At 47.2% G+C, this 60,948-nt stretch overlaps 1 protein-coding gene across 1 annotated transcript; it reads left to right on the top strand.

The window, feature by feature from the left end:
• Window positions 1-5,917: 5,917 nt before the first annotated feature.
• LOC309555991 (tyrosinase-like) lies at window positions 5,918-42,158 on the top strand (the record flags this gene model as incomplete). The annotated part of the gene is made up of 5 exons (XM_082258244.1): window positions 5,918-6,022; window positions 23,800-24,591; window positions 35,426-35,639; window positions 39,130-39,268; window positions 41,777-42,158. 5 exons carry the CDS (start codon window positions 5,918-5,920, stop codon window positions 41,982-41,984), a joined length of 1,458 nt encoding a protein of 485 aa, XP_082114370.1. The 3' UTR covers window positions 41,985-42,158.
• Between the last annotated feature and the right edge of the window lie 18,790 nt (window positions 42,159-60,948).

The raw sequence follows: 60,948 nt of genomic DNA, 5'->3' as shown, positions 1-60,948 counted from the left end.
GGGGTGAGGTAGAGTCAGGGGTGAAGTAGAGTCAGGGGTGAGGTGGAGTCAGAGGTGAGGTGGAATCAGGGGTGAGGTGGAATCAGGGGTGAGGTGGAATCAGGGGTAAAGTAGAGTCAGGGGTGAGGTGGAGTCAGAGGTAAGGTGGAGTCAGGGGTGAGGTGGAGTCAGGGGTGAAGTAGAGTCAGGGGTGAGGTGGAGTCAGGGGTGAGGTGGAATCAGGGGTGAGGTGGAGTCAGAGGTAAGGTGGAGTCAGGGGTGAGGTAGAGTCAGGGGTGAAGTAGAGTCAGGGGTGAGGTGGAGTCAGAGGTGAGGTGGAATCAGGGGTGAGGTGGAATCAGGGGTGAGGTGGAATCAGGGGTAAAGTAGAGTCAGGGGTGAGGTGGAGTCAGAGGTAAGGTGGAGTCAGGGGTGAGGTGGAGTCAGGGGTGAAGTAGAGTCAGGGGTGAGGTGGAGTCAGGGGTGAGGTGGAGTCAGAGGTAAGGTGGAGTCAGGGGTGAGGTAGAGTCAGGGGTGAAGTAGAGTCAGGGGTGAGGTGGAGTCAGAGGTGAGGTGGAATCAGGGGTGAGGTGGAATCAGGGGTGAGGTGGAATCAGGGGTAAAGTAGAGTCAGGGGTGAGGTGGAGTCAGAGGTAAGGTGGAATCAGGGGTGAGGTGGAGTCAGGGGTGAGGTGGAGTCAGGGGTGAGGTGGAATCAGGGGTGAGGTGGAATCAGGGGTAAAGTAGAGTCAGGGGTGAGGTGGAGTCAGAGGTAAGGTGGAGTCAGGGGTGAGGTGGAGTCAGGGGTGAAGTAGAGTCAGGGGTGAGGTGGAGTCAGGGGTGAGGTGGAGTCAGAGGTAAGGTGGAGTCAGGGGTGAGGTAGAGTCAGGGGTGAAGTAGAGTCAGGGGTGAGGTGGAGTCAGAGGTGAGGTGGAATCAGGGGTGAGGTGGAATCAGGGGTGAGGTGGAATCAGGGGTAAAGTAGAGTCAGGGGTGAGGTGGAGTCAGAGGTAAGGTGGAATCAGGGGTGAGGTGGAGTCAGGGGTGAGGTGGAGTCAGGGGTGAGGGGGAGTCAGAGGTAAGGTGGAGTCAGGGGTGAGGTGGAGTCAGGGGTGAGGTGGAGTCAGGGGTGAGGGGGAGTCAGAGGTGAGGTGGAATCAGGGGTGAGGTGGAATCAGGGGTGAGGTGGAATCAGGGGTAAAGTAGAGTCAGGGGTGAGGTGGAGTCAGAGGTAAGGTGGAGTCAGGGGTGAGGTGGAGTCAGGGGTGAGGTGGAATCAGGGGTGAGGTGGAATCAGGGGTGAGGTGGAATCAGGGGTGAGGTGGAATCAGGGGTAAAGTAGAGTCAGGGGTGAGGTGGAGTCAGGGGTGAGGTGGAGTCAGGGGTGAGGGGGAGTCAGAGGTGAGGTGGAATCAGGGGTGAGGTGGAATCAGGGGTGAGGTGGAATCAGGGGTAAAGTAGAGTCAGGGGTGAGGTGGAGTCAGAGGTAAGGTGGAGTCAGGGGTGAGGTGGAGTCAGGGGTGAGGTGCGCCGGCTCAGTGGAGATTGGTCTAAATGTACAAAATAGTGAAAACCAGCCCTACCTACAACTGGCCTTTGCAGCAAGGTGCACATGGAAGGGTGATACACATCACAAACAAAAGATTTCCCAGCACACTTACCAGCCAGCCTGCAAAATCACCCAATTGTCCTGTCCAACAGTTTACCTTAAAAGCAGAGGGTTTTGTTTGCACACATTTGCTAATACGTGCCTAAGCCACAGTCCCCACGCCAAGGGACCTCTGTATATATTGTAGTCCTAACTAGGGATGGGCTCTGTGTTCGAGTCAGACTTCAGCAGAGCCCCCCCTGCCCCAAAGCACCCACCCTCCCATGTTGGGAGCATGTTGCCTGGTATGGTTTAGGAGGGGGGGGTCGCTCACTCGCCCCCCCCCCCTTCCTGAGCTGCCAGGCTGCATGCTCGGATAAGGGTCTGGTGGGGATTTTTGAGGGGAACCCCATGCCGTTTTTTTTTTTTAATTAATTTCTGCGTTTTTCATTTCATTTTTTTTTCATCTGTATTGCCGGGAGCCAACAATACTTTACAGCTGCGAGCAAGTTTAAATGACATTTTTTCCTTTAGAAATGTCGGTATTGCTGCAGCAGGCTCCATACATTGTACAGATGCCCCACTTTACAGGCAGAGTAAGGGGACCCCCCCTCCCCCCAGGCACGATATTTAAAGGAATTTTTCATTTTTATTCTTTCACTTTAAGCATCATTAAAATCACTGCTCCTGTAAAAACGAAGGTCATGGAGTGGCCTTCACCGGTGTGGATCCAATCACAGGAATGAAGGTCATGGAGGGGCTTTCACCGGTGTGGCTCTAGTCACAGGGATGAAGGTCATGGATTTGCCTTCACCGGCCTGGATCTAGTCACAGGGATGAAGGTCATGGAGGGGCCTTCACTGGTGTGGATCCAGTCACAGATAGGAAAGTCTTGGAGTGGCCTTTACAGGTGTGGATCCAATCACAGGGATGAAGGTCATGGAGTGGCCTTCACTGGCATGGATCCAGTCACAGATAGGAAAGTCTTGGAGTGGCCTTTACAGGTGTGGATCCAATCACAGGAATGAAGGTCATGGAGGGGCTTTCACCAGTGTGGCACCCAGTCACAGGGATGAAGGTCATGGAGGGGCTTTCACCAGCGTGGCACCCAGTCACAGGGATGAAGGTCATGGAGGGGCTTTCACCAGCGTGGCACCCAGTCACAGGGATGAAGGTCATAGAGTTGCCTTCACCAGCGTGGCACCCAGTCACAGGGATGAAGGTCATGGAGTGGCCTTCACTGGCATGGATCCAGTCACAGGGATGACAATTATAGTAAATGCTTTGTCTCAATCTCACTCTATTTATGAAGTGTGAAATCTCTCACATTCTGAGACGATTATGAAGTCATTATTGTTAGCAGACGGAGCGGAGTGTACACAATGGGATTGGGATGGTCTAATGAAATGTCAAATAAAAGTCAAGAAGAGAAGATTTTGACATTTTCAGATGCCAGCAGATGGATTTTATTTGCCTGTTATCATCACATGGAGAGAAGTCACCGCCCTCTAGAAGAGAATAAAGAAAGAGAATGGTTCTACTACTCCATAGAAAACCCAACTCCAGACATTCTTCTGCAATGTTGGCTGGAGCTGGGAGTGCTGGGAACGTCTGTCTGGAATGGAGAGTGGTCACTGGGCAGAAGATCAGAGGATTATGCCGATGAAGGTTCCGCAACTTTACTTGTTCATACGATCACCCAATGATGAAAGCTTTGCAATTTATGATAAGTTGAGAAAATATGTGAAGTATGTAATGCACCCCAATAACCCCAGGGACAGTCCCACTACGGGGTGCAATGGGAATATTCTATTTACCAAACATCAATAAAATCTGTCAGAAATTCTCTAACCTCCCCACCACATATAAAGCTAAATAAAAGAAATCTGCTTGGAATTCCACTTTAATTCTGAGACATGAAAACCAGACTGATCCTCATAGTGAGGAAATACAGCTCCATATACAGTATACTGTCAGTAGCTGCTGGAGTCGTCTTCCTCTTAACCTACTCACCCCCTTCACTCCAGCCAAATCTCTATTGGAACTGGCTGGGGTACCACTTTAAGTTTGTCTTTTTTAGGCCCAATAGCAGAGAGTTGTTGGAAGCAGAACATTGATGTTGACGCGTTTTACCTGTGGTATCATATAAGGTGTTGGGGGGGGGGGTTGTGTTGGAAGGGTGAATTTTTGGGGGAAGCAGGGGGTAAGAATTGCTCTAAGAGGGGGAATTCGCTAGGAGTGATGTTTTAGGGGGATTTGTGTTGGGGTGGGTGGTAGGTGTTGTGATAGAAGAGGTATTATAGTGGAGGGTAATTGTGTTAGGAGGGATGAAGGGGGTGTGACGGGAGTCACTTTGGTTGGGGGGCCCGTGGAACCCAGCTTACCTTACAGAGGTTGGGAAATCCCTCTCTCAGCCCCCTAGGCCCCTTTTATGTGTATGTCACCCTGTGTGTATTAGGGACACAGGGTGACCAGGGAAATGATGAACAACTACTTAATGAACACTGAGAATATGGTTTTTATTACTCAAATGGGACAGTTATATTTATCCATAATATCTCTCAAGGAATATATGAAGACTCTGGGACGCTAGGCCTAGCTGCCTATTGCCAATAAGGCTTCACACAGTCAGACTCATAGCAGATGCTAATATCATTAGCTCAACCACCTGTCTTCCACACATTGTTGAATATGCTGATTTACTCACCTGTTATCTACTGTGGGTTCTGTGTTTACACTTATGATCATGTGTATTGCACTTCAGGAGCTCAACGATGGCCATCTGCTAATTAATTGGCTCAGGTTGATTGAATCATTGTTATCTATTATTTACTGGGGGAAAAGTAGAATACTGTTTGTGTTGGTTGTCCCTTAGATAATTAGTTCAGGTTAATTATATTTCTGTACACAATTTCATCTGCATATGATAATGTAATCAGACACCCGACCTGGTGGGGTAATCTGATCAGGAGGGGGATGTCCATCCTGTATATTTTCGGTATGTTTTGTATGTTTTGTATGGGGGCAGCTGTAATATCTGACATCTATGTTCAGACTGAAGGAAGCGGTATTCTGGCGGAAGCCCAAGAACACAGTATGTTGACCGTGTCCTCGTATTTCTCCTTTGTGATGTTGGCCAAGGACACGGTCAACATCACAGAGGAGAAATACGAGGACACGACCAGCATTACAGAGGAGAAATACGAGGACACGACCAACATCACAGAGGAGAAATAAAAGGATACGGCCAACATTACAGAGGATAAATACGAGGACATGGCCAACATTACAGAGGAGAAATATGAGGACACGGCCAGCATCACAGAGGAGATATAAAAGGACATGGCCAACATCACAAAGGAGAAATACGAGGACACTGCCAACATCACAGAGGAGAAATAGTAGGACACAGCCAATATCACGGAGGAGAAATAGGAGGACCTGGCCAGCATCACAGAGGAGAAATACGAGGACACGGCCAACATCACAGAGGAGAAATAAGAGGACACGGCCAACATCACAGAGGAGAAATACGAGGACATGGCCAAAATCACAGAGGAGAAATAAGAGGACACGGCCAACATCACAGAGGAGAAATACGAGGACACGGCCAACATCACAGAGAAGAAATACGAGGACACGGCCAACATTATAGAGGAGAAATACGAGGACACGACCAACATCACAGAGGGGAAATAGGAGGATACAGCCAACATTATAGAGGAGAAATACGAGGACACGGCCAACATCACAGAGGAGAAATACGAGGACATGGCCAACATCACAGAGGAGAAATACGAGGACACGGCCAACATCACAGAGGAGAAATACGAGGACACGGCCAACATTATAGAGGAGAAATACGAGGACACGGCCAACATCACAGAGGGGAAATAGGAGGATACAGCCAACATTATAGAGGAGAAATACGAGGACACGGCCAACATCACAGAGGAGAAATACGAGGACATGGCCAACATCACAGAGGAGAAATACGAGGACACGACCAACATCACAGAGGAGAAATATGAGGACACAGCCAACATAGAGATCCTCTACCAAGAAGAGATCTTTGCTTTCTTGTTAAATCTTCATTCACACCCTTAAAGAGGGCAAAATATTACCAGGAATCCAACTTCCATGGGAAATAATCTGGTTCCATGGAAAGAAATCACAATTTCTATTATAGTAGATCAGTAATAAGATGAGAGATTATGAGAAGAGCTGAATTCACTATTCTCAGCCTTTCTCTCAGTAAAACTGTGACTGTGACTAATGGGAGGAATTATCTGAAGCAGAAATTTCACAAGACTTCAGGGAAGTTCTCTTCTGACGCCTTGAGCTCCTCCAATGACACACCTATCACCTCCCAGCCAAGCATCTTATAAACTGAAGAGCCCATCACCCAACCTACCAAAAGAACCAACTAACAGAATCGTTCCAGCAGCTGATCAGGTATGTACAGAAACGCTCCGAACAATGAATGAATGCCGAAAAACAAACTGATGCCATCTGACAGAAAGGTTTAATATTCTACAGAAAGAGAAAGAAATCTACAGAGCCAAGAGTATAAAGATAGCTTGAGAGGATACAGACTACCAAGAGAAGAGGGAGTTCAGAGAGTCTGAGAGTAGAGGGAGTGCAGAGAATGTGAGAGTAGATGGAGTGCAGAGAGTCTGAGACTAGAGAGAGTGCAGAGAGTCTGAGAGTAGAGGGAGTGCAGAGAGTAGAGGGAGTGCAGAGAGTCTGAGTGTAGAGGGAGTGCAGAGAGTCTGAGAGTAGAAGGAGTGCAGAGTCTGAGAGTAGAAGGAGTGCAGAGAGTCTGAGAGTAGAGGGAGTGCAGAGAGTCTGAGAGTAGAGGGAGTGCAGAGAGTCTGAGAGTAGAAGTAGTGCAGAGTCTGAGAGCAGAGGGAGTGCAGAGAGTCTGAGAGAAGAGGGAGTGCAGAGAGTCTGAGAGTAAAAGGAGTGCAGAGAGTCTGAGAGTAGAGGGAGTGCAGAGAGTCTGAGAGAAGAGGGAGTGCAGAGAGTCTGAGAGTAGAAGTAGTGCAGAGAGTAGAGGGAGTGCAGAGAGTCTGAGAGAAGAGGGAGTGCAGAGAGTCTGAGAGTAGAAGGAGTGCAGAGTCTGAGAGTAGAAGGAGTGCAGAGAGTCTGAGAGTAGAGGGAGTGCAGAGAGTCTGAGAGTAGAGGGAGTGCAGAGAGTCTGAGAGTAGAAGTAGTGCAGAGTCTGAGAGCAGAGGGAGTGCAGAGAGTCTGAGAGAAGAGGGAGTGCAGAGAGTCTGAGAGTAAAAGGAGTGCAGAGAGTCTGAGAGTAGAGGGAGTGCAGAGAGTCTGAGAGAAGAGGGAGTGCAGAGAGTCTGAGAGTAGAAGTAGTGCAGAGAGTAGAGGGAGTGCAGAGAGTCTGAGAGAAGAGGGAGTGCAGAGAGTCTGATAGTAGAGGGAGTGCAGAGAGTCTGAGAGAAGAGGGAGTGCAGAGAGTCTGAGAGTAGAAGGAGTGCAGAGTCTGAGAGCAGAGGGAGTGCAGAGAGTCTGAGAGTAGAAGGAGTGCAGAGAGTAGAGGGAGTGCAGAGAGTCTGAGAGAAGAGGGAGTGCAGAGAGTCTGATAGTAGAGGGAGTGCAGAGAGTCTGAGAGAAGAGGGAGTGCAGAGAGTCTGAGAGTAGAAGGAGTGCAGAGTCTGAGAGCAGAGGGAGTGCAGAGAGTCTGAGAGTAGAGGGAATCCAGAGAGTCTAAGAGTAGAGGGAGTGCAGAGATTCTGAGTGTAGAAGGAATTCAGAGAGTCTGAGAGTAGAAGGAGGGCAGAGAGTCTGAGTGTAGAAGGAATTCAGAGAGTCTGAGAGTAGAAGGAGTGCAGAGAGTCTAAAAGTAGAAGGAGTACAGAGGATCTGAGAGTAGAGGGAGTGCAGAGAGTCTGAGAGTAGAGGGAGTGCAGAGAGTCTGATAGATAGTGGAGGGAGTGCAGAGAGTCTGAGTGTATAAGGAGTGCAGAGAGTCTTAGAGTAGAGGGAGTAATGAGGGTCTTGGAGTAGATGGAGTGTAGATAGTCTGAGAGTAGAGGGAGTGCAGAGAGTCTGAGAGTAGAAGGAGTGAAGAGAGTCTGAGAGTAGAGGGAGTGCAGAGAGTCTGAGAGTAGAGAGAGCAGAGAGAGTCTGAGAGTAGAGGGAGTGCAGAGAGTCTGAGAGTAGAAGGAGTTCAGAGAGTCTGAGACTAGAGAGAGTACAGAGAGTCTGATAGTAGAGGGAGTGCAGAGAGTCTGAGACTAGAGGGAGTGCAAAGAGTCTGAGAGTAGAGAGAGTTCAGAGAGTCTGAGAGTAGAAGGAGTGCAGAGAGTCTTAGAGTAGAGGGAGTAATGAGGGTCTTGGAGTAGATGGAGTGTAGATAGTCTGAGAGTAGAGGGAGTGCAGAGAGTCTGAGAGTAGAAGGAGTGAAGAGAGTCTGAGAGTAGAGGGAGTGCAGAGAGTCTGAGACTAGAGGGAGTGCAGAGAGTCTGAGAGTAGAGAGAGTCTGAGAGTAGAGGGAGTGCAGAGAGTCTGAGAGTAGAAGGAGTTCAGAGAGTCTGAGACTAGAGAGAGTACAGAGAGTCTGAGAGTAGAGGGAGTGCAGAGAGTCTGAGAGTAGAAGGAGTTCAGAGAGTCTGAGAGAAGAGGGAGTGCAGAGAGTCTGAGAGTAGATGGAGTGCAGAGTCTGAGAGCAGAGGGAGTGCAGAGAGTCTGAGAGTAGAAGGAGTGCAGAGAGTAGAGGGAGTGCAGAGAGTCTGAGAGTAGAGGGAATCCAGAGAGTCTAACAGTAGAGGGAGTTCAGAGATTCTGAGAGTAGAAGGAGGGCAGAGAGTCTGAGTGTAGAAGGAATTCAGAGAGTCTGAGAGTAGAAGGAGTGCAGAGAGTCTAAAAGTAGAAGGAGTACAGAGGATCTGAGAGTAGAGGGAGTGCAGAGAGTCTGAGAGTAGAGGGAGCCCAGAGAGTCTGATAGATAGTGGAGGGAGTGCAGAGAGTCTGAGTGTAGAAGGAGTGCAGAGAGTCTTAGAGTAGAGGGAGTAATGAGGGTCTTGGAGTAGATGGAGTGTAGATAGTCTGAGAGTAGAGGGAGTGCAGAGAGTCTGAGACTAGAGGGAGTGCAGAGAGTCTGAGAGTAGAGAGAGCAGAGAGAGTCTGAGAGTAGAGGGAGTGCAGAGAGTCTGAGAGTAGAAGGAGTGCAGAGAGTCTAAAAGTAGAAGGAGTACAGAGGATCTGAGAGTAGAGGGAGTGCAGAGAGTCTGAGAGTAGAGGGAGTGCAGAGAGTCTGATAGATAGTGGAGGGAGTGCAGAGAGTCTGAGTGTATAAGGAGTGCAGAGAGTCTTAGAGTAGAGGGAGTAATGAGGGTCTTGGAGTAGATGGAGTGTAGATAGTCTGAGAGTAGAGGGAGTGCAGAGAGTCTGAGAGTAGAAGGAGTGAAGAGAGTCTGAGAGTAGAGGGAGTGCAGAGAGTCTGAGAGTAGAGAGAGCAGAGAGAGTCTGAGAGTAGAGGGAGTGCAGAGAGTCTGAGAGTAGAAGGAGTTCAGAGAGTCTGAGACTAGAGAGAGTACAGAGAGTCTGATAGTAGAGGGAGTGCAGAGAGTCTGAGACTAGAGGGAGTGCAAAGAGTCTGAGAGTAGAGAGAGTTCAGAGAGTCTGAGAGTAGAAGGAGTGCAGAGAGTCTTAGAGTAGAGGGAGTAATGAGGGTCTTGGAGTAGATGGAGTGTAGATAGTCTGAGAGTAGAGGGAGTGCAGAGAGTCTGAGAGTAGAAGGAGTGAAGAGAGTCTGAGAGTAGAGGGAGTGCAGAGAGTCTGAGACTAGAGGGAGTGCAGAGAGTCTGAGAGTAGAGAGAGTCTGAGAGTAGAGGGAGTGCAGAGAGTCTGAGAGTAGAAGGAGTTCAGAGAGTCTGAGACTAGAGAGAGTACAGAGAGTCTGAGAGTAGAGGGAGTGCAGAGAGTCTGAGAGTAGAAGGAGTTCAGAGAGTCTGAGAGAAGAGGGAGTGCAGAGAGTCTGAGAGTAGATGGAGTGCAGAGTCTGAGAGCAGAGGGAGTGCAGAGAGTCTGAGAGTAGAAGGAGTGCAGAGAGTAGAGGGAGTGCAGAGAGTCTGAGAGTAGAGGGAATCCAGAGAGTCTAACAGTAGAGGGAGTTCAGAGATTCTGAGAGTAGAAGGAGGGCAGAGAGTCTGAGTGTAGAAGGAATTCAGAGAGTCTGAGAGTAGAAGGAGTGCAGAGAGTCTAAAAGTAGAAGGAGTACAGAGGATCTGAGAGTAGAGGGAGTGCAGAGAGTCTGAGAGTAGAGGGAGCCCAGAGAGTCTGATAGATAGTGGAGGGAGTGCAGAGAGTCTGAGTGTAGAAGGAGTGCAGAGAGTCTTAGAGTAGAGGGAGTAATGAGGGTCTTGGAGTAGATGGAGTGTAGATAGTCTGAGAGTAGAGGGAGTGCAGAGAGTCTGAGACTAGAGGGAGTGCAGAGAGTCTGAGAGTAGAGAGAGCAGAGAGAGTCTGAGAGTAGAGGGAGTGCAGAGAGTCTGAGAGTAGAAGGAGTTCAGAGAGTCTGAGACTAGAGAGAGTACAGAGAGTCTGATAGTAGAGGGAGTGCAAAGAGTCTGAGAGTAGAGAGAGTGCAGAGAGTCTGAGAGTAGAAGGAGTGCAGAGTCTGAGAGTAGAAGGAGTGCAGAGAGTCTGAGAGAAGAGGGAGTGCAGAGAGTCTGAGAGTAGAAGGAGTGCAGAGTCTGAGAGCAGAGGGAGTGCAGAGAGTCTGAGAGTAGAAGGAGTGCAGAGTCTGAGAGCAGAGGGAGTGCAGAGAGTCTGAGAGTAGAAGGAGTGCAGAGTCTGAGAGCAGAGGGAGTGCAGAGAATCTGAGAGTAGAGGGAGTGCAGAGAGTAGAGGGAGTGCAGAGAGTCTGAGAGCAGAGGGAGTGCAGAGAGTCTGAGAGTAGAAGGAGTGCAGAGAGTCTGAGAGCAGAGGGAGTGCAGAGAATCTGAGAGTAGAAGGAGTGCAGAGAGTCTGATAGTAGAGGGATTACAGAGAGTCTGAGAGTAGAAGGAGTGCAGAGTCTGAGAGCAGAGGGAGTGCAGAGAGTCTGAGAGTAGAAGTAGTGCAGAGAGTCTGAGAGTAGAGAGAGTGCAGAGAGTCTGAGAGTAGAGGGAGCGCAGAGAGTCTGAGAGTAGAGGGAGTGCAGAGAGTCTGAGAGTAGAGGAAGTGATGAGAGTAGAGGGAGTGCAGAGAGTCTGAGAGTAGAGGGAGTGCAGAGAGTCTGAGAGTAGAAGGAGTGCAGAGAGTCTGAGAGTAGAGGGAGTGCAGAGAGTCTAATACTATAGTAGAGGTAGTGCAGAGATTCTGATAGTAGAAGGAGGGCAGAGAGTCTGAGAGTAGAGGAAGTGCAGAGAGTCTAAAAGTAGAAGGAGTGCAGAGAGTCTAAGTGTAGAAGGAATTCAGAGAGTCTGAGAGTAGAAGGAGTGCAGAGAGTCTAAAAGTAGAAGGAGTACAGAGAGTCTGAGAGTAGAGGGAGTGCAGAGAGTCTGAGAGTAGAGGGAGTGCAGAGAGTAGAGGGAGTGCAGAGAGTCTGAGAGTAGAGGGAGTGCAGAGAGTCTCAGAGTAGAAGGAGTGCAGAGAGTCTGAGAGTAGAAGGAGTGCAGAGAGTCTGATAGTAGAGGGAGTGCAGAGAGTCTGAGTGTAGAAGGAGTGCAGAGAGTCTGAGAGAAGAGGGAGTGCAGAGAGTCTGAGAGTAGAAGGAGTGAAGAGTCTGAGAGTAGAAGTAGTGCAGAGAGTCTGAGAGTAGAAGGAGTGCAGAGAGTCTGAGTGTAGAAGGAATTCAGAGAGTCTGAGAGTAGAAGGAGTGCAGAGAGTCTAAAAGTAGAAGGAGTACAGAGAGTCTGAGAGTATAGGGAGTGCAGAGAGTCTGAGAGTAGAGGGAGTGCAGAGAGTAGAGGGAGTGCAGAGAGTCTGAGAGTAGAGGGAATGCAGAGAGTCTAAGAGTAGAGGGAGTGTAGAGATTCTGAGAGTAGAAGGAGTGCAGAGATTCTGAGAGTAGAAGGAGGGCAGAGAGTCTGAGAGTAGAAGGAGTGCAGAGAGTCTAAAAGTAGAAGGAGTACAGAGGATCTGAGAGTAGAGGGAGTGCAGAGAGTCTGAGAGTAGAAGGAGTGCAGAGAGTCTGAGAGTAGAGGGAGTGCAGAGAGTCTGAGAGTAGAGGGAGTGCAGAGAGTCTGAGAGTAGAGGGAGTGCAGAGAGTCTAAAAGTAGAAGGAGTACAGAGGATCTGAGAGTAGAGGGAGTGCAGAGAGTCTGAGAGTAGAGGGAGCCCAGAGAGTCTGATAGATAGTAGAGGGAGTGCAGAGAGTCTGAGTGTAGAGGGAGTGCAGAGAGTCTGAGAGTAGAGGGAGTGCAGAGAGTCTGAGAGTAGAGGGAGTGCAGAGAGTCTTAGAGTAGAGGGAATGCAGAGAGTCTTAGAGTAGAGGGAATACAGAGAGTCTGTGTGTAGAAAGAGTGCAGAGAGTCTGAGAGTAGAGGGAGTGCAGAGAGTCTTAGAGTAGAGGGAAAACAGAGAGTCTGTGTGTAGAAAGAGTGCAGAGAGTCTGAGAGTAGAGGGAGTGCAGAGAGTCTGAGAGTGGAGGGAGCGCAGAGAGTCTGAGAGTAGAAGGAGGGCAGAGAGTCTGAGAGGAGAAGGAGTGAAGAGTCTGAGAGTAGAAGGAGGGAAGAGTCTGAGAGTAGAGGGAGTGCAGAGAGTCTGAGAGTAGAGGGAGTGCAGTAAGCCTAAAAGTAGAAGGAGTGCAGAGAGTCTGAGAGTAGAAGGAGTGCAGAGAGTCTGAGATTAGAGGGAGTGCAGAGAGTCTGAGAGTAGAGGGAATGCAGAGAGTCTGAGAGTAGAAGGAGTGCAGAGAGTCTGAGATTAGAGGGAGTGCAGAGAGTCTGATAGTAGAGGGAGTGCAGAGAGTCTGAGAGTAGAGGGAGTGCAGAGAGTAAAGGGAGTGCAGAGAGTCTGAGAGTAGAGGGAGTGCAGAGAGTCTGAGAGTAGAGGGAGCGCAGATAGTCTGAGAGTAGAGGGAGTGCAGAGAGTCTGAGAGTAGAAGGAGTGCAGAGAGTCTGAAAGTAGAGGGAGTGCAGAGAGTCTGAGAGTAGAAGGAGTGCAGAGAGTCTGAGAGTAGAGGGAGTGCAAAGAGTCTGAGAGTAGAGGGAGCGCAGAGAGTCTGAGAGTAGAGGGAGTGCAGAAAGTCTGAAAGTAGAGGGAGCGCAGAGAGTCTGAGAGTAGAGGGAGGGCAGAGAGTCTGAGAGTAGAGGGAGTGCAGAAAGTCTGAGAGTAGAGGGAGCACAGAGAGTCTGAGAGTAGAGGGAGGGCAAAGAGTCTGAGAGTAGAAGGAGTGCAGAAAGTCTGAGAGTAGAGGGAGCGCAGAGAGTCTGAGAGTAGAGGGAGTGCAAAGAGTCTGAGAGTAGAGGGAGTGCAGAGAGTCTGAGAGTAGAGGGAGTGCAGAGAGTCTGAGAGTAGAGGGAGGGCAAAGAGTCTGAGAGTAGAAGGAGCGCAGAGAGTCTGAGAGTAGAGGGAGTGCAGAAAGTCTGAGAGTAGAGGGAGCGCAGAGAGTCTGAGAGTAGAGGGAGTGCAGAGAGTCTGAGATTAGAGGGAGTGCAGAGAGTCTGAGAGTAGAGGGAGTGCAGAGATTCTGAGAGTACAGGGAGTGCAGAGAGTCTGAGAGTAGAGGGAGTGCAGAGAGTAGAGGGAGTGCAGAGAGTCTGAGAGTAGAGGGAGTGCAGAGAGTCTGAGAGTAGAGGGAGCGCAGATAGTCTGAGAGTAGAGGGAGTGCAGAGAGTATGAGAGTAGAAGGAGTGCAGAGAGTCTGAAAGTAGAGGGAGTGCAGAGAGTCTGAGAGTAGAAGGAGTGCAGAGAGTCTGAGAGTAGAGGGAGTGCAAAGAGTCTGAGAGTAGAGGGAGCGCAGAGAGTCTGAGAGTAGAGGGAGTGCAGAAAGTCTGAGAGTAGAGGGAGCGCAGAGAGTCTGAGAGTAGAGGGAGGGCAAAGAGTCTGAGAGTAGAAGGAGTGCAGAAAGTCTGAGAATAGAGGGAGCGCAGAGAGTCTGAGAGTAGAGGGAGGGCAAAGAGTCTGAGAGTAGAGGGAGCGCAGAGAGTCTGAGAGTAGAGGGAGTGCAGAGTCTGAGAGTAGAGGGAGTGCAGAGAGTCTGATAGTAGAGGGAGTGCAGAGAGTCTGATAGTAGAGGGAGTGCAGAGAGTCTGAGAGCAGAGGGAGTGCAGAGAGTCTGAGAGTAGAGGAAGTGCAGAGAGTCTGAGAGTAGAGGGAGCGCAGAGAGTCTGAGAGTAGAGGGAGTGCAGAGAGTCTGAGAGTAGAGGGAGTGATGAGAGTAGAGGGAGTGCAGAGAGTCTTACAGTAGAGGAAGTGCAGAGAGTCTGAGAGTAGAGGGAGCGCAGAGAGTCTGAGAGTAGAGGGAGTGCAGAGAGTCTGAGAGTAGAGGGAGTGATGAGAGTAGAGGGAGTGCAGAGAGTCTGAGAGCTGAGGGGGAACAGAGAATCTGGGAGTAGAGGGAGCACAGAGCGTCTGATAGTAGTGGGAGTGCAGAGAATAGAGGGAGTGCAGAGAGTCTGATAGTAGAGGGAGTGTAGAGGGTCTGAGAGCTGAGGGGGAACAGAGAATCTGGGAGTAGAGGGAGCACAGAGAGTAGAGGGAGTGCAGAGAGTCTGAGAGTAGAGGGAGCACAGAGAGTCTGAGAGTAGAGGGAGTGCAGAGAGTCTGAGAGTAGAGGGAGTGCAGAGAGTAGAGAGAGTGCAGAGAGTCTGAGAGTAGAGGGAGTGCAGAGAGTCTGAGAGTAGAGGGAATGCAGAGAGTCTGAGAGTAGAGGGAGCGCAGAGAGTCTGAGAGTAGAGGGAGTGCAGAGAGTCTGAGAGTAGAGGGAGTGATGAGAGTAGAGGGAGTGCAGAGAGTCTGAGAGCTGAGGGGGAACAGAGAATCTGGGAGTAGAGGGAGCACAGAGCGTCTGATAGTAGTGGGAGTGCAGAGAATAGAGGGAGTGCAGAGAGTCTGATAGTAGAGGGAGTGTAGAGGGTCTGAGAGCTGAGGGGGAACAGAAAATCTGGGAGTAGAGGGAGCACAGAGAGTAGAGGGAGTGCAGAAAGTCTGAGAGTAGAGGGAGCACAGAGAGTCTGAGAGTAGAGGGAGTGCAGAGAGTCTGAGAGTAGAGAGAGTGCAGAGAGTCTGAGAGTAGAGGGAGTGCAGAGAGTCTGAGAATAGAGGGAGTGCAGAGAGTCTGAGAGTAGAGGGAATGCAGAGAGTCTGAGAGTAGAGGGAGTGCAGAGAGTAGAGGGAGTGCAGAGAGTCTGAGAGTAGAGGGATTGCAGAGAGTCTGAGATTAGAGGGAGTGCAGAGAGTAGAGGGAGTGCAGAGAGTAGAGGGAGTGCAGAGAGTCTGAGAGTAGAGGGAGGGCAGAGATTTTGAGAGTAGAGGGGGTGCAGAGAGTCTGAGAGTAGAGGGAGTGCAGAGAGTAGAGAGAGTGCAGAGAGTCTGAGAGTAGAGGGAGTGCAGAGAGTCTGAGAGTAGAGGGAGTGCAGAGAGTCTGAGAGTAGAGGGAGTGCAGAGAGTCTGAGAGTAGAGGGAATGCAGAGAGTCTGAGAGTAGAGGGAGTGCAGAGAGTCTGAGAGTAGAGGGAGGGCAAAGAGTCTGAGAGTAGAAGGAGTGCAGAAAGTCTGAGAGTAGAGGGAGCGCAGAGAGTCTGAGAGTAGAGGGAGGGCAAAGAGTCTGAGAGTAGAGGGAGCGCAGAGAGTCTGAGAGTAGAGGGAGTGCAGAGAGTCTGATAGTAGAGGGAGTGCAGAGAGTCTGATAGTAGAGGGAGTGCAGAGAGTCTGAGAGTAGAGGGAGTGCAGAAAGTCTGAGAGTAGAGGGAGCGCAGAGAGTCTGAGAGTAGAGGGAGTGCAAAGAGTCTGAGAGTAGAGGGAGCGCAGAGAGTCTGAGAGTAGAGGGAGTGCAGAGAGTCTGATAGTAGAGGGAGTGCAGAGAGTCTGAGAGCAGAGGGAGTGCAGAGAGTCTGAGAGTAAGAGGGAGCGCAGAGAGTCTGAGAGTAGAGGGAGCGCAGAGAGTCTGAGAGTAGAGGGAGTGCAGAGAGTCTGATAGTAGAGGGAGTGCAGAGAGTCTGAGAGCAGAGGGAGTGCAGAGAGTCTGAGAGTAGAGGAAGTGCAGAGAGTCTGAGAGTAGAGGGAGCGCAGAGAGTCTGAGAGTAGAGGGAGTGCAGAGAGTCTGAGAGTAGAGGGAGTGATGAGAGTAGAGGGAGTGCAGAGAGTCTTACAGTAGAGGAAGTGCAGAGAGTCTGAGAGTAGAGGGAGCGCAGAGAGTCTGAGAGTAGAGGGAGTGCAGAGAGTCTGAGAGTAGAGGGAGTGATGAGAGTAGAGGGAGTGCAGAGAGTCTGAGAGCTGAGGGGGAACAGAGAATCTGGGAGTAGAGGGAGCACAGAGCGTCTGATAGTAGTGGGAGTGCAGAGAATAGAGGGAGTGCAGAGAGTCTGATAGTAGAGGGAGTGTAGAGGGTCTGAGAGCTGAGGGGGAACAGAGAATCTGGGAGTAGAGGGAGCACAGAGAGTAGAGGGAGTGCAGAGAGTCTGAGAGTAGAGGGAGCACAGAGAGTCTGAGAGTAGAGGGAGTGCAGAGAGTCTGAGAGTAGAGGGAGTGCAGAGAGTAGAGAGAGTGCAGAGAGTCTGAGAGTAGAGGGAGTGCAGAGAGTCTGAGAGTAGAGGGAATGCAGAGAGTCTGAGAGTAGAGGGAGCGCAGAGAGTCTGAGAGTAGAGGGAGTGCAGAGAGTCTGAGAGTAGAGGGAGTGATGAGAGTAGAGGGAGTGCAGAGAGTCTGAGAGCTGAGGGGGAACAGAGAATCTGGGAGTAGAGGGAGCACAGAGCGTCTGATAGTAGTGGGAGTGCAGAGAATAGAGGGAGTGCAGAGAGTCTGATAGTAGAGGGAGTGTAGAGGGTCTGAGAGCTGAGGGGGAACAGAAAATCTGGGAGTAGAGGGAGCACAGAGAGTAGAGGGAGTGCAGAAAGTCTGAGAGTAGAGGGAGCACAGAGAGTCTGAGAGTAGAGGGAGTGCAGAGAGTCTGAGAGTAGAGAGAGTGCAGAGAGTCTGAGAGTAGAGGGAGTGCAGAGAGTCTGAGAATAGAGGGAGTGCAGAGAGTCTGAGAGTAGAGGGAATGCAGAGAGTCTGAGAGTAGAGGGAGTGCAGAGAGTAGAGGGAGTGCAGAGAGTCTGAGAGTAGAGGGATTGCAGAGAGTCTGAGATTAGAGGGAGTGCAGAGAGTAGAGGGAGTGCAGAGAGTAGAGGGAGTGCAGAGAGTCTGAGAGTAGAGGGAGGGCAGAGATTTTGAGAGTAGAGGGGGTGCAGAGAGTCTGAGAGTAGAGGGAGTGCAGAGAGTAGAGAGAGTGCAGAGAGTCTGAGAGTAGAGGGAGTGCAGAGAGTCTGAGAGTAGAGGGAGTGCAGAGAGTCTGAGAGTAGAGGGAGTGCAGAGAGTCTGAGAGTAGAGGGAATGCAGAGAGTCTGAGAGTAGAGGGAGTGCAGAGAGTAGAGGGAGTGCAGAGAGTCTGAGATTAGAGGGAGGGCAGAGAGTAGAGGGAGTGCAGAGAGTCTGAGAGTAGAGGGAGGGCAGAGAGTAGAGGGAGTGCAGAGATTCTGAGAGTAGAGGGAGGGCAGAGATTTTGAGAGTAGAGAGAGTGCAGAGAGTCTGAGACTAGAGGGAGAACCCTTCCTTAGCTCTGTAATGTTTGGATTTCTCTTAAAGGGGAAGCCTCCATAACTGCTGGATTGTGTGATGGGTGATTCTCCTGTCAGACCTCCTTTCTTGTTACATAGACTTCCTAGAGATTTCCCATCCTCCTGCCTGTTCCCATGTTCGGGGGTTAAGCCTTTTCTGGAAATGTTCCCATTCAGAACTGGGGGATCCCTGAATAAATTGCCCTTTCAGGGTCCCCTCGTGACTAAAATGGTGCCATTTATGTCACATCTGTTTCCAAAATTGGCCCCACAGTCTTGTGTAAACTCTGTTTCAGAACTCCTAATTCCTGCAGTGACTGGAGACGAGACTTTGTTTACACGGCCAGAAAGGGAAAGGGATTTTGTGTGGACAACGTACCTACAGAGAGTGGAGACCAGTGGCTGGAAACTTTGGGCTAGGTTCAGTTCTTAGTGAAAGCCAAACCATGTAGTCCAGATCACCAGGCACAGTATCAGCATCAAAGTCATGAGTCAAGGTCAGTTCAGGAGGCAGAGAATTAGCAGCAAGGTTACAAGCCAGAGTGGGTTCAGGCAGCGGAGAGTCAGCATCAAGGTCACAAGCCGAGGTCAGTTCAGACGACAGAGAGTTGGCATCAAGGTCACAGCTGGAGTGGGTTCAGGTGGCAGAGTCGGTGTTGAAGTCACAAGCCAGTGTGGGTTCAAGTGGCAAAGAGTTGGCATCTAGGTCACAAACTGGAGTCATTACAGGCAGCAGAGAGTCAGCATTGAGGTCACTAACTGAGGTTGGTTCAGACGGTAGAGAGTCGGCATCAAGGTCACAAGTCGGGGTGGGTTCAGGGGGCAGAGAATCAGCATCAAGGTCCTAAGCGAGAGTGTTTTCAGGTAGCAGACAGTCAGCATCGAGGTCACAAGCTGGGGTCATTTCAGGCAGCAAGGAGTCCGCATTGAGGTCACAAGCTGAGGTTGGTTCAGACAGCAGAGATTGGGCGTCAGGGTCACAAGACAGGGTCACTTCAGGCAGCAAAGAATTATCATTGGGGTCATAAGCTGGGGTCAGATATAATTAGAGGTATCACAAGACAGCGGGCAGGATTATGTGTGACACAGAGAAAGGAAGATTTATCCAGCTGGTCTATCACTCTGAATGGCCATGTGATCAGGTTCAGGTGAGACTCATTACAACTGCAATTCAGTTCTGTAAAACTTTGACAATTCCAATCCTTAATTCAGAGGTTGCAGTGACAGAACACAGAAGTCATGCTCCAGCATGTGGGAGACCTGGAAGACTCCGCTCCTGACAGTTAGTAACCATAGAATGACTCCATTACTTCCCAATAACCCAATGGAGCTTTACTATCACTCCTCAGGAACAGAAGAGGCACCACCTGCCTACACGTGACTTATGTAAAGTAGGGCTGCGGAATATAATCGCCGAATCGATGCATCGCGATGCGACCCTTCGCGATTCTGCATCGATTCGGGGTGACTGCAAAATCGATTGCTAGTGACGTCATTTCTGGGGGTGGGGCTGGATGAGAGTGGCGGCCTTGTGAGAGTGGCGGCGGCGGCGGCCTGGCTTGTGGAATACGGAGCTCCTCGCGGAAGAGGAGGAGGAGAGCAGAGCTATCAGTGCTCTGGCCCCGGGAGGGTTCGGGGCGGCCGCGGCCTTCCCAGCCAGAGATGGGACAGTGGAGGAAGAGGAGGCCTCGTCCGAGCCGGAGGAGAAGCGGCAGAGCCAGGTGAGGGGGCGGACAGGGGGAGCCGGACTATCCGGCATGGTCACAGCACAGAGCACAGCACAGAGCACAATGTCACTGTGTTTAGTATACAATATCCTCAATATACTGTGACACATCAACCCAGGTTACACATTTTTCTTGTTGTTTTAATGAAAAGTTCATCCTGGCATTGAAAATGCTTTGGAAAGCAAGACTGGCAAAGAAAAAAAGACTGATTTTTTCAGTGAAACCATTTAATTTGTTAGTTTATTGAGACAAATATTATATTCAAGGAAATCTTACATGAGAGAATTATGGAGGCTGCCATGTCTGTTTTCTTCTGGAAATGTTAGTTCCCTCATTGTCATGCTGATCCTTTAGCTTCTATGGTTTCTATGTCACTGACTCAAAACAGAGTAGATAAGGAAGTATAATTAAATCCATAAACAGCCAAGTAATTAGCAGAATCAGGAGGAAGTCAGCAATGGCAGCTCCAATATTTCTTCTTCCATTGTACTCAATGGGCAGTGCCTAGGGCAGAAAAGTTAAATGGGGCAGCACCAAGCCCCCAAATTCAAATTTTTTTAAACTTTGCTTCCCACTTCTGCGCACCTTTGGACAAATGTGGATAAATTCAGAAAGAGAGCTGTAAGAGGGCAGGGTTGTAAGGTGATATTAAAAGTAGTCAGAAGTCCTTCCTTCAAGACAGTAAATCTGAAACCACCTTTCTAAAACATTTCCCATTTTTGTACATGTACAATTGAAAAGTAGGGAACAAGCACAATATATTCCTCTGTATTTACCCTTCACTGTATACATACATTTATCAAGAAAATATTGTGTCACTGAGTCTAGAGTTAGAACACATAAAAGTGCCAGGTATGACAGTTTTCAGAGTTTTATGGATCCATAATCCCTATTTGAAGGAGCCTCATCAGTCTATCCCTGAGGAGACCCCCATCCAATGCCATGTATATAATATATATCACATCCCTGATATCCCTGAGGAGACCTCCATACACCAGTGGTGTATGGAGGTCTCCTCAGGGATATCCAGGATGTGATATATGTATGGGGGTCTCCTCAGGGATGTGATATATATACATGGTGGTGTATGGGGGTCTCCTCAGGGATGTGATATATACCCATGGGCTGGGCATGGGCATTGGGCAGTAATCGTGATGCATCGCGGAATCGAATCATATCGAATCGTGACCCTAATAATCGTAATCAAATTGAATCGTGAGGTAGGTGAAGATGCACAGCCCTAATGTAAAGTCCATCTGACAATGCTGCTGTTGAAGGGTGGCTGCACTGTGCCTCCAGAGATACAGTGCAGGAGTGAGTGGAGACACCCTAAGACAGAAAGTGTATTACTGGCCGGGTCACAAGGTATAAATAGAAAAAGCAGCCACCACATCTAAGGACCGTGAAGCCGCAATATATGAACTCTTTGTTCTTCAGTTTTGATGTTGTCAGGTGTATTGGGGGTGATTAAATAATAATAGAAAAAAAATGGATTTAAAAAGCCATGTACATTCCATCTTATGCATATAGATTGTGAACAGCATAGCTTCCATCTTGTTTGAGGGTGAATGAGAGTTCATATATGTTCTGTTGCAAAATGTCTCTTACAAGAGGGAGTAGAATTTCAACAGAGATCTTTGTATTTCTTTTAAAATCATAAATAAGAGGCCTTTAGACATTTCATCAGATAAGACATAATGGTAGTATCAGCCTGTCTGTAAGTATTGCAACAATAGACAATGGCTCAGTGTTCTTCATTAGACATTTAAAATATAAATGTTAAAGATACCTTATATTATGTGTAAACTGTATATCAACAATTGAGTCTTATTCTATTGTTGATGTGGTGGAATGTATATATGATGTTGTATATATATATATATATATATGTGATTGTGTATGTATGTGTGTATATATATGTATATATAAATGTTAGAATACATTTCTTTTAAGTGTAAGAACGTGTGTATCTTGTCACTAATTACCTCATTTCAGAGAAGTTTGTGTTTAAGGTATCATAAATACTACAAGCCAGACACTATAGATCTTCCAATCCTAGCCTAAATGTCTGACAGCCTATGGCATGGTCAAATAATTAATGGATCTTCACTAGCCAGACAGGTCAAAGGTTATATTTAAATAGTAGGCCATTGTATGTTATGACGTATTTTAAACACAAAATCTAATGAACAGTACAATACTGCCTCCTTTTGACACAATAATAAAAGCAGTCTTGGGATAATGAGATATTTCCAATATAAAAATATATATTGTAATATTAATAATTATCTTTGTAAATGGTTTATCAGATCCAATAATTGCCAAGATGAATGGTGGAGATTAGATGGACATTTATGTATGTACTGAGAATATGGACAAGTTTTTATATTGCTTTTATAGTTAATCTTGAACATAGAGAAATCATCCTTTAATTTTATTATACAAAACATTGGGTTCATTATTAAAGAGGCGTGACTATGACCTCACCAGTTAATGTATAGAATATCCCAACCAATGGGGATAATGTTCCTTCCTCTGGGTTTAACTTATGGTAATTTTAATAGTCCTTTGTTCATATCATATAAAAAGAAGAACCCAGATATGAGAGAGGACACATTACATTGCCCAACATACATTACACATACATCACACACACTACTACATCCATTTATAGACTCATCCAGACATACTCCATCTTGCTCCATCATTTATCTGAAACTTTGAGGGACGCCAAACGAAACTCCTCCCTCACTTACCACCATCTTGGGAAGGCGTCCATATTAGGACTCTGGTAACGACCATTTGAAGCTAGCAGCCATCTTAAGTGTGGTAAATATAATCTTGCTGTTTATTTGATATTATTCAATATTGTTTATTTCCTTCCTTATATGTTTTATATTGCATATTTAAGGGTAATAATATTACAATCCCAGCCATATAAATCATAGTAGATTTTTCTCTAAAAAAATTATTTTTGTTTTTATACATTTTTATTAATATCAGATTTAGCGCATTATTGCGATTTTAGTCTTTGGTTTTGCATGGCTTATTCTCGCTCCATCTGCAGTGAAGTGACTTTCGGATATGCAATTCGCAGACAATTGCGGTCTGTTTATCCACTTAAGCCCCGGAAGATTTTACCCCCATTCCGACCAGGGGGTATTTTGCGATTCGGCACTGTGTGACTTTAACGGACAATTGCGCGGTCGTGCGACGCTGTACCTAAACGAATTTGGCGTCCTTTTTTTCCCACAAATAGAGATTTCTTTTGGTGGTATTTGATCACCTGTGCGATTTTTTGATCACGCGCTATAAACAAAAAAAGAGCGTCAATTTTGCAAAAATAGCAATATTTTTCACATTTTTTTATATGAAATTCCCCCCAAAAAAAATGTAAAAATCAAAATTTTTTAAAATTTTCGGCCAATTTGTTTTATGCTACCTATGTTTGGTAAAAAAAAATCGCAAAAAGCGTATTTTGATTGGTTTGCGCAAAAGTTATCGCGTTTACTAACAAAGGGAAAGATTTTTGTCATTTTTGTTGTTTTTTTTTAACGCGTAATGGCGGCGATCTGCGATTTTTTTTGCGGTACTGCGACATTGCGGCGGACAGATCGGACCCTTGACTGACATTTTTGACACTTTTGGGGTTACCAGTGACATTTCTACAGTAATCAGTGCTATATATATGCACTGTTACTGTAAAAATACACTGGTAGTGAAGGGGTTAACTTTATTTGGGAGGGAGGGGCTGTGTGTATCCCTAGGGGCGTGCTTTCTACTGTGATTGGCTGTGGCTTCAGCTGTAAGGACACTGATCAACGGATCTACATAGTAGATCCATGTGATCAGTGTCTTTGCAGCGAGGAGAATGACAGGCAGCTTGTTTACACAAGCTGCCTGACATTCTCCCTCTCCCCCGCCGATCGCCGAGTGACCGGCGGACATCGGGTCCGCTGGTCACACGCGCGGGGGGGTCCGTGACCACGTGGGAGCGGGAGCGCGCCTCCGGGGGCGCGCGCTCGCTCCCTAGACCCTCACAAGCAAGCAACGTAGCCCTACGTTAGTTTGCCTGTGAGGGGCTGACCGCCGACGTAGATAGTCGTGCGGCGGTCGGCAAGTGGTTATATAGAACACTTACCTATGGTTTGTGCTATACCTCGAGAAATGGTAATCTTGCTTTCACTTTCATTATTGAGCTACACATCACATTGCATTGATTGTTTTAAGTTCGTATTTTATGTAGAGTTATCTTTTTGTGTCATTTTAAATTTGATCATATATTGTGAATACATGTCTTGTGAATAAATATTCTTATATATATTCCTTACTGTAGACTGTACTCACTAAGATTGGTATATGCTTTTAAAAAGAAATTAATCAATTAAAAATAATTTGCTACATATTGATTTGTGGAAATAAGTGGAGATTCTCCTTCCTCACAGATCTTTGCATATTGACATAAATAGACACTGTTATATTCAGAGCAGTATAAACATTCTGACATAATGGAGGAACAGCGAGATAATATTATTAAATATTCTTACAATGTACTTTAATATTTATCATGAAAGGATATTTCGATATGGTACAGAGTTATGTTTTCTATGCAATATTAAAGTATGCTAAGAATTCCCATACTAATGGCAAGTCTGGGAATGTGCATGGTTCCTTTATGGTTGAGTCCCCAAATAAACTTCTTGATACCAATAATATATGTGGAAGAATACAAAATGGTAGAATACTGAAATAATACAGCCATTCTTCTGTTAAACCTTCTAATATCTGTCCCCCACCCATAGGGCGCCATGCTGAATTTTCTCGTCTTCCTGTCTCTCTGCCTCTCTGCTGTGGACGGCCAGTTCCCACGAGTCTGCTCTACGGAAGCCGCCTTTCACACCAAGACGTGTTGTCCACTTTGGAAGGACAAAAGCCCGTGCGGTTCTTTGTCAGGCCGAGGAAGATGTAGAAACTGGTCGACTTTACATGGAAATAAGATTCCCATGAATAGCGATGATCGTCTGGACTGGCCAAGGTACTACTATGAAAATACGTGTGAGTGCCATGGAAACTACAGTGGCTTTGACTGTGGAGACTGTAAATATGGCCATCATGGAGAGAAATGTGACCGAAAAAAAGTGGTGGTTCGGAGGGAGCTCCGGGAACTGACCTTTCTAGAGCAGAAAAGATTATTCAGTTACTTGGCTCTAGCAAAGACCACCAAATGTCACGACTTTGTTATCCTGAGCACCGGAGACCGGTTCCACCAGCAGACTTACCGCTTTGTAGATGCCTCTCTGTATGATGTCTTTGCATGGATGCATTATTATTCCATGAAACCTATCCTTGTAAACGGTACATTCAACCCTAATAGAAACTTTGCCCATCAAGGACCAGTATTTCCAGGCTGGCATCGCCTAAATCTCCTCTTCCTGGAGAGACAAATTCAGCTGATGACGGGAGATGAAGATTTCGCTATTCCATACTATGACTGGCGGGGAGAGAAGAACTGCTCCATCTGTACAGATGAACTACTGGGAACCAATGATGCTCAGGCTGTACTGAGTCCATATTCACACTTCTCTTTCTGGAAGGTAAGTCATATCTTCAACTTTATGACCCTCCAACGTACGTTGGCTCAATCCCCTGGACCAAAATACAGTAAATCTTTAAACTTTAGCAATTAAACTTTTGGGTATTATTGGCTACATCCAGTCTTTTTAAAAACTCTAATATTGCTTTTGCCATTACTAGTTGATGTTGTAGAGCATTTCACAGCTTAAACACTGTTACTGTAAAGAACACCTTCCTAATCTAACAGGAAAATCTTCTTTCATGAAAAATCCTTTCTAATCTGATGGGAAACTCTTCTTTCATATAGAACCCTTCCTATTCTAATGGGAAACTCTTCGTTCCTAAAGAACCCTTCCTAATCTGATAGTAAACTCTTCTTGCATATAGAGCCCTTCCTAATCTGAAGGGGAACTCTTCCTGACAGACCATGTTCTATTATTATATGCCCTTCTAAATGGTTGTTTTACTTTCAGATTGGTTCCTTGAACCAAAATTGGTCCCTTCCTCATTACTGTGTCCACACATATAAAGAAATCTATTGGGGAATGTGTTTCCCCTGTATAGATACTCACTATGGACACTTTTGCGGGTAGGTGCTCCTTTTTTATCCTGAGATTCCTCCTCAGCTCTACATTCAACCCTAATTTTTATTTGTTCCTCTATATGGTGCACCTGGTGTGACGTGTGATTGTTTATTGGATACATACAAACCTGTTTCTTCTTTATGGGTGAATAATAGAGCGTGTCCCCACATTCGCTACACTTCCCAGTAGGCATGTCGGGTTACCTTGGGGGTCTGTGTGAGCCAGCGAGTTTGAGCACGTTGGTGATGGTAATACACCACTTACCTAAATGGAATTATATATGTTTACTATATTCTACTCTGTATAGAATGACTAGAAGAGCTCCTGAAAAAGTGCTAGGTTGGGAAACATGTAGAAGCTTGGACTCTGGTCCGTAGAGTTGGCTATCCAAACCTGTAACGTCCACTGTAGGGGGTTTTCCCCACCCTATGGTTCAGTTTGGGTAATTGCAATATTTTCCAATTGATCTTAATACTGTTATTATGTATTTTTCTTTTTTGTATATATTGTAACTATGCGGGATCCGGGCGATGGGCTGGATATATAGATCCAGTGGTCACCCCAGCCGGCCAGCGAGCACGCATATACCCCAGCTCCGCGCTAGGTCGGCCGCGACATAGTCCCACCGAACGGGGACTGGCCCTGCGAGTTATACATCTCGCCAGGTTGCACACGACTGGGTCTAGGCTCAAGTCGCAGCGTTCCTTTTGGCCAACCGCCACCCCCCCCTCACTTTGGTGGAGAGGGGCTTTGTCAGGAGATGCCACTCATCTGTTCCAGGTATGGTGAGTAATTGTTCCCCCCTCTTCCCTGGTGCGTTTTGGGGTGGACACGGGCCCCTCCTTAGGCAGATCAGAACCCTGGGTTTCACCTCTGTCCTGTCACGCACCCCCCCTTTCCTGTACCTCCTCCCCTCACTTACTGGGGCTGTGGGGCTGTGGGGCGCTTGAACCTACCCCCGGGGGTTGGGACCAAGCGTTAGGCCGGCAGAGGGGGCGGGGGGGGGGTGCTCTGCCGGCGACTGGACGATAGATCGTGCCGGGGGGGACTTACCTGTCACTATCGGGTCCCCCATCCTGTTGATACCGTCCAGGAGGCTGGGGGGTGCCTCTTGAGGGTCCCCAGAAGCTCAGCAGGCCACCATTTTCTTGTAGCCTATGTGCTGAGAAAGATCGGCAGCCATGTTGGCACACCCGGCGGCAATATTGCGGTGGATTCCCATTGAAAATCACTGGCGGTCATGTTTTTGCATTCACTAGAGGCGTTTTTTTTTTTTTGGCGGTGGAGTTCCTCCTTTTTACCTAGTGCTGGAAGAAGGAAAATTCCCCTGGTGATGGGACTTTAAAGGCACTTGTAAAAATAACAGTAATGATAGTGCTTACACTCAGGTTTCCTCCTGATCTCAGATTGCTACAGACACCTGCTGTACAGATATCCTGGGCCATCTCTGGTGTGGGTGGTGAGTCTGGGGGGGTCTCTCTCTCTCTGCTGGGGGTCTTTAGTGCTTGTGCCTGACCTTTTGAGGGTGCTATAGCGTGGTGGGACATTTTTTTTTTAAATGTTTTTTTTTGTAATTCTTCTGCAGAGTTCCCCTGCTGCGACATGGACTCTGTGGAACACATTTCCCCACCTGACCCTCTCTCGGAGGTCCTCCGGATCCCAGCCATCCATAGATGCACTGTCAGCGGTCTTGGAATCCTTTTTGTACCGGGTGGAGGTGGCCTTTAGGGGGCGAGGTGCTTAAAAACGCCCCCCGCTTACCCCTGCCTTTACTGATGGGTCAGATTCTGATTCTGGTTCAGCCACTGCAGTCTGTGCAGTGCACTGTGTGGCCTGCCGGGTCTACAACCTTGTCCCCTGTCTTGGATAGTGAGGATGACACTTCTCCCTCCGCCCCTGCGCAAGAAAAGGCGCTGGTGGACGCACTGGTTGTTTCCGTGCGTGAGACCCTAAAAATGGAGGACGCAGCTGCGACTGAGGCGCAGGTGACTTTTGGCACTCACAAGCCATCCAGAGAGGCAAAGGTTTTTTCCCTTTCCCACGTATTTTGACAATATGGTCAAAAAAAGAATGGAACTACCCCAAGGTTCCCCCCTGGGGTGCCCAAGCGGATTGCTAGACGCTACCCTTTTGAGGAGTCCCTTATAAAACAGTGGACTGTGCCACCTATGGTGGACCCTCCAGTCTCCAGACTGAATAAAGCTACCATGATTCCAGTGGAGGATTCCCCGTACTAGAAAGGCGGAGTCTTTGGCCCGCAATATGTACTCCCTGGCGGGGTCTGCACTAAGACCAGTGTTTACTATTGCCCTTGTATCACAAACCTTGAATGAATGGGCTAAATTATTACGCCATGACATGGAGGGCAGTGGCGGCCGGCCGATAGGGGGCGCAGGGGCGCCGCCCCCCAAAAAAAAGAAGAAGAAAAAAAAAAGATTAAATTTAAAAAAAAAATTACAATTTTTGCCCACTAGGGGCGTCGGACTTAGTGCTGGGTATGGGGGGGGGTGGGGTTTTTGACCCCACCCTCCACTGGCAGAGGCGCCGATTGGCGCTCTTCTGGGGGTCATCGGGGCGCAGAGCAATACGCCCCGACACTCCCCACTTTACTGATGTCCGGTCTGTGATTGGTCCAGACTCCAGCCTGGACCAATCACAGGAGGACATAGACCTGGTGACGTGGCCCATGGGGGCGGTGCACCGCCCCGGCGTCACGATCACCTTCCGTTCCCGCCCTGCACAGAGAGAGGACACAGGACAGGAGTCTCCAGTCACCGCCGCCGAGGACGAAGCCGGGAGCCGGGAGGACCGAGGAGTCCCCACTGCCAGTCGCCGCCACGCTGGAGAAGCCGCCGCTGAAAGGGAGCCCGGAGCAGAGAGCAGTACCGAGGAGCCTGGAGGTGAAGAAGTGACAGGATGTGATCCTCCGGCAGAGCGCAGACTTCGGATCGTGCAGAGATAATCTGCGATCAGATCTCTGAGTCTGATCGCAGATTATCTCTGCACGATCCGACCAATTATTCACAACGTGAGGCCGCCCGCCCGCTGCAGCTGCTGGCACAGAATAACTGGAAGTCTGCACTCTGCTGCAGGAGGATCACATCCTGTCACTTCTTCACCTCCAGGGATTGGCAAAAGAGGAGCTGCCTGCAGTGCCCGGAGAAGTCGGGGTGTCCAGTGTCGGCGTGTCACCCCCTCATGGCCTGAACCTACGGGGGGAGCACCATGTGGGGGAGCTGTCCCTCCGGACCCAGGAGCGACGTGTCTCCCGTCTTCAGCAGCCCGCAGCACAGCAGTCGGTCCGGTCGAGTGAGCCAGCCCAAGAGCAGGTAAGTGACATGACCTGTGACATGCCTGTACCATGACCTGTGACATGACCTGTGACATGCCTGTACCATGACCTGTGACATGACCTGTGACATGCCTTACATAGTTACATAGTAGGTGAGGTTGAATAAAGACAATAGTCCATCCAGTTCAACCTGTGTAGGTGTGTGTGGCTGTAATCTAATTCTTCTAATTCTGCCTGTACCATGACCTGTGACATGACCTGTGACATGCCTGTGACATGACCTGTGACATGCCTTACATAGTTACATAGTAGGTGAGGTTGAATAAAGACAATAGTCCATCCAGTTCAACCTGTGTAGGTGTGTGTGGCTGTAATCTAATTCTTCTAATTCTGCCTGTACCATGACCTGTGACATGACCTGTGACATGCCTGTGACATGACCTGTGACATGCCTGTACCATGACCTGTGACATGACCTGTGACATGCCTGTACCATGGCCTGTGACATGACCTGTGACATGACCTGTGACCTGACCTGTGCCATGACCTGTGACATGCCTGTACCATGACCTGTGACATGCCTGTGACATGACTTTGACATGACCTGTGACATGACTGTGACATGACCTGTGACATGACCTGTGACATGACTGTGACATGACCTGTGACATGCCTGTGCCATGACCTGTGACATGACTGTGACATGACCTGTGACATGACTGTGACATGACCTGTGCCATGACCTGTGTCATGACCTGTGACATGCCTGTACCATGACCTGTGCCATGACCTGTGACATGCCCTTACCATGACCTGTGACATGCCTATACCATCATCTGTCACATGCCTATACCATCACCTGTGACATGCCTGTACCATCACCTGTGCCATGCCCTTACCATGACCTATGCCATGCCCTTACCATGACCTGTGACATGCCTGTACCATGACCTGTGACATGCCTGTACCATCGCCTGTGACATGCCTATACCATCACCTGTGACATGCCTATACCATCATCTGTGCCATGCCTGTACCATGACCTCAAAGTCACGCAATTTTTTACCGCGTTTTTTTTACCTATTACATTTTTCTTTTTGCGCCCCCCCCCCCCCAAAATTTTGAGCACCAGCCGCCACTGATGGAGGGGGTACAACTTCCCTCTGCCTTTGCGGAGCTGACAGACCAGATGATTTAGGAGCTGCAATTTCTTTGGAATGCCTCGCTGGATGCGGCTCCACTATTGCCCTGACTGTCGGTTTCGGCCGTGGTCATCCAGCGTATACTTTGGTTAAAATGCTGGTCTGCAGATCAGACCTCAAAGAAGACCTTGTCTGATCTACTTTTCAAGGTGATTGCCTGTTTGGGGCTACCCCCGATGACATTATCAAAGGTCTTACAGAGGGTAAGAGTACCTTTCTCCCAGAGGCTAACAAGGGTAAGGACCCTTCAGCACATAAAAGGTTTTTTCGTCCCTCAGGGTCAATTGATAAGGGATCAAAGTCTTTCAAGGCTTTCGGGGGCTCCAAGCGACCCTGGTCTGGAAAACAGAAGTCGGGTTTCTTCAGACCTGCGGATAAGACCCCTCAAACAGGGAAAATCCTTCCTCCCCATATATTGGACAGTGATCACCATAGATGCCAGTCTGTCCGGGTGGGGAGGTATTCTCTGCAAGCTTTCTACTCAAGAAGTTTGGTCCCTGGAAGAATCCAGGTTACCGATCAATCAATTCTGGAGTTGAGAGCGATCAGGCTTTGCCTAGTCCACTGGACGGAGTACCTTTAGGGCTGTCCAGTGTGCATTCAATCAGACAATGCCACGGCCGTAGCTTATATCAATCACCAAGGGGGCACCAGAAGTTTCCTTGCAGCCTTGGAGGTGGCAGGCATCCTTCGGTGGGCGGAACGCTTTGTCCCGGCTCTCGCCGCCATTCACATTCCAGGAGTAGAAAATTGGCAGGTGGATTACCTCAGTTGGCAGACCTTGGCTTCAGGGGAATTGTCTCTCCATCTGGAGGTGTTCCAGCAGCTGTGCTTTTGTTGGGGCACTCCAGACGTAGATCTGTTGGCATCTTGGATCAACAGGAAAGTGCAGAGGTTTGTGGCCCGCTCTTGGGACCCTCTGGCAGATGCCACAGACGTGCTGGTGGCTCCGTTGGGTCAGTATCAGCTGATTTATGCCTTTCCTCTGGTCAAGTTGCTGCCAAAACGTCTTCGCAGGATCGAGGTGGAAAGGGATTCCAGTCATCCTTGTGGCTCCTGACTGGTCTTGCCGAGCTTGGTACGCCGACTTTGTCAGGCTAGTCGCAGACGTTCCTTGGAGACTTCCTTTCAGGGAGGATCTGCTGTCTCAAGGACCAATCTTCCATCTTGCTTTACAGTCGCTGTCTTTGACACCTTGGCTGTTGAAAGCCAGATACTGAAGGACAGGGGATTGTCTGCTGCGGTGATCCCCACTCTGCATAAAGCGAGAAAAGCGACTTCTAGAAAGATCTATTATTGTTCGTGGAAGTCGTATATTGTGTGGTGTGAGTCTCTTGGGGTTCCCCCTCGCTCTTACTCGGTGGCTCGGATCTTGGTGGCTTTCCTTCAACGGGGAGTTGATCAAAAATTGACCCTGAGTACTATCAAGGCTCAAGTTTCGGTCTTGGCAATTTTCTTCCAAAGGCTATTAGCCTCCCATTCCCTGGTGCGTAGCTTTATCCAATGGATGCGACACTTGGCTCCTCCAGTGCAATCTCCGTTGGCACCTTGGGAATCTTAATTTGGTGCTGTCGGCTCTCCAGAAACCTCCCTTTGAAAATATTCAGGAGATTCCCCTGCTTACCTTTTCTCAGAAGGTGGCCTTCTTGGTGGCTATTACTTCTGCATGCAGGGTGTCAGAACTGGCGGCATTGTCCTGTCGTTCTCCCTATCTGGTGGTTCACAGGGATAAAGTGGTGCTTCGTCTGGATCCGTCCTTCCGAAGGTGGTTTCCAGTTTCCACTTAAATGAGGACATTGTGTTACCCTCCTTGTGTCCAAAGCCTAAACATCCAAAGGAATTTGCACTGCATACTTTGGATGTGGTTCAGGCAATCAGGCAATAAGGCAAGTAGTGCTTCCTGGGCCATTCGCCATCGGTCATCTGTCGTTCAGGTTTGCAAGGCAGCTACCTGGTCGTCTGTTCATACCTTCACAAAGTTTTATAAGGTGGATGTGCTGGCATCTGCAGATGCCTCCTTTGGCTGCAAAGTTTTGCAGGCTGCTGTTAAAGGGTGTTTTTGGTCTCCCTTGAGGGTGTTTAATGTTGTTTTCAGGTGTGCCCCATCTTGTTGTTCTGATGAGTCCTATGTTGCCTGGTTGGCCGTGTTTCAGCCTTGGGGAATTATTTTGCTGTTCCCACCCCTCATGGTTTATGGTACTGCTTTGGGACGTCCCTACTGATATGAAAAACAGAAACTGCGTCCGTCAATGAATGATAGAGAAAATTGGATTTTTTCTTACCGTAAAATCCATTTCTCTGAAGTCCATTGACGGACGCAGTACCCGCCCCTCTATTTTGAGTTGGGTTGGTATTGTTTTCTCTGACACTGCTTTGTTACAAAACTGACATCCTATAGCAGAGAGGGGGAGTGTACCTCCTGGGACCGCCCATAGGCGTAGCCAGAACTTTCTTCTGCCTAGTGTCCTACTCCTGTAGGGGGCAGTATAACCCTACTGTTATGAAGAACAGAGACTGCGTCCGTCAATGAACTTCAGAGAAAAGGATTTTACGGTAAGACAAAAATCTTCTTTCCTAAAGAACTCTTCCTAATCTGATGGGAAACTCTTCTTTCAATAAGAAACCTTTCTAATCTGATGGGAAACTCTTCTTTCCTAAAGAATCCTTCCGAATCTGATGGGAAGCTCTTCTTTCATAGAGAACCCTTCCTAATCTGATGGGAAACTCTTCTTTCAATAAGAAACCTTTCTAATCTGATGGGGAATTCTTCTTTCATAGAGAACCCTTCCTAATCTGATGGGAAACTCTTCTTTCATAGAGAACCCTTCCTAATCTTATGGGAAACTCTTCTTTCATGAAGAACCCTTCCTAATCTTATGGGAAACTCTTCTTTCAATAAGAAACCTTTCTAATCTGATGGGAAACTCTTCTTTTATAGAAAACCCTTCCTAATCTGATGGGAAACTCTTCTTTCAATAAGAAACCTTTATAATCTGATGGGAAACTCTTCTTTCATAGAGAACTCTTCCTAATCTGATGGGAAACTCTTCTTTCATAGAGAACCCTTCCTAATCTGATGGGAAACTCTTCTTTCATAGAGAACCCCTCCTAATCTGATGGGAAACTCTTCTTTCATAGAGAACCCCTCCTAATCTGATGGGAAACTCTTCTTTCATAGAGAACCCCTCCTAATCTGATGGGAAACTCTTCTTTCATAGAGAACTCTTCCTAATCTGATGGGAAACTCTTCTTTCCTAAAGAACCCTTTCTAATCTGATGGGAAACTCTTCTTTCAAGAAGAAACCTTCCTAATCTGATGGAAAACTCTTCTTTCCTAATGAACCCTTCCTAATCTGATGGGAAACTTTTCTTTCATGAAGAACCCTTTCTAATCTGATGGGAAACTCTTCGTTCTTAAAGAATACTTCCCAATCTGATGGGAAGCTCTTCTTTCATAGAGAACCCTTCCTAATCTTATGGGAAACTCTTCTTTCAATAAGAACCCTTCCTAATCTGATGGGAAACTCTTCTTTCAAGAAAAAACCTTCCCAATCTGATGGGAAACTCTTCTCTTATGCACACCCTTAGCATGTCCCTTGTAAAGTCTTTGGATGAAAAGTATATTTGGCAAATCTTTATATTGGCCGTTTCCATCCCTAATAATTTATTTGCCGATCTCTGAACCCCTCCTGATCTCCTGGGTCTCTATCCAGATCTGGAGCCGTTTCCTATCTGTGGTCTCACAATGGATTTATATGGTGTTTCAGATCATTGGCTTCTCCACATGCAAGGATTTTGGTTGTCTTTGCTACTTGGCATTGAGTGTTTCTGCTTTGGTTATTGCTTGTCAACATTTCCAAATCCTTCCCAATTAGGGTTGCCACCTCATCCCTTTAATCCAGGACACATATTAATTACACAGGTTCTGTGGCTGATTAAGGTGGTAATTAAACTCACTTGGTGCCTGATGTGCATTATATCAGCCTCAGAACCTGTGTAATTAATATGTGTCCTGGATTAAAGGGATGAGATGGCAACCCTATTCCCAATCTCTGTTGTCTCTACTGTAATCGATTGATGGTGTGACGTAATTCTCCTGGCCTAGGGACACCGCCTTACATCAGCTTTACATCATATCAATGTAATATATCGCCATTTTGCAGAAAATTTTAATCAGAAAATATGTCACTGTTGCTATGAATGTCATTCTCTAGATCGTTAATAAAAATATTGAAAAGCACTGGCCCAGCACCAATTCCTGTGGCAGGGGAGGACTGGGCCAGGGGGCAGGGGTGCAATTGCCCCCCGGGCCGCTCTGATGCCCCATAAAAAAGGCTGCACAGCTTCTGCCACAGACATTTCTAAAGGATTCCTGGTGAAGAGAATTAAAAAGTCCCCACCACTGACCTACTGAGTGTGGGATGAAAACAAGGACAGAGGGCAAGCCTCCCCTCCTCCCATAGCATGGATGGTGTAAACTGTGTCTGAGCAGAGGCCGGTTCCATGTCCCACTGGAGATTCTCCTCCCCCGGCCAGTCCAGATCGAGCTGTCCCAGCTCCCTCAACCGCCCCCTGCTGGCCAGGTCAGGACCCCGGATCGACCGATGATTAGAGAGTACCTGGAGTGGAGCTTCAGCCTGGAATGGGGGTTAGTGGGAGTGAAGCTGATTCGCTACACCATGGGCTTCTGGTTTGTACTTGCCCCCTGGGCCGAAGCTTGCCAGTCAGCCCCTGTCCTGTGGTACACCACTGCTGACCTTTACCAATTTTACACCATGGCTGGGTAACAAACCACCATTGTCTTCTGTAACCAGCTTGTTACCCATATACTAACATTATTCCCAATCATTTCATCCAAAGCTTCTGCACTGACTATTCTGATTAGGCGGGCAGCTGGATCCCACTGGATACCATAGAGAGGTGCACACCAAGTGCGGGAGAGAGCTGGAAGCAGCTTGGGTTAGATGGAGGGGCAACAGCTAAGCAGCCATAGGAGTGCTGGTGACTGTGAGTGGGGTGAGAGAGAGCCCAAGGGTCCACTTTGGTAATTTCCATTCCTTATTAGGTTATACTTCATGGTTCACCATGACTGTGATGCAGGGCAGAGATTTGGTGATGGGTAATACCAGGGACCTCAAGAACACTCTGGAACCCAAACAAATGGCTTTTTAGCATCAACCCAAAGGAGGCAAGGATATAAGGCTGAATGTGGGGGTGTCCATGGGTTTAGGAGCATAATGTCCTTATGTATGGTCCATGTGTATTGTATCTTCTTTCCTTTATTTGGTACTATAAAGTTTGGAATAGGAAGTGATTCATAAATGTAAAATGTATGTATAGCCAATCCTTTTCTTTCACAATGTTGTAGTTTTGGGTGGAATAGGAATGCATTGAAAACCCTTTCAGGTCATGTTGTGCTGTGTGTGTACCATTGGGGAGATTTCCATTCACTTCTTATCATGGAGATACGACAGGAAGTTAGAGAAAATCTCCCAACATGGGCGGAGTTCCTCTCTTGAACAAGTGATTACACTTACCTCCTGTTCTGGGGAATACCTTCAGGTGACCCAATAATGTCTTCTCCAGTGATAGTAGTCACCAGTACCCATATAGAGGGATAAATCTCCTCAATGGGGACACATTCACGCAGAGTCTAACTTTTCCACACTCTATTCAAAACTAAAAAACGTATTTTCCATACACGCACTTTGAATGAAATAAAGCGCATTGATCTCAATCATGTCTGCCATGTTTTCCGTGTCTTCTTTTGTTGAAGGCTATTTGCAGTGGCTTTGATTTCCCTGATGAATACTGTCCTTTGGCTGATGAAGAATATAAATTGGAAAGACTACATCGGAAACCGGGAACCACGCCCTACGCGCCCAACCTGCCCACCTACGAGGATGTAGACAATGCGCTGAAGCTGGAAGAACTGGATACTCCTCCCTTTAATGAGACATCAAGGCGCAGCTTCCGGAATTCCCTGGAAGGTATGGACAATATCTCTTGGGGGTTATACTGTATATCAGGTCTGCACAGTATAATAGATAATGGTGGTGGAAGCCGAGAAATTTTAATGGTCGGCAAAAGTGAACTCTCACCAAAACGGACCCATGAGAGCTCCATGGGTAGTCAGATGTTCACAGACTCCAATGTCTGTCAGGCTACCTTCGATGTGTCAAGTTTAGGTCCAGAAAAGTATTTTTTCCATTTTCTTTCCAGAATGGAGGGATTCGAAGATAGGGGGTGTAAACAGACACAAGTCCTTTTATATAAGCCTGTCCCTTGTCCCTTGGGATGCACAGAAAAACTGACATCGAAATGCCTATCTGAAAGGAACCTAAAGCTGGCCATAAAGGAGTCCATCTTTTTCCGTTCAACCAGCTGGTTGAACACAAAATAACCCAATTAACCCACCCACACATTTGATGTGGATGGGGGAATCCTCCCGTTGTGTCATAGTAGACAGACGTTTAGTCCCATATTTGTGCACCAATGTTGGACCTTTCAGTGGGTTGCAGTATACCACAAATATTGGTACTATTTAATTGCATGCCACAAGCATTTTGGTGCAAACCAATATATTGGCCCCGTCCCTTTATCTATCCAACAGGGAGCAGAGGTTGGTGTGGTGATAGGTGGGCAGGATGCAGTTTCCTATTTTCACCCTGGGCACTGGATGACCTTGTCCTGGCACCGTGTCACCTTCTTCCCCACCACTGTCAGCCAGCAGGAGGAGCAGCTGAGCACTCCTGTGCCCTCTCTTCTAAGTCTTCCTTTCCCCTCTGTGGACATTAGCAGAGCTGCTGGCTTTGCTGATGGAGTGGCTCCGTGTGCGCTCGATCTCCCTCATCTGCCCCGCTGGGATCTGAGTAAACCGCGGGCTGTGTGTGTAGCAGTGGCCTCTCATCTCCAGCTTCCCTGCTGTGTGAGTGTCAGAGTGAGCTGTGTGTGCAGCAGTCGCCTCTCACCCCCAGCTTCCCTGCTGTGTGAGTGTCAGAGTGGGCTGTGTGTGCCGCAGTTGCCTCTCACCCCCAGCTTCCCTGGTGTGTGAGTGTCAGAGTGGGCTGTGTGTGCAGCAGTCACCTCTTACCCCCAGCTTCCCTGGTGTGTGAGTGTCAGAGTGGGCTGTGTGTGCAGCAGTCACCTCTCACCCCCAGCTTCCCTGCTGTGTGTGTCAGAGTGGGCTGTGTGTGCAGCAGTCACCTCTCACCCCCAGCTTCCCTGCTGTGTGAGTGTCAGAGTGGGCTGTGTGTGCAGCAGTCACCTCTCACCCCCAGCTTCCCTGCTGTGTGAGTGTCAGAGTGGGCTGTGTGTGCAGCAGTCGCCTCTCATCTCCAGCTTCCCTGCTGTGTGAGTGTCAGAGTGAGCTGTGTGTGCAGCAGTCGCCTCTCACCCCCAGCTTCCCTGCTGTGTGAGTGTCAGAGTGGGCTGTGTGTGCCGCAGTTGCCTCTCACCCCCAGCTTCCCTGGTGTGTGAGTGTCAGAGTGGGCTGTGTGTGCAGCAGTCACCTCTTACCCCCAGCTTCCCTGGTGTGTGAGTGTCAGAGTGGGCTGTGTGTGCAGCAGTCGTCTATCACCCCCAGCTTCCCTGCTGTGTGAGTGTCAGAGTGGGCTGTGTATGCAGCAGTCACCTATCACCCCCAGCTTCTCTGCTGTGTGAGTGTCAGAGGGGGCTGTGTGTGCCGCAGTCGCCTCTCACCCCCAGCTTCCCTGCTGTGTGAGTGTCAGAGTGGGCTGTGTATGCAGCAGTAACCTATCACCCCCAGCTTCCCTGATGTGTGTCAGGGTGGGCTGTGTGTGCAGCAGTCGCTTCTCACCCCCAGCTTCCCTGCTGTGTGTCAGAGTGGGCTGTGTGTGCAGCAGTCACCTCTCACCCCCAGCTTCCCTGCTGTGTGAGTGTCAGAGTGGGCTGTGTGTGCAGCAGTCGCCTCTCACCCCCAGCTTCTCTGCTGTGTGAGTGTCAAAGTGGACTGTGTGTGCAGCAGTCGCTCTCACCCCAAGCTTCCCTGCTGTGTGAGTGTCAGAGTGGGCTGTGTATGCAGCAGTCACCTATCACCCCCAGCTTCTCTGCTGTGTGAGTGTCAGAGGGGGCTGTGTGTGCCGCAGTCGCCTCTCACCCCCAGCTTCCCTGCTGTGCGAGTGTCAGAGTGGGCTGTATATGCAGCAGTCGCCTATCACCCCCAGCTTCCCTGCTGTGTGAGTGTCAGAGTGGGCTGTGTGTGCAGAAGTCACCTCTGATCTCCAGCTTCCCTGCTGTGTGAGTGTCAGAGTGGGCTGTGTGTGCAGCAGTCACATCTTACCCCCAGCTTCTCTGCTGTGTGAGTGTCAGAGTGGGCTGTATGTGCAGCAGTCACATCTTACCCCCAGCTTCCCTGCTGTGTGAGTGTCAGAGTGGGCTGTGTGTGCAGCAGTCACATCTTACCCCCAGCTTCTCTGCTGTGTGAGTGTCAGAGTGGGCTGTGTGTGAAGCAGTCACCTCTCACCCCCTGCTTCCCTGCTGTCCCTGCTCTGTGAGTGTCAGAGTGGGCTGTATATGCAGCAGTCGTCTATCACCCCCAGCTTCTCTGCTGTGTGAGTGTCAGAGTGGGCTGTATAGGCAGCAGTCGCCTATCACCCCCAGCTTCCCTGCTGTGTGAGTGTCAGAGTGAGCTGTGTGTGCAGAAGTCGCCTCTCACCCCCAAATTCCCTGCTGTGTGTGTCAGAGTGAGCTGTGTGTGCAGCAATCACCTCTCACCCTTAGCTTCCCTAACTGTATCAGAGTGGGCTGTGTGAAGCCCCCCCCCCCTCAATCCTGCTCCCCCTTCATTCTGGCAGAAGCAGCTTGAGCCAATTAACAGTGGCAGAGAGAACTTGCTGTGCAGTCGCTGAGGATCATGGGACATGTAGTCCAAAAAGGAGCACTGTGCAATGGAGGCTATGGTAAATTAGTAGAGAGTGACAGGATAGAAGCTGAGGACTGCGACACTGATAGCTCTCCTGCAGTGCTGGGACCCAAAGCTTAAGAGACCCATTGCCGTGTGTGCCAGGGAAGAGTCTGAAAAGCTGGGACTGAGCTTTGTGGGAGACCTGGCCATGAGGACCTGATAGTGAAGGCTGAGAGCTCTGGGATAACCGATCACTAAGCATATGGGACCACACTTGTTTCCGTGAGTGGTGAGCATAACTGACAAGTTTGGTAGCATACAGTTAATGCCAATAGAGACAGATACTTACCTAACAGCCCATCAGCAATCTATTGTGTACAGCATTAAAGGAACAGCTTCTTGTGCACCGCCTTACGGAAGGGCCCCAATGATAGCTGGCTAATATTGACAATTAAACACCAGCAGTTACACTGCAGCCGTTTCCAGCCTTGGAATTGTGATGTCTTTAAATCTAAATAACTTTGTAACAATGTAGTTATGTAAGCTTTATTTGTTGACAATCTAATGGGCTCTCAAGATACAATGTACTTACAGACATTGTACCTATTTTTTAGGATTCTTATCACCAGATGGGGTGACGCTGAAAAGAAGTTTACACAACCTGGTCCACATATATCTGGGAGGCACCATGTCTCAGATCCCCATCTCCAGCAATGACCCCATCTTCATCTTACATCACGGCTTTATCGATAAGTAAGTAGTAGAAGGGTCCAGGGGCCTGATATAAAGAAACTGCAAAATCAGTCATTTATAGGCACTTGCAGCCACCCTGAACACGCTTCAATCACAAAACTGACCAGCAATGGTGGCAGCAGGTACCAGCAGGGGTAGCAGCACAATAATTAGGCCCAAGCATTTTAGAATGAGCAGCCAATTCTTCCAGGGATGGGGGGGGGAGGGGAGTTGTTTGTGGGGGCAGTTGGTGGCAGGATATTTACACAGTTGACCTTCCACACTGTAATGATTGCAGTGACCCTTTACATCACAGCCCCCCATCGCATTCCCTCTTTCAGTCATGCCCCCCCTTATCTCTCCAATCACAGTGCACCCTTTTACTCTCTGCTCACTGTGCAGATCTCCAGTAACTCCCACCCCCTGCTCCCTTACATCAGAGCCCCCCTTACATCACAATCCACAGAGCCACCTTACATCAGAGTCTGCACAACCCCCCTTACATCAGAGTCCACGGAGCCCCCTTACATCAGAGTCTGCACAGCCCCCCCCTTACGTCAGATTCCACAGAGCCTCCCTTACATCACAATCCACAGAGCCACCTTGCATCAAAGTCTGCAGAGCCCCCTTACATCAGAGTCTGCACAATCCCCCTTACATCAGAGTCTGCACAATCCCCCTTACATCAGAGTCTGCACAGCCCCCCCTTTCATCAGAGTCTGCACAGCCCCTCTTACATCAGAGTCTGCACAGCCCCTCTTACATCAGAGTCTGCACAGCCTCCCTTACATCAGAGTCCACGGAGACCCTTTACATCAGAGTCTGCACAGCCCCCCCTTACATCAGAGTCTGCACAGAGCCCCCCTTACATCAGAGTCCACACAGCCCCCCTTACATCAAAGTCCATGAAGCCTTTTTACATTAGAATCTGCACAGCCCCCCTTACATCATAGTCCACAGACCTCCCCTTACATCATAGTCTGCACAGCCCCCCTTACTTCAGAGTCCACGGAGCCCCCTTACATCAGAGTCTGCACAGTCCCCCTTTTACATCAGAGTCCAAAGAGCCCCCCCCTTACATCGGATTCTGCACAGCCCCCCTTACATCAGAGTCCACAGAGCCCCCTTAGATCAGAGTCTGCACAGCCCCCCTTACATCCAAGTCCACAGAGCCTCCCTTACATCAGAATCCATACAGCCCCCTTACATCAGAATCCATACAGCCCCCTTACATCAGAGTCCACACAACCCCCTTACATCTGAGTCCATACAGCCCCCCTTTGGGTCCACAGAATTTCCACTGTAAAGGGGGAGCTCTGTGGACTCTAATGTAAAGGGGAACACTGTTTTAAGGGGGGCTCTGCTGTAAAGGAGAACCCTGATTTAAGGGGGGGGGGTTATGTAAGGGGGATTGCTGTGAACCCTGGTGTAAAGGGGAACTCTGATGAAAGGGGCCTCTGCTCAGCAAAATCCCCTTTGCATTACAGAGCACCCCTTAACCCCTTTGCACTGGTGCCTCACAGCCCTTTAAGGAGTTTCTAATGCTGGGAAGTGGGGTGGGGTTTATCATCATGTGACTGCTGTGATTGGCTGTCATGTCGGTCACATGATCGGAAAGCTTCCAATCACAAACAGCGATCAGGAGTTTTCTATTAGCCGCCAGTAACTGTGCCAGGAGTGCGCTCTCAACACACCCGTCTTTGCAGTGTGGTAGATATGCGGCTGCACAGAGCCAAGGCCCACCCCCTTAGAGTCCACATATTTGTGTACTGTTGGCTTGAAGGGGTTAAATTAGTTTATACACTTTTAGGCTGAGTGGGGGGGGGGGTTGAGCTTACTCGCCCCAGGGTGGAGGCATAGGCATAGGCTGTCAGCAGCTTTTCTCTTCTGGCTTCAAACTTCTCGCCCACACATCCCCGGGAAGTGTGGGTGGGGCAGATGCAGGAGGAGAGGGGCAGGAGGAGGAGAAGGGGGGGGGGAACACTCAGTGCTGGCTCTGAATCTGAGCTGTGTATGAGACACTAGCATTGACGCATATCGGGAGGTGAGTGGCGGCTGCAGTCTGTGTTACCCCAGCCTAGACCACAGTTGCCGCTTACCTCCTGCTGGGCAGCCTGGTCATCAACAGGCCACAGACCGGCGGTCCCGGTCCACCGGGCAAATGCACGGTCTGCCCTATGACCAGTCCAGGCCTGGGTGGTATGTTGCCTTTATCTGATGTTAGATTAAAAGGGGAGGAAAGGGTAAAATGGTCATCTACTCTACTCTGTAATCTTTAGGTGGACGTTTGCTTTAAGGTTTTGTTTTCCTGATCAACTTTTATTGCTTTCCTGAATCTTCTGTATGAATCTTCTCTTCCTCTGTATGTGGATTCCAATGCTGGCTCAGTGGTCACTCCTATCTAATGGTGGAAAACTTCTTTGTGGATTCTGGCAGCCTGGAAATAAATGATTTACGAATTAGTAAAAGTGTATTTCTCTGTAGACTACATCTGGTCCTGTAATAAAACTAGTGATGTCTTCTGTGCAGGATCTTTGAAACGTGGATAGAGAGCTACAACAAATCTCCGGATGACTACCCTGAAAACGAACAGATGGGTCAAGGACCGAACGATTGTGCAACGCCATATTTCCCTTGTTACAAAAACAAAGACTTTGTACGCCGCTCCACTGAGTTTGGCTATCAGTATTCCTCGTTCCTCAGGAAACCACCCATGGGGCGCCGGAGTTATCAATGAACAGAAGATTTAGTTCCATGTTGTATGTTTAATTGATGTCATCTACCTCTGACAGTGCTTGAAATAAACTGATATATAATGTGTCATGTGAACCACCCACTGAGACTCAGACAGGAATATCACCATCTCAACACCAACCCAATGATGGAGCCTGGAGCAATCCTCTTCATCTCCATCTTCGTCTCCATCTCAGTTTTTACCTCCATCTTTATCTTCACCACCATCTTCACCTGCATCTTCACATTCATCTTCATCTCCATCTTCCCCTCCATCTCCATCTTCACCACCATCTTCACCTGCATGTTCACATTCATCTTCATCTCCATCTTCCCCTCCATCTCCATTTTTATCTTCACCACCATCTTCACCTTTGTCTTCATCTCCATCTTCACCTCCATCTTCATTTCCATCTCCATCTCCATCTTCACCTCCATCTTCGCCTTCATCTTCATTTTCATCTTCATCTCCATCTCCATCTTCACCTCCATCTCCATCTTCATCTTCACCACCATCTTCACCTCCATCTTTGCCTTCATCTTCATCTCCACCTTCACCTCCATCTTCATTTCTATCTCCATCTCTATCTTCACCTCCATCTCCATCTTCATCTCCATCTCAGTTTTTACCTCCATCTTCATCTTCCCCACCATCTTCACCTCCACCACCATCTTCAACTTCATCTTCGCCTTCATCTCCATCTTCACCTCCATCTCCATCTTCATCTTCATCTTCACCTCCATCTTCGCCTTCATCTTCATCTCCATCTTCACCTCCATCTTCATTTCCATCTCTATCTCCATCTTCACCTCCTGTAAAGGAAACGCAACCCACACTGTGTTTGTGGGCTTCCGTCAGCATAACGATTCCTTCAGTCTTGAACATAGATATCAGATATTACAGCCACCCCCGTACAAAACTAGACGAGAATAGCTTGTATAGATCTGGAACCTTTATTGAACAATTCACACACAATATATACCACACACACAGGTCACGTGCCCGATTACATTATCGTATGCAGATGAAATTGTGTACAGAAATAAAATTAACCTGAGCTATTTACCTAGTCATCTGGACAGAAACAATAGGTGAGTTAATTAACATTTAACAGACATGCTTACCAGAAAACACATCACACCTCAATACACAGACAATAGGAAGAGACCACCAGTGACAGACTGTTCGTCTCTTACATTGAAGAACATGGAACAGAGGCCAATGTGTTTGGCTCTTTCAATTAACATGTTCAGAATCAAACAGGCCGGGAGTAGTCTTCATATATTTCTGAGATATATGGTTGATAAATATCACTGTCCCATTTGAAGTAATCCAAACCATATTCTCAGTGTCCATTAAGTAGCTGTCCATCATTTCCATGGTCACCCTGTGCCCCTAATAGACACAGGGTGACTTACACATAAGAGGGGCCTAGGGAGCTGAGAGAAGAATTTCTCAGCCTCTCAAAGGTAAGCTGGGTTCCAGGGGCCACCCAACCAAAGTGACTCCCGTCACACCTCCATCTTCATCATCTCCTCCATCTTCATCTCCATCTTCACGGTTGTGAAATGTCCATTACTTTTCTAATATGAGGAAAATTCTTCAAATTCTCCAAGAAACCAACCAAGAACAGCAATAATAGACAGACAGACACAAGTCTGGGGTAGCTGTCCATTTATTGCTGGTGGTCTGAGGACTCTAAGTTGGCCATAAACATCATTATTCTCAGATGAAATGACCGCGGTCCTCTTCTCTCTGAAATACAATCTCTGTACTTTGGTAACAGAAGAAAAATAATAAATGAATGAGTTGCAGAAGTTTATAATTTTACAATACGGACGTCTTCTGTCTCATGGCAGCAGAATTTATCAGTTCTATTCCTTTCATCCATTTCTGCTAAGTCTGACAAATCTTTCTATTTATTCCTATGTTGGGTTTGGGGCCTTCATAACATTTCACTAATACTATCATCAGGAGCAAATCTACATCTCCGGTGATACAGAAACCAATGATCCAAACCAATCCTGAGTGCCGCGCCTGCAAGGAAGACTTTGATGTTGTAGGATAAGCCTAACACATAAAATAACAGTTATGTATTCATTATGTACAAAATATTCATTAAAAAATCATGAAAATATTTTTTGATGCTACGTGTGTCAATATAGTTACATAGTAGGTGAGGTTAAATAAAGACAACAGTCCATCCAGTTCAGCCTGTGTAGGTGTGTGTGTCAGTGACGATATTCATTTCCCATATCCCTGAATATTGTGTTCTTTGAGATGCACGTCCAATAGTCTTTTAAAAGTATTGATACTCCCTGCTGATACCACCAATTGTGGAAGAGAGTTCCACATTCTTACCGCCCTGACAGTGAAAAACCCCCTACATAGCTTAACCCCATTAAGCCCTGGAGGATTTTCCTGCTTAACGTCCAGGCCACTTTTTGCAACTTGGCACTGTGCGACTTTAACTGACAATTTTGCGGTAATGCAACGCTGTACCCATACAAAATTTACGTCCTTTTTTTCCTCACAAGCAGAGCTTTCTTTTGGTGGTATTTGATCACCTCTGCGCTTTTCATTTTTTGTGATATTAATTAAAAAAGAGCGAAAATTTAGCAAAAAAAATTACATTTTCTACTTTGACAGTTAACCTTCTTAGCGGTATTCCTGAGCTACACTCGGGGTACCACCAGAAGCATCGCTGGATCCTGGTAGAGGGGTTACTTACCTTGTCACCGGGATCCAGCGATGTGTCCCGGTGGTGTCTGGCGGCGGTTCTTCCTCCCGATGCTCTCTGTGCCCCGGCTTCCGTCTCCTGCGACGTGACGTTCGCAGGGGGGGGTGGAACCGGCGGCAAATTCAAATGTAAAACACACCAAACACACAATAAAATGCAAAATAAAATAAAATCACATTAGTTTGCCCCCCAGTGCCCTTTCCTGCAGTTTTACTGTACTTTTTATGCATATATATATATATATATATATATACACATACATACATACATACTTTAACTTATTTATAGTGGAGCTACTTATTTATAGTGGAGTGTAGAGATCTGCTGCCATCTACTGTCTGAGTTTGTAAATGCTTGTAAACTATATCATGTATGCACTTCCTGTGCCTGAGTTGTTGGCTTTGAAACCCTGGATGAGGAAGTTGAGAAAGAGAGAAAATCTCAGCCACTTATCCTGTCAATGCTGCAAAATCCCAAACCAAAAAACTATTATACGCTTTTAGGGAGCGACTAGAGCACAGAGTAGAAAGGCAGACTTTGTGTTCCATTGTGACACCACAGTTCCTTCCGGTTGGAAGCTCCATTCCAGGCTGGTTGGACATCAGTTGGAGGATACAATCTATGACCGCTGATCTTGTTTTCAGGTCTCCAACACAAAGACAGATGCTGCATCATCCTCAGGGACCCCTGAAACTGGACTTTACTGCAACATTCAACTGTAGGTATCTTTATTAATAACTATATATACCCGGGTATATCTATATAGGTGACAAAATCTGCACTGCGTCATAAAAAATATCTAGGTGAGGCTGCGAGCACAAAAGCCAGTATATCTAATCTTAACAGTAGATAGAAAACAAGAGTGTAGCGCCAATAAAAGAGAACATATAAACTTGTTCTGCATCGACAAAAGCATATAAAATAAAAGTGCAATGATAAAAAAAAGCAAAAGAGTTCAAAAGTGACAAAGAATAAATAAGTCCCACAATTTTATAATAAGTGAAAAATACACTTGGCACAGCAACGCCAATAAACCTGAAGATACTTTTTAAAGTGCTCAGAAGTCCAGCCACCAACATCAAGTGGATTCAAAACTCACCAGAGCAAATGGCTACCATTACAGCAGCATATATGCCTATATATAAAAGGAAATCCCTCAGGAGTCTCCCAAACCAGAGGGAGGAGGGGGAGGCGGACCTCATTTTACAGATAGGATTGGCAGCAAGGATGGGTAATGTCATTATAATGGGGGACTTTAATTATCCAGATATAGACTGGGCAGAAGGAACCGCGCATTCAGCCAAGGCTCGGCAGTTCCTAAATGTTTTGCAGGACAATTTCATGGGTCAGATGGTGAATACACCGACAAGAAACAATGCGGTACTTGACCTACTGATTACCAACAATACAGACCTGCTCACGGATATAGAAATACGGGGCAACTTAGGAAACAGTGATCATAGGTCAATAAGTTTCAGTATTAATCATAGTAATAGGAAGCACAGGGGTAATATGAGGACGCTGAATTTCAAAAGAGCCAATTTCCCAAAACTGCGCTCTCTGCTAGAAAATATCAATTGGGATAGAACCCTGGGAACAAAGAACACGGAGGAAAAATGGGAGTGCTTCAAGAGCATACTTAACAAGGGGATTGGCCAGTGCATTCCAAAGGGAAATACATTTAAAAGAGCAAAACTATCCCTGGGTGGCTAAACTCCAACATAAAAATGCATATTTATGCTAAAGAAAAGGTCTTCAAAAAATACAAGACTGAGGGGTCATTGGCAGCATTCAAGCATTACAAAGAGTGTAATAAGAAATGTAAAGATGAAATCAGGGCGGCTAAAATAGAACACGAGAGACATATAGCGGAGGAGAGTAAAAAGAACCCCAAGAAGTTCTTTAAGTATATAAACAGTAAGAAAGCGAGGCCAGAAAACATTGGCCCCATAAAAGATGACAAAGGAAATCTGGCCACTGAGGACAGAGAAAAGGCGGAAGTGTTAAATAATTTCTTCTCTTCAGTCTTCACAAAAAAATCGGGGGGGCTACACGAACCTAGCTTGTAAGGCCAGCATGGATTCATGAAAAATCGTTCTTGCCAAACCAATCTATTAACCTTCTACGATGAAGTGAGCTGCCACCTAGATAAAGGTAAGCCTGTGGATGTGGTGTATCTGGATAAAGGAAGGTATGTGGATGTGGTGTATCTGGATAAAGGAAGGTCTGTGGATGTGGTGTATCTGGATAAAGGAAGGTCTGTGGATGTGGTGTATCTGGATAAAGGAAGGTCTGTGGATGTGGTGTATCTGGATAAAGGAAGATCTGTGGATGGGGTGTATCTGGATAAAGGAAGGTATGTGGATGTGGTGTATCTGGATAAAGGAAGGTCTGTGGATGTGGTGTATCTGGATAAAGGAAGGTATGTGGATGTGGTGTATCTGGATAAAGGAAGGTCTGTGGATGTGGTGTATCTGGATAAAGGAAGGTCTGTGGATGTGGTGTATCTGGATAAAGGAAGGTCTGTGGATGTGGTGTATCTGGATAAAGGAAGATCTGTGGATGGGGTGTATCTGGATAAAGGAAGGTATGTGGATGTGGTGTATCTGGATAAAGGAAGGTCTGTGGATGTGGTGTATCTGGATAAAGGAAGGTCTGTGGATGTGGTGTATCTGGATAAAGGTAAGCCTGTGGATGTGGTGTATCTGGATAAAGGAAGGTCTGTGGATGTGGTGTATCTGGATAAAGGAAGGTATGTGGATGTGGTGTATCTGGATAAAGGAAGGCCTGTGGATGTGGTGTATCTGGATAAAGGAAGGTCTGTGGATGTGGTGTATCTGGATAAAGGAAGGTCTGTGGATGTGGTGTATCTGGATAAAGGAAGGTCTGTGGATGTGGTGTATCTGGATAAAGGAAGGTCTGTGGATGTGGTGTATCTGGATAAAGGAAGGTCTGTGGATGTGGTGTATCTGGATAAAGGAAGGCCTGTGGATGTGGTGTATCTGGATAAAGGAAGGTCTGTGGATGTGGTGTATCTGGATAAAGGAAGGCCTGTGGATGTGGTGTATCTGGATAAAGGAAGGTCTGTGGATGTGGTGTATCTGGATAAAGGAAGGTCTGTGGATGTGGTGTATCTGGATAAAGGAAGGTCTGTGGATGTGGTGTATCTGGATTTTGCAAAGGCCTTTGACACCGTTCCTCACAAACACTTACTGTACAAACTAAGGAAGGTAGGTATGGACCATAGGATGAGTACCTGGATAGAGAACTGGCTCCAGGGGAGAGTCCAGTCTGTTTAATTTATTCATAAATGATCTAGAGGAGGGGATATCGAGTACAATCTCAGTATTTGCGGATGATACTAAACTAAGCATGCCAATATCTTCTATGCAGGACGTGGTAATCTTACAAGCGGACCTGAACAAAATAATGGGGGGTGGGGAACTACATGGCAGATGAGGTTTAATGTTGGAAAATGTAAAGTAATGCACTTGGGTGCCAGAAATGCAAATGCAAGTTATTCACTAGGCGGTGATTCTCTAGGAGAATCTAAGATGGAAAAGGACCTGGGGGTCCTAGTAGCTGACAAGCTCAGCAATGCCAAGCCACTACAAGCAAAGCCAACAGAATACTGGCGTGTATATGTAGCACCCTACAGGTAGGTGCTAGGTAAAGTACAATGGGCCTTGGCTGCTTAACAGCAGGGCCATTATTTCAGCTGGACTGTCATGTCTCCCAGGTGAGGTTACTGAGAGGGGAATCTCCCCACTGGCTCTTTGAGAGGATTCTAATTGGGCAGTGAAGGAAACCCAATCAGTGGCTCAGTCAGGCTTGTATCTACCCCAGAAAGGCAGATTCTGCCGCAGAGGATTCTGGGAGTGGGTATAAGTTTGAAGGGAACGCATGGCGCAGCATCTTTGGTGGGAAGCAAAGTCCCAGGAGGGAGAGTACGACTGTCTCTCCTCCTGTCAGAGGAAGCGGGTGTCCCAGGGGGCGGCCTGGGAATCCAAAGAGTGTGAAGCTGAGCTGCAGAGGGGATCCGGTGTGCCGAGAACCAGCGGAGAGAGAGAGGGGTCCAGTTTCAGGAAAGCCGACAAAGGTTGTGACGAGTACTGTGGATTGCCCCTGGGGGTCTGCCTGGTGTCAGAGGGGACCACTCCGAAGAAGGTTCTAGGGATCCAGGAGTCAGCTAGCGGTTAAAGGGGGTGCCTAGTCAGAGGACCCTGAAGTATTAGAGGGGGTACCTAGGTAGAGGACCCTGAAGTGTAAAGGGGGCGACTGTAGTTTGGGCCCGAAAAGTCAGTGTACAGTAGGAAGCGTAGAAGGTTAAGAGTTGCAGCAGCACAAGTATCTACACAGAGCTACCCCAGCCAGTGAAGGGTTGGATGGAGCGGTTCAGTGACTTTTGAGCTAAAGCAGTGTCAGGAGTCAAGTGTTCTACAGTCCTGGATCTTCTGAGTTAAAGTTGAGGTTCCAGCACAGTTTCAGTACTACAGTATCTATAGGCGTCAGGAAGAGTTTGTCGGCATCCAGCTGGCGTCAAGACAGCGCCAACGGGCATTTTTCTTTAAGTGTCCCAAAGTTTACCTAGTTGAGCCAGAGGAGTATCCCACTCATTCCCTTCCCCCATCCAGAGCAGTATCCCACTCATTCCCTTCTCCCATCCAGAGGAGTATACCATTCATTCCCTTCTCCCATCCAGAGGAGTATCCCACTCATTCCCTTCTCCCATCCAGAGGAGTATCCCACTCATTCCCTTCCCCCATCCAGAGGAGTATCCCACTCATTCCCTTCCCCCATCCAGAGGAGTGTCCCACTCATTCCCTTCTCCCATCCAGAGGAGTGTCCCACTCATTCCCTTCTCCCATCCAGAGGAGTATCCCACTCATTCCCTTCTCCCATCCCCTAAATACAATAAAACAACCAAACCAAAGATGCCGGAATGGTCATTGTCTCGGTTCTCACACCTGGGTTCACAACCTCAAAAGTGTTGGAAGTGGCTCCGGTAACAATGGGCGACCCACATCAGGCACAAGGCCTGGAAATATTGCTACATATAAAAAAGGGGATTCACTCCAGAAATAAAGAGATTATTCTCCCACTCTACAAGACTCTGGTCCGGCCACATCTGGAGTATGCTGTCCAGTTCTGGGCACCGGTCCTCAGGAAGGATGTGCTGGAACTGGAGAAAGTCCAGAGAAGGGCAACAAAAATAATTAGGGGAATGGAGGACATCAGCTATGAGGAAAGACTACAAGCACTGAACTTATTCTCTCTGGAGAAGAGACGATTGAGGGGGGATATGATATCAATGTACAAATACTGTACTGGGGACCCTAGCATAAGGAACAAACTATTCAGAGAAAGGGAATACAATAAGACACGTGGCCACTCACTAAAACTAGAGGAAAGGCGGTTTAACCTTAAAACGTGTAAGAGGTTCTTTACTGTCAGAGCGGTAAGGATGTGGAATTCTCTTCCACAAGCAGTCGTATCAGCAGGGAGCATCGATAGTTTAAAAAACTATTAGATGGGCACCTTAAAGACCACAACATACAGGGGTATACAATGTACAACATACAGGGTGTATACAATGTACAACATACAGGGGTATACAATGTACAACATACAGGGGTATACAATGCACAACATACAGGGGGTATACAATGTACAACATACAGGGGTATACAATGTACAATATATAGGGGGTATACAATGTACAACATACAGGGGTATACAATGTACAACATTCAGGGGTATACAATGTACAACATACAGGGGTATACAATGTACAACATACAGGGGTATACAATGTACAACATACAGGGGGTATACAATGTACAACATACAGGGGGTATACAATGTACAACATACAGGGGGTATACAATGTACAACATACAGGGGGTATACAATGTACAATATACAGGGGGTATACAATGTACAACATACAGGGGTATACAATGTACAACATACAGGGGGTATACAATGTACAACATACAGGTGTATACAATGTACAACATACAGGGGGTATACAATGTACAACATACAGGGGTATACAATGTACAACATACAGGGGTATACAATGTACAACATACAGGGGTATACAATGTACAACATACAGGGGGTATACAATGTACAACATACAGGGGTATACAATGTACAACATACAGGGGTATACAATGTACAACATACAGGGGGTATACAATGTACAACATACAGGGGGTATACAATGTATGACATACAGGGGTATACAAAGTACAACATACAGGGGGTATACAGTGTACAACATACAGGGGTATACAGTGTACAACATACAGGGGTATACAATGTACAACATACAGGGGTATACAATGTACAACATACAGGGGTATCCAATGTACGGTTAACAGCAAACACACACACATCATAGGTTGAACTGGATGGACTGATGTCTTTTTTCAACCTCACAAACTATGTAACTATGTAAGGAGTCAGTACGGCAACCCACTTCTAATGGCACCTTATGTTAAGCCGCTGCCAACCTGGGATCACACGGTGGTGTGACATCAGCACCAGAATCTCCCCCCTCCGCTTTTTGTCCAATAGGACATTATCAAGGGGTCATCTGGTATTGACTTCTATTCTTTTGAACAAATATTGACCTTCAGATTTAGGTATGCTTATTAGCAACCAATAATGTTTATAGAGGGATCAATATTCATCTCAATTATACCCTTTGATATGTCTGGATATAACGTTTTATTGTGGTATATGGACAACGTCCAGAAATGTGTGTTTCGGGCCAAATCCAAGATGACCCCTCATAGACTCCAAGGGGGACATTTACTAAAATCTGAGAATACAAAATCGGGTGCAGTTCTTCATTGAAACCAAAAAGAGTTTTTATGTGGGTACTTTGGTCGCAGGATACCTAGGCTCACAAAAATAATTAAAGGTGCCACATCCTTGATACTAGAATTGGAAAATAGAAGAAAAAGAAATGGGGACTTTATAGGCACAGGTATTAAAAAAGTATATATTTTATTGAAAAAAATCACAAAGAGATATATTTGGAAAGAAACAACAAAAATATACAGAAAATTCACATATATATAACATACAGTGGGAATCGGCGGTAAGCCTCAAGACCATGTGCAAATGAGATCGCACAACCTACTAGGTAGACAAAGTTATAACAACAATGACATACATCACAGAATAACCTGTGTTACATAAGACGGCCAGGGAGGGGATAGTGGCCGTCTCCAAAGGTCGTCTGTACAGTATAGGTGATCAGATGTTGAATTAAATCCCAGTTGCCCTACATGTTTCGCTTAACATAGTAAGCTTCTTCTGGAGCAACAGGTATGCTCCAGGTCCTGCGACCACATGTACACCCCCCCGGATGGGGATACCGCCATGAATGGCATACCTGTTGCTTACATCTACCAGGGTCTCAGGCACACGAGGTGTACCCACCTCGTCCTGCTTTGTTTGGACTGGAAGGTACCTTTAGGTGCTACTGGTGCCATTTACAAGGTGGCAGTAACTCCATTAGGACGTATGTAATTGCTCCAACCACAGTGTACCGACCCCCTCGTTACTTCTTACAGCCTACCCGGCTCAGCTTACCACAAAGTTTCATAACCTGATTTTTCTTTCAGATGTTTGCTTATATCACGTGCTCCAGAAGAAGCTTACTATGTTAAGCGAAACATGTAGGGCAACTGGGATTTAATCAACATCTGATCACCTATACTGTACAGACGACCTTTGGAGACGGCCACTATCCCCTCCCTGGCCGTCTTATGTAACACAGGTTATTCTGTGATGTATGTCATTGTTGTTATAACTTTGTCTACCTAGTAGGTTGTGCGATCTCATTTGCACATGGTCTTGAGGCTTACCGCCGATTCCCACTGTATGTTATATATATGTGAATTTTCTGTATATTTTTGTTATGTTTCTTTCCAAATATATCTCTTTGTGATTTTTTTCAATAAAATATATTCTTTTTTAATACCGGTGCCTATAAAGTCCCCATTTCTTTTTCTTCTATTTTCCACTTCATTGAAACCAGTCAGCTTCCAGGTTTTATTGTCAAAGCTTAACTAAGCAAGTTGAAATTAGAAGCTGATTGGCTGCCATGCACCACTGCACCAGATTTTGCACTCTCCAGTTTTAGTAAATCAATCCCTGAGTTTCAAGTTAAAGTTACTGTCAATGGGCATACAACTCCAGCTCTATTTGAGACAGGGTCCCAATTACCCTTATTTACCCTTCATTCTACCAGACGTACGTGAGTAAAACACCCCTTCAGCCTATTGGAAGAATGGAATCGTGGGGCCTGAACACTGAGCCATATCCTGTTGATGGAAGCTTGCAAGTAACTATGACAGTTCCAGATTAATGCCTCGTACACACGCAACGATTGTTGGCCGTGAATTTTCGGCCAACGTCCGATCGGCCGATTGTCGGCTTGTATGATGCTTCCGACAACTGACTGCGCCTTTTCAGCCGAACAAAATCTGGTGTGCATGCTATAAAATTTTTGCTGGCCGTCAACAGAACGTCCGATTGTTCGTCAGTCAGTACAGATTTCGGCAGACAAAAATCAGATGAGCAAGACTGGGCATGCTCAGAGAAGAAAAAACACACTGAAAGTCAACCATCACATGACATCACTTCTGAAGTTGGTTTTTGTTGGCTGAGAAAATTCGTGTGTAGTCTAGGCACATTTCAACCGACACAACAACACTGGACAAAAGACGGCCGATCGGTTGGCCAACAATCGTTGCGTGTGTACGAGGCATTAGGGTGTTTTTCCTCTTGAGATCATGGCTCTTATCTGTCCTGACACCGGTGATTCCTGCACAGCTCCAGAGATACCGGGTACTATTTGTATAGAAGTACATTCGTTCCAGAAGTTTCTTGAAGGCGCTCAGTCTGTTTCTTCTTATAAAGTTAATATCTCATCTGAACTTCATGAGCTCTGTGATGTCCTCTCTGTTAGCTATCGGTATAGAGGGGTCAATCGTATCCACCAGGGGGAGATAGAGTGCTCAGAGTAGCCTCCAGTATTGTCTCTGAGCTCCTTGGGGGCTTTGGGATGTCCTTATAGAGACCCCTGGGGAAATGATGAACAAAGAAGGGTGGACGATTATTCCTGAGGGAAAGGACTGGAGAGCCAGAGTGGAATTATCCACAGTAGTGATTGTGAAAAATTGTTGTCCCCATCCCATCATAATTGGTCATCACCAAATTGTAGCTAACCGCTCCCCTGTGCTGGGTGTTCTGCCCTATGCTGAGGTGTGCAGAGTCCAAGATGGAAATACAGCTTCTACCCTCAAATTCAATATCAGTGACCTGAAGTTGCCAGAGCTCTGGAATAAGAAACTGACACAGCAATTGTCAGATTTTCTGGAGGCCTTCATTACAGAAGATATGGATGTAGGCTGTGCTAAGAGTGCTCAACACTTAGACTAACTGACGCTACTCCTTATAGAGAGAGACCCTCGGGATAGCACCATAAGATGTGGATGTAGGATGTGCTAAGAGTGCTCAACACTTAGACTGACTGACACTACTCCTTATAGAGAGAGACCCTCGGGATAGCACCATAAGATGTGGATGTAGGCTGTGCTAGGAGTGCTCAACACTTAGACTGACTGACACTACTCCTTATAGAGAGAGACCCTCGGGATAGCACCATAAGATGTGATTGTAGGCTGTGTTAAGAGTGCTCAACACTTAGACTGACTGACACTACTCCTTATAGAGAGAGACCCTCGGGAAAGCACCATAAGATGTGGATGTAGGCTGTGCTAGGAGTGCTCAACACTTAGACTGACTGACGCTACTCCTTATAGAGAGAGACCCTCGGGATAGCACCATAAGATGTGGATGTAGGATGTGCTAGGAGTGCTCAACACTTAGACTGACTGACACTACTCCTTATAGAGAGAGACCCTCGGGATAGCACCATAAGATGTGGATGTAGGCTGTGTTAAGAGTGCTCAACACTTAGACTAACTGACGCTACTCCTTATAGAGAGAGACCCTCGGGATAGCACCATAAGATGTGGATGTAGGATGTGCTAAGAGTGCTCAACACTTAGACTGACTGACACTACTCCTTATAGAGAGAGACCCTCGGGATAGCACCATAAGATGTGGATGTAGGATGTGCTAAGAGTGCTCAACACTTAGACTGACTGACACTACTCCTTATAGAGAGAGACCCTCGGGATAGCACCATAAGATGTGGATGTAGGATGTGCTAAGAGTGCTCAACACTTAGACTAACTGACACTACTCCTTATAGAGAGAGACCCTCGGGATAGCACCATAAGATGTGGATGATCTACAACTGACACTACACCAGATGAAAGACTAGGGCATCATTTAGTCCCTATGCCTCCCTCTTGTGGTGGTGCAGAAAAAAAGCAGATCCATCTACCTGTGCATAGTTTACAGAACTCTGAATCGGAGGACAAATCCCAGTCATTATACATGGCCCAGAACTGAAGAAGCTCTGGAGGGTTTCAATGGAAGTTATTGGTTTACGCTGGATCTACGGTCTGGAAACTACCAAAACCCATGGTACCTAAAGATTAGGAGTAGACAGCTCTTATATGTTCTTTGTGCTTCTATCAATGTACTCGCATACCCCAAGGCAAAGGGGTGAACCTGCAACTTTCCAAATGTTAATAGAAAGAGTTTTGGGTGATCTAGTACCCAAAGAAGTTCTTGTATGCCTCAATGACATTATTGTGTTTGGGGCTACACTAGAAGAGCATAAAGAATGATTCATGCAAGTACTACATCACCCGAAAGAAGATGGACTGAAGTTGTCAGCAGGCAAATACAAGTTCTGCAAGTCCTTAGCCAGCAATGTGGGTCACACCATCGCTGCTGAAGTGCCACTGATCCATAGTAGTTCTATATCAAACAAAACAAAACCTAACCAGGTGGTAAGGACAAACCTAACTAGGCAGGCTAGAAATGAATTAACAATGGTAATAACACACAAAGTTATTAATAGTAAGGATGAAACATAGGATGACATTTGGCATTCAGCTCAGCATAAACCGTAGCAAACCCACCGTAAGTGCAGCGATGAGCAGTAGTAGAGTCTCCCGGGTGCTGGAACTATACTGCCAGAGCTCATTCATGGTGGCGATGTTAGCCGTAGACCGACTAGGTTTACACAGTCCAACAGAAAAGGAGGATGGTAGGGAAGGGAGCAGGGGAACAGAGGGGGATTACAGAATAATTGTTACAGGAGGGGCTGTCCTTTGGGATGTTCTTCTGCCGGCTATTTTTGGGGCCCTTTAAGAGTGTCAATGCACTTAACAACAATTCCAGGTAACATGCATGCTGTGGAGATACAGTGAAAGTCTGGTCTAGTCTCAGCACAGGATGAAGGTAGATGTGGTTCAGATGTGGTAAAGGAACGTTATAATGTGGTATAGGGTTGCTATAGGTGCGGTGTAGGTTTTGAATAAGGGCTGTTTAGAGTGCAGAATTATTTGGGTACACTTGGTGTCCGGGTATCAATGGCTTAGTCCATACTAGCAGTATCAGAAATAGGTGAATAGCCTCCTCATCAGTCCCTGAAAAGCCGCCTTGATCGGTGTTGGGAAACAGAGGGTAAGTGGAAATTCCGGTCTCCCTGCAGCAATGGTGGAGGTGCATTGATGTGGCAGTGCTGCCCCCCGAGGTGTCCTCACCCCCAGTCTCAGGCTCGGATCTCCCCTGGTATGGTCTCCTGCTGGTAGGGTAATATGCAGACAGAGGTGCTCTTTTTCTATTATTCTCAGTGCACAGTGTGTATTGGGGTCTGTAGATATATGGCTGCCATATTGCTGTAGCCTAGCACCTGGCTACACCTGATACGCCCCAAGCTTTTCCTACCATAGATGAAAGGGCAGTTACATTTGTGAGGGTACTTTGGGAGAAGGGCGTACCCCACAGCTTACACTCAGATCAGAGCAGAGATTTTCCTTCTACTTAGTGAAGGTCTTTGTTCTCCTATTACTTCCAGGTTTAGTGCAATCACCTGTTTGGGGAGGACCATTTCTCATAACCCCTCTCCCCCAAAAAAGAGGGGTACAAGAGAATAAAATGAAGGAGGGTTCAGTTCCCCGGTGTAATAACTGGACAGCGACAGAACTCTTTTCTTTCCAATAGATTTTATTTGATTGATCGGTGAGCTGGAGCTTGAACAGGAGATTTCCCCGTTATATAGAAGCAATAATATAAATATACGGCGCTGGACTTGGGCTGAAGTATAAGAAGCAGCTGAAACAAATCTTCAAATCTATACAAAATATAAAAAGCAAATAAATAAAAAGTGCAGCGCTAAGTAATCTCTCCAAACTCCTCATCAAAGGAAGGGGAACCACCAACACCCGACTTTACAGCCTCTTACCAAACGGCAGAGACCCCCATTACAAAGGTCTATGCAGGCAGATCAACCGGTGATCCATTCAATGTCCGATCCCAACAGCCTCCAATAATAGTCTCTCCTCAGTGACTCCTCCCATCTCCTCAGTGACTCCTCCCATCTCCTCAGTGACTCCTCTCTCCTCAGTGACTCCTCTCTCCTCAGTGACTCCTCTCTCCTCAGTGACTCCTCCTCTCTCCTCAGTGACCCCTCCTCTCCACTCATTGACTCCTCCTCTCCACTCAGTGACTCCTCCTCTCCACTCAGTGACTCCTCCCCTCTCCTCAGTGACTCTTCCTCTCTCCTCAGTGACTCCTCCTTTCTCCTCAGTGACTCCTCTCTTCTCAGTGACTCCTCCTCTCTCCTCAGTGACTCCTCCTCTCTTCTCAGTGACTCCTCCTCTCTCCTCAGTGACTCCTCCTTTCTCCTCAGGGACTCCTCCTCTCTCCTCAGTGACTCCTCCTCTGTCCTTAGTGACTCCTCCTCTCTCCTCAGTGACTCCTCTCTTCTCAGTGACTCCTCCTCTCTCCTCAGTGACTCCTCCTCTCTCCTTAGTGACTCCTCCTCTCTCCTCAGTGACTCCTCCTCTCTTCTCAGTGACTCCTCCTCTCTCCTCAGTGACCCCTTCTCTCTTCTCAGTGACTCCTCCTCTCTCCTCAGTGACTCCTCCTCTCTCCTTAGTGACTCCTCCTCTCTCCTCAGTGACTCCTCTCTTCTCAGTGACTCCTCCTCTCTCCTCAGTGACTCCTCCTCTCTTCTCAGTGACTCCTCCTCTCTCCTCAGTGACCCCTTCTCTCTTCTCAGTGACTCCTCCTCTCTCCTCAGTGACTCCTCCTCTCTTCTCAGTGACTCTTCCTCTCTCCTCAGTGACTCAGTCAGATACTTTCATGTTGGAATAAATGGGAGATTCCTCATACCATCAAAATCCACTTTATTAAAAAATGAAAACACTTACAGGCCAGTAAAGAATGGACAGCGTCCTATTCTCAGCGCAGTATAATGTTATCCAACCAACAAGATGGCCGTGGTGTCCCGAGATGTGTAACTATGGATAGGATAAAATTTTCCTGTCCCAAAGCCAAACAGGAATTGAGAGGAAATCTCTGCAAATTACTGCAAATTACAATCCAAAATTTGGGATTTCTTTTACTTTCACTTTCAGCGATTACAGTAAATAGGAGAAATAGAGAGGGGGAATCTGTCTAACGGGGACACAGAAAGCAATAAAAACTGAAAGGGGGTCTCATCCCCCCCCCCCCTTCATCCAACACTATGAGATTCCTAGTTCATCAGGACATAAATTGCCAATATATGGCTAGAAATCTTGCTGATAAATGATGTTCCAATAAGAACGGCATTAGCTGAGTATTGGACAGCGCTCCTTGGTGGGCAGCTGATATTCTTCTTGAAGACGTCCATACTTGCCAACTGTCCCTTTTTTCCTGGGACAGTCCCTGCAAATAGGAGCCTGTCCCATGTAATGTATATTGTCCCTGGAAGTGCCTGTTAATCGGCTGCCCATAAATGTTAGGCAGAAGTAATGCAGCTGAATGGGAGAATTATTCCAACTCAGCTACTGTGGCCTTCAGTTTGAAATTCCCTTTTTAATCTTCTGTAATTCTCTCTATATTGAGTAGACTCTATAATCTGATAAGTAGGGGAGATTAATCATGCAGAGTGGGCGGAGCTTCAGGGAAGTGGGTGTGGTAATTGATATCTGTGCTGCAAAGTGTCCCTGGAAATTTTCTTTATATGTTGGCAACTATGGACGTTGTTTTGTCATTGCCACATCTTCTATTCACAAGAATCCTTTATAAGTCCCGCCCATACATTTATTGTGGTGAGACACGTGATGAAAGTTGGATTAGTTAGTATGGAGACCAATGGCCTATGAGGGGATTTGAATTTTTGAGCTATAGCGAATCGATCCCAAATAGTCAATGAAAATGACTCGGATGGGCAGAAGATTGGAGTTCTGTCTCTCACTATGCAGTCCATCCGCTTTCTCTGATGGCTCCTCCAATACACATACAGGACGGCTGCTTGTGACGGTACGAACCGTCACTGAGAGCGAAAAAAAACAATGTGACAGAAAAACGAATGGTTTGGACTGCTTCAGTTGGTCAGACTTGTAACAGATATTAATGTCATCAGCTCAACCACCTGTCTTCCAGACATCATTGAATTATGCTGACTGTGTGTTTATATGTGGATTTGTATCTTGTTTCAGTTTTGCTGCTGGAAGTCTGGACTTCCAGTCTGGTGTAAGTGTGCTGAGTTAATTAGCATGTAAATGATAACCTTGTCTAGATGGGATTAGCCATGAGGCAGCTGTACCTAGGGCTGCGGAATATAATCGCGGAATCGATGCATCGCGATGCGACCCTTCGCAATTCTGCATCGATTTGGGGTGACTGCAAAATCGATTGCTAGTGACGTCATTTCCGGGGGTGGGGCTGGATGAGAGTGGCGGCGGCGGCATCCATCAATGGGAGTGTGACTATTCTGATCGACGGACGCTCTACGGCCGCAGTAAGAACGTTCCCCGCCTCATACGTCCAGTGTGACGTCGGGCCGCTCTTGGACTGCCCGCCCCCAGCTCTAGGGGAAATCATCGGAGGACGGCAGCTATCGGGAACGCCAGGCCGGGCTGTACCGCCGGAGTATCGTGAGTGTCTGTCCATCCTCCCCGGGACATCCCCCCTATGCAGTGGAGCAGTTCAGGAGTTTACTGCTCGTTTAGGTCTAGGGGAGTGTAAAAGCTTTTTTGTTACCCAATCATCCCCTCCACCGGTAGACAGCCCTCCGCCACATTCAAGCAGTGGGCGTTCCCTAGGTGTCAAAATGTACATTCTATGGCTATGGACCCTGCACTTGTCTTGATGATGTCAGAATCTCAAAATGGTGAGAAGAAGCTGCCAGGACTTGTCTAGCAAGTAAGTAAATCATTATGTTCTATGCCCCATAGGCCTAAATGAGCTCTTAAACCTTGCAGTAGGGGTGCAGATCCACTGCAAGGAGAAGTTTTCAAGCCTTCGGGAGTTTGGTGTCAGTAAGATTGTATTCATTTTAGAGCCCCAACATAATGGGACTGGTGAATTACACAGATCAAAAACCAACTGCTGCAAAACCCCCTGCAATGAATCTATTATAGCCTTTTGTCATTTGTATGACATACTGCAAAATATAACAGACAATTTAGCACACCTGTCATATAATATTGAAGACAATACTGAAATATATTGAGTCAACTTATGTAACTGAAATAAAATAATATTCAACATTTTTTCAGAGAACAAAGAAGCACAATGATACTAACCAATATCCATATTCTCCAAAAACAATCCATACACATCCACTACTTAATGAAAATAAAAATGATTCTATAAGGCTCCATGTACACTGCAATGCCAAGCCGCCGCAAGCAAAGCCAACAGAATACCGGGATGTATAAAAAAGGGGATTCACTCCAGAAATAAAGAGATTATTCTCCCGCTCTACAAGACTCTGGTCCGGCCACATCTGGAGTATGCTGTCCAGTTCTGGGCACCGGTCCTCAGGAAGGATGTGCTGGAACTGGAGAAAGTCCAGAGAAGGGCAACAAAAATAATTAGGGGAATGGAGGACATCAGCTATGAGGAAAGACTACAAGCACTGAACTTATTCTCTCTGGAGAAGAGACGATTGAGGGGGGATATGATATCAATGTACAAATACTGTACTGGCGACCCTAGCATAAGGAACAAACTATTCAGAGAAGGGGAATACAATAAGACACGTGGCCACTCACTAAAACTAGA

Source organism: Pelophylax lessonae (genome assembly GCF_965119305.1).
Source record: "Pelophylax lessonae genome assembly, chromosome: 5".
Taxonomy (NCBI): domain Eukaryota; kingdom Metazoa; phylum Chordata; class Amphibia; order Anura; family Ranidae; genus Pelophylax; species Pelophylax lessonae.
Note: the sequence above shows the minus strand (reverse complement) of the source record. Positions and strands in the feature narration are given on the sequence as shown.